This window comes from Nicotiana sylvestris, chromosome 5 (assembly GCF_000393655.2).
Source record: "Nicotiana sylvestris chromosome 5, ASM39365v2, whole genome shotgun sequence".
NCBI lineage: Eukaryota > Viridiplantae > Streptophyta > Magnoliopsida > Solanales > Solanaceae > Nicotiana > Nicotiana sylvestris.
Genome location: NC_091061.1, coordinates 160,424,145 through 160,496,233, shown reverse-complemented (window position 1 = coordinate 160,496,233; position 72,089 = coordinate 160,424,145).

The window sequence follows — 72,089 nt, the reverse complement described above, 5'->3', positions numbered from 1 at the left end:
ATTTGAACAGTGTTAGTGGATAACTGATGATACACTTCTTTTCTATCCATTCCTTGAAGATTAGTATTTTTACCTCGCTTAAGTTTGAGAATGCCATCCTTGGTTCTTCATGACGTGGAAGTGCTTCTTCCTCCTCCTTCTCTTGGTTTGCCTCCTGGTTTTGCATGTCTATCTGTTGTTCATGGGCCTCCGCTTGCATTGGAAAGTTCTGAGGAGGAGCTTGTTATGTTGGAGTTTGTTGCAGAGCGATCGGGTGAATATGAGATTCATTATAGACATTGCCTCTATTACAAAGAAGGGTAAATTGAGAGGAATGTTTTGGGGCATCACAGTGTTGGGATTGCCCGGTATGTTCCACATTTCCAACATTTTGTTGGCTAGATTCTGATTTATTGAGGGGGCCAGTGGTTGTAAGGTGTTGTTCATCCACATCTGATTGAAGTAGTTGGTCATGACAAGGTATATGCCTTCTGAAATCAACTGGGCCAGGTAGTTTGTGTTTTGGATGATGAGGACTGACTCCTGCCCGTTGATTTGTAGGTTGAAGGGGATCATATGGCTCATTAGGCCCAACTCGATCCAGAATTGTGGTTGGGTGGGCTTGGTAGTTGAGCATAAATCACTGGTTGAGCAGGGAATTGGGGTGGTAGTGGTGGTAGGTTGTCCATTGGGTATGGTCGTTGGATGTATTGGAATTGGAAGAGCATGTACCTCCTTCTCAAGGTGAATGGTTCTCGAGGAATGGTGGGAGATATGGTGGTCTAATAAAGAAGTTTGTAGGCTAGGAAATATGGATTATGATGGTGGAGTTAGAAGGTTTGTAATGACAGGGTTTATTTGCATGGAAGAAGAGGGTTCTTGCGTATGAATTTTAACAAGATCCCTTGTACATATCATGTCCGACATTTGTTGGTTTCTTTTTGCCAAGTGTTCTTCGTGAGAGTGGTCATTTATCGGCATGCAGATTGTATTAGGGGGATTTCCTAGAGGCTTATGATTAATAGGGTGGGTTTCTTGAGTGGTAGATATCTTATGGGGGTTTTATTGGAAAGTGAAGGGTCATTAGTAGGGTAATTAGGCCCTTGTTCAGTAGGGATAATAATTTGCACGTTAGTAGTAGAGGTTGTGTCATTAGAGGATACGTTAGTTCCACTTGTCCTTATTGGGTGATTACTATCATGCAAGAAATTGGTGATATTACTTTTATCACTAGTTTGTGGTGAATCCATGTGCTCCTTAGTTAACTTACTATGATTATTTTTAAAGATATTATTAATATTAAGAAACGTATAATTATTATTCCTAACTAATTCCACGTTGAATTTATCATAATTTTTTGTATTTTCAGGTGCTTTATGGATGAGAGAATTCTTATCAACATATTTCAGTTCCTGAGTATTAAGGAACTTACCTGTCGATGCATCCAAAATTCTGACATTTATACCTGGGATTTTGCTTGTTGTAGATCCTACATGCCCGCTTGGTTTTGTAATTGGCTTCTTTTTCTTGGGGAATGAGACCGTCCGCCACTCTCCATTGATAGCTTCAGTGGTTTCTGAGTTTTTTTATTTACCACTGGCCAATTGAGGGCTTTGAGTAGTTGGGTGGGGACATTTTAAGGAAGAGTGTCCCAGGCAGCCACATAATTTGCATAAAATATTATCTCATTCATATAATATTATTTGCTTGTGTGATCCAATTAAGATATGGGATTGGACGTTTTGTTCCAATGATAATTGTACACATAACCTTGCATATCGGCCTCTAATGGTAGAGGATGTGCATGCATCAATTGTTAGTAGTTTTCCAATAGCGTTTCCAATCTTTGCAAGTAGGGGTGTACATAGGTCGGGTCGGTTCGGATTTTCTAATTACCAAACCCAACCAATTCTATCGGGTTATTAAACTTAAAGACCAAACCAAACCAATAAAAATCGGGTTTTTCAATCTCGGTTTTTCTCGAATTTTCGGGTTTTGGGGTTTTTTTTCATAAAGTCTTCATAGCACAAAATATAGAATTTGTGCTCCAAATATTTCTTTAATCCTAATAAGATAGAATTATAAAAGGTATTTTTCAATAAAATAACATAAATATGAGATGAGTCATGACATCTTACTAAAATATTCAACAACAAAGATAATAAAATCGCATAAAATAAGTATTGTTAATAAGCCATAATGAAAATAAACATAATTTAAAATTACTAATAAGTTGCTAAAATAAGTACGACTAATAAGTACTATTATTTACATAACCAAACACTAAAAGAAAAATAAGTTATGCATTTTATCTAAACCACAGAAAAACTAAAAAATAAATCTCCAACACTATTATCATTCATAGTACAATTGAATTGAATGTCTTTTATTAAAATTAGTATTGAATTTATATTGGTGTAAGATTTATTTGAGTTTTTTTTATGAACTATAAAACTTATTGGAGCATCCAAAAATTATAAGTCCAAGCTTGAAATAATACGTAAAAAGATAAAACTATAAAAAAGTTTAATAACTATTTATAATGTCACGACTCAGATTTTTCACCCTCGAGAATTGTGATGGCGCCTACTGGTGAAAGCTAGGCAAGACAAATTATTCTAATTACTTAGCCTTTTCCAGTTTTAAACCATTATCAGTGATGGGTAGATATCATGCAAATAGCGAAAATAATTAAGCGGAAGACAAAATTTGACAATTTATCTTAATACAAAATTGCGGAAGTCTAAATACAACTCTACCCAAAATTTGGTGTCACAGCTTCACAGACGGCCTAAGAATACTACATACAAAGTCTGAAAGATAAAATATACATTGTTTCTGAAATGAGTAAAGGAAACAGGATAAAGGAAAAGATAGGAGGTGACGCCAAGGCCCGCGGACGTCTGCAGGACTACCTCGTGTCACCTATGTGGGCTGAAGACAGCACCCTCACTGCGGTCCAAGCACTCCGGTATCAGAATGTGCACACAGTGCAGAGTGTAGTATCAGCACAACCAACCCCATGTGCTGGTAAGTGCCTAGCCTAACCTCGGCGAAGTAGTGACGAGGCTAGGACCAGACTACCAAATAAACCTGTGCAATATAGCGTACAAAAATAATAGGAAGCAGATAACAATGATGGCAACAATGATCAACCAGTGATACAAATAGTAGGCAACAAGAACACCATAAATGTTTCTCAACAAATAATAGATACAAGTGCAATCAATTTATCAAGTCCTTCAAATATAAATCTTTTGCCTATAAATCCTTCAAGTAATAATCTCTAAGATAATATGATTTTCAATGAATTTATTTCGAATATATTTCCTTTAAATAAATATCTTTCAAATAAGCATCTTTCGAATATAATTCTTTCGAGTAAAGGTCACCTTGTGACGCCTCATTCACTTAACATAAAGTAGAGTACAACTTCCAACCCAATTAGGAAATCAACAAGAAAAGATGAAGTTGTTTTTAGAAATTATCTGATAAAGAAGATACCCTTTTCAATTAAAGTACAATATCGAATGAATAATTACCTTTTATACGAGAAATCAATAAATCAAAACAAGTAGAAATTTCTTTTTAAGTAAAGTACAACCTTAAACGGTTTAAGGAAAATTTAGTTGAGAAATCAATTGAGTTAAAAATGTAACAATTGTTGAAATTTGGAGTATTGAACATATAAAAAAAGGTAAAAACAGAATATCAAGAGAATTATAAAGGAATCAAAATCCAACCACTAACAAGAATAAGGAAAACAAAGGCAGATTTTACTTTCTTTTCACATCTTGTTGCAGGCATGCAACCCGATTCCATTTCCTGTATCTCGTGGCAGGCGTGCCACCCTCTCCCATTTCATGTATCTCGTGATAGGCGTGCCACCCGCTCCCATTTCATTATATCTTGTAGTAGGCGTACCACCCGCTTCCAGTTACAAGCCAACAATTATCACAAGGAATCCCGGCAAGGGAACAAGAGCAATATAACAACTTCCGTGCAAGGGAATAATGATATTTCAACAACATCCCCGCAAGGGAACAATACTATCAAAACAAATATCCCGGCAAAGGAACAATAATATCAAACAAACACTCCGGCAAGGGAACAATGGTGATAATAACATATAAAGCGCAATAAACCACAACAGAGTCATAACAATTATAATATAAGACTCACGGGCATACTTGACACCAACGTATAGATACTTGTCACCATGCCTATACGTCGTACTCCACAATTAACATATAGCAAATAAGACAAAACTCCTAATACCTCAAGCTAAGGTTAGACCAAACACTTACCTCGCTTTGCAACCAATTCAAAATTTCAGCAAGCCTCTGCCTCGTGAATTCGTGCCCGAAATTCTCAAATCTAGTCATAAACAATTCGATTCAATCAATAAAAATTATAGGAATTAATTCCATATGAAATTCTACATTTTCCATTAAAAATCCATAATTGCACTAAAAATTCGCCCGTGGGGCCCACGTCTCGGAACCCGACAAAAATTATGGAATATGAAACCTCATCCAACCGCGAGTCCAACCATACCAATTTTATTAAAATCCGACATCAACTCGACTCAAATCTTCAAATTAAACCAAGAGGATTTTCAAAATTTTTCCAACTAAAATCACCAATTAAATGCCAAAATTAGTAATAGATTCGGGAAATCTAACCAAAATTAAGTTAAGAACACTTACCCCGTTGTTTTCTCTGAATATCTCCCGAAAATTGCCTCTCCCCGAGCTCCAATTTGGTAAAAATAGAAAATGGGACTTCGTCCCACTTTCAGAACTTAACATTCTGTCCAGCACTATTCACGGGCACTGTTTACGGGTACTGCTCACGGGTACTGTTCACATGCTGTAAAAAAAATCAGCAGCTGTCCAAAGAGAAAATTCAACAGCCTTTTTATATCCGTTAACCTTCCGAAATCCACCAGAGGCCCTCAGGACTTCAACAAAATACACCAACAAGTCTTAAAACATGATACGGACTTAGTCGAAACCTCAAATCACATCAAATAATATTAAAACCGTGAATCACACCCCAATTCAAGCCTAATGAAACTAAGAACGTCCAACTTCTATATTCGATGCAAAAACCTATCAAATCAAGTCTGATTGACTTCAAATTTTGCACACAAGTCATAAATGACATAACAAAGCTATGAAAATTTTCAGAACTGGATTCCGACCTCGATATCAAAAAGTCAAATCTCCGGTCAAACTTGAGAAATCTTTAACCTTAGATTTCTATATTCTGTTAAATGGCGATAATTTGATCTAGGAACCTTCGAATTCGATTTCGGGCATATGACCAAGTCCCAAATCACGATACGAAACTACCGGAATGGTCAAAACTTTTATCCGGGTTCGTTTGCCCAAAATGTTGACCGAAGTCAACTCAGTTGAGTTTTAAAGCTCTAGTTCACAATTTAATCCATTTTTCACATAAGAACCTTCCGGAAAATTATACGGACTGCGCACGCAAGTCGAGGATTTATTGATAGTGCTTTTCAAGGTCTTAAAATACCGAGATAATTATTTAAATTAAAGATGACATTTTGGGTCATCACATTCTCCACCTCTAACGTTCGTCCTCGAACGTACTATGAATTATTCTCATGTTACCAAATTGATGATTTTACTTTTACACAATTATTCGCGGTTGATCCCACATTACCGCATTCGACATAAGTCCGACAATACCATTTTAATTGAGATTATTTCCTTTATCCATATTTGTAAACTTTGAGACCAAATTTCTTACACTCCAATCATTTCCAGAAAGGTCTGATTCTTCACGTTAACACACGATATTAGTCCCGTCTGGCTATAGCAACTCGTGCCTATGCACCCATCAAATACGGGGTATTACATTCTCCCCGACTTCAGGTCATTCGTCCTCAAATGAGAAGTAGAGTCTGTTCTCAAACACATAATGTAACTTATCTGTTTCTTTGCACATCTCAATATCCCAAATTTTTCTAACTCCCAAATTTTGCAGAAATTCCAGCAGAGTCTCCCCTATAATTGGGCCTATCCATATCAGAGTAACACCAAAACAACTCCTAACAACATGTCCACAACTCAATAAAGGACCACAAAATATATATCAATAACACTAATCTCCGCATTACAAGCACGACATTATCACCATGATATCTTGACATAAAACGCATCATATGTATGACCATAACCACATCTCTGGTCTTTATGGTTGTTCATAATAGATTACAACATCGCCAATTAACCTCATATTAACAAAATTTCATTTTAAACCTCCAGTTTACTAACAACAAGACATGAAGATCTTATAATTACTTACCCGAATTAACGAGTCACAATTTAACGCAACATGCGCTCTCACCTCGTAGGCTAAAACTCAATAGTTACAATACTTTGGCAAATTATGCACAGAGATATTCATACAAGAATTTTCAAATAAGCCTCATAGACATGTCTCCCTATAAGTACTATATTACAAATTTTAATTTCACAAAGGGAGAATTTAAACACATAAACTTTTCACCACAAGGTCCTCGTCCTTATATAACATCCACCGCAGCTTGTAGCCCGGTTTGAATATTTCACATCATATAAAAGTACTAGGATCTCGTCCTCAACTCCGTACACAAGTAATATGCATATTGTGCCAACTAAAATTTTCCATTTCCTTTCTTTATTCTTCTAAATAATTTCCGCTAAACAAAATCACAACATATAAAGAACCCTCACACCAATAGGGAATAAAATTTGCAATTTAAATCAATTTTCCTGAAATCACATCAAAACCTACATCACAACTATTTTTAGTGACTAACACATAATGATAGACATAACTATCTCCATATAATCTCCCAACAGGAGTATTCACATAAGTAAATTTAAGATTACGAAGCTCACTCATGAGTAGAGCATATTAGGAGGACTTGCCTCGATACTCATAACCGAATCAAGTTAAGGAAATTTTTCCTTTATAATAACTCAAGATCGTACTTGTAACGACACCATCTGGTGTAGCGACCTCAGCTATACCATAGCAAATATATCAATGGGTCAGGTCTCCACCACTTAGGTGCCATCTACCCGCTTTTCCTCCACCCCTAATTGGTAGTGTAAGTAGAGTAGTAACTGTAATGGAGTACGTAGATCCCGGATCAAATAAAACTGAAGCATCTCTGCTACAAACCAGAACAGTACCTGTACCTCCACCTCTAATACCTCTACCTCCACCTCTAGCTGACTGAGCGGCTGAACGAGTCCCCCTATGAACCTCCTCACTCTGTCTCTCAGTGGGAAATATAAGAAAAGCATGATGGGTCAAATCATTAAACTTGGTCTCGTACTGAGTAACAATCATAGAACTCTGCTGGAGACACACAAACTGCCTTGGGTAGATCTCTCTCTGAGGGACAGTACGAAACTTCTCCAAAATAGCTGAGAAAACTGATCCCAAGTCAAAGCTGATGACCTAACTGGTCTAGTCAAACAATAATCTCTCCAACAAGTCTTGGCGGATCCAGACGAGCGAAAAGTAGCAAAGTCGACCCCATTGGTCTCCACTATCCACATGTTCCTGAGAACCTCGTGACAACTGCCTAAATAATCTTGGGGATCCTCAGAAGATGCATCGCTGAAAGTGGTAGTGAAGGGCTTGGTGAAACTTATCCAACCTCCACAAAGCCTCCGAAGATGTAGCCAATCTATCACCGACTTGTGTTGCTACTCGGCTGAAGAAGTGGTACGTGACCTCGCCATTCGCGAAAGGACAAGAGTAGAGGTTTCAATTTACCATTGAGAGAAACAAATTGCACGACAGAAAAGAATACAAGTGAAACTTTTCCTAACTCTGTAACCTTTGGGGGATAAATACAGACGTCTCCGTACCGATCCCTCAGATTCTACTAAGCTTGTCTATGAACTGTGAGACCCATGTAACCAAGAACTCTGAAACCAACTTGTCACGACCCGAATTTCCCACCCTCGAGAGCCGTGATGGCGCCTACTGGTGAAAGCTAGGCAAGCCAAATTATTCTAATTACTTAACCTTTTCTAGTTTTAAACCATTATCAGTGATATGTAGATATCATGCAAATAGCGAAAATAATTAAGTGGAAGACAAAATCCGACAATTTATCTTAATACAAAACTGCGGAAGTCTAAATACAACTCTACCCAGAATTTGGTGTCACATCTTCACAGACGGCCTAAGAATACTACATACAAAGTCTGAAAGATAAAATATACACTGTTTCTGAAATGAGTAAAGGAAACAGGATAAAGGAAAAGATAGGAGGTGATGCCAAGGCCCGCGGACGTCTGCAGGACTATCTCGTGTCGCTTGTGTGGGCTGAAGACAGCACCCTCACTGCGGTCCAAGCACTCTGATATCAGTATCTGCACACAGTGCAGAGTGTAGTATCAACACAACCGACCCCATATGCTGGTAAGTGCCTAGTCTAACCTCGGCGAAGTAGTGACGAGGCTAGGACTAGACTACCAAATAAACCCGTGCAATATAGCGTACAAAAATAACAAGAAGCAGATAACAATGATGGCAACAATGATCAACCAGTGATATAAATAGCAGGCAACAAGAACACCATAAATATTTCTCAACAAATAATAGATACAAGTGCAATCAATTTATCAAGTTCTTCAAATATAAATCTTTCGCCTATAAATCCTTCAAGTAATAATCTCTAAGATAATATGCTTTTCAATGAATATATTTCGAATATATTTCCTTTTAATAAATATCTTTCAAATAAGCATCTTTTGAATATAATTCTTTCGAGTAAAGGTCACCTTGTGACGCCTCATTCACTTAACATAAAGTAGAGTACAACTTCCAACCCAATTAGGAAATCAACAAGAAAAGATGAAGTTATTTTTAGAAATCATTTGATAAAGAAGATACCCTTTTCAATTAAAGTACAATATCGAATGAATCACTACCTTCAATACGAGAAATCAATAAATCAAAATATAATAGAAATTCCTTTTTAAGTAAAGTACAACCTCAAATAGTTTAAGGAAAATTTAGTTGAGAAATCAATTGAGTTAAAAATGTAACAATTATTGAAATTTGGAGTATAGAACATATAAAAAAGGTAAAAACAGAATATCAAGAGAATTATAAAGGAATCAAAATCCAACCACTAACAAGAATAAGGAAAACAAAGGCAGATTTCACTTTCTTTTCACATCTTGTTGCAGGCGTGCAACCCGATCCCACTTCCTGTATCTCGTGGTAGGCGTGCCACCCGCTCCCATTTCATGTATCTCGTGGTAGCCGTACCACCCACTCCCATTTCATTATATCTTGTAGTAGGCGTACCGCCCGCTCCCATTTCATTATATTTTGTAGTAGGCGTACCGCCCACTCCCATTTCATTATATCTTGTGGTAGGCGTACCACCCGCTCCCATTTCATCATATCTTGTGGTAGGAATACCACCATCTCCCATTTTATTATATCTTGTGGTTTGCGTACCACCCGCTCCCATTTCATTATATCTTGTGGTAGGCGTACCACCCGCTCCCATTTCATTATACCTTGTGGTAGGCGTACCACCCGCTCCCAGTTACAAGCCAACAATAATCACAAGGAATCCCGGCAAGGGAACAAGAGCAAAAACAACTTCCCTATAAGGAAACAATGATATTTCAACAACATCCCAGGAAGGGAACAATACTATCAAAACAAACATCCCGGCAAGGGAACAATAATTTCAAACAAACATCCCGGCAAGGGAACAATGGTGATAATAACATATGAAGCGCAATAAATCACAACGGAGTCATAACAATTATAATACAAGACTCACGGGTATGGTTGACACCAACGTATAGATATTCGTCACCATGCCTATACATCGTACTCCACAATTAACATGTAACAAATAAGACACAACTCCTAATCCATCAAGCTAAGGTTAGACCAACCACTTACCTCGCTTTGCAACCAATTCAAAATTCCAACAAGCCTTTGCCTCGTGAATCGTGCCCGAAATTCTCAAATCTAGTCATAAACAATTCGATTCAATCAATAGAAATTATAGGATTTAATTCCATATGAAATTCTATATTTTCCATTAAAAATCCAAAATTGCACTAAAAATTCGCCCGTGAGGCCCACGTCTCGGAACCCGACAAAAATTATGGAATATGAAATCTCTTCCAACCACGAGTCAAACCATACCAATTTTACCAAAATCCGACATCAACTCAACCCTCAAATCTTCAAATTAAACCAAGAGGGTTTTCAAAATTTTTCCAACTATAATCACCAATCAAATGCCAAAACCAGTCATAGATTCGGGTAATCTAACCAAAATTAAGTTAAGAACACTTACCCCATTATTTTCTCTAAAAATCTCTCAAAAATCGCCTCTCCCCGAGCTCCAATTTGGTAAAAATGGAAAATGGGACGAAGTGTGTATCATGTTTTAGGACTCCCATTTTCAAAACTTAACATTCTGTCCAGCACTGTTCACGGGTACTGTTCACATGCTGTAAAAAAATCAGCAGTTGTCCAAAGAGAAAATTCAGCAGCATTTTATATCCGTTAAACTTCTGAAATCCACCCGAGGCCCTCGGGACTTCAACAAAATATACAACAAGTCCTAAAACATGATACAGACTTAGTCGAAACCTCAAATCGCATCAAATAATGCTAAAACCGTGAATCATACCCCAATTCAAGCCTAATGAAACTAAGAACGTCCAACTTCTATATTCGATACAAAAACCTATCAAATCAAGTCCGATTGACTTCAAATTTTGCACACAAGTCATAAATGACATAACAAAGCTATGAAAATTTTCAGAACTGGATTCCGACCTTGATATGAACAAGTCAAATCTCCGGTCAAACTTGAGAAATCTTTAACCTTAGATTTCTAGATTCTGTTAAATGGCGATAATTTGATCTAGGGACCTCCAAATTTGATTTCGGGCATATGACCAAGTCCCAAATCACGATACGGAACTACCAGGATGGTAAAAACTTTTATCCGGGTTCGTTTGTCCAAAATATTGACCAAAGTCGACTCAGTTGAATTTTAAAACTCTAATTCACAATTTAATCTATTTTTCACATAAGAACTTTCCAAAAAATTATACGGACTGCGCACGCAAGTCGAGGATTTATTGATAGAGCTTTTCAAGGTCTTAAAATACCGAGATAATTATTTAAATTAAAGATGACATTTTGGGTCATCGCATATAAACTACACTACAATAAATATTTTTATGTATTAAATATATTTAAAACTTCTATACATATAATGTCGGGTTGGTTTGGTTTGACTTTTTTTAGTTAATACCAAACCAAATATGATTGGGTTTTTTTCCAATACCAAACCAAATCAAACCAAACCATAGTCAGATTGTTTTTCTCGGTTTGACTTGGATTATCGGTTTGGTGTGGTTTGTCGGTTTCATTTGTACACCCCTATTTGCAAGTATGATTCCATCGTAGAATTCCATTGGAAGTTGTGGTAGTCGGACCCAAATAGCTATGTAAGTGTGACTTGCTCGTGTAGCTACGAATATTGGAGTCCATTTTTGAACTTAGAGGAAAAAGCCATTGATGAACCATAGTCCATTTTGTAGTGCTTTCCTAGAATTTTCTTCTTTGTTGAATTTAACCGTATAGTAATCTTCGCCAAGGTCTATTAGGGAAAAATTCTTTGTAGGTCTCCAAAGGGCTTGCATTTTTGTTTTTACATAATGAAGAACTCTTTTCCCTATTAATTTGATTATAAAGAAAAATTTCCAGGGTTCATAAATGCGTTGGATGTCTTGATCCGTTAGGATCATTTGTTTTATATGGTTTTCCTCTTCCCTTTGAGGATATTGCAAATTTGGTATTTGTTGCACTTCCATAGGTGAGAGGGAGCAATTAGAGTCGCTTGGATCTTCTAGTGTGTTTGGAATTTTTTCAAGAAGTTTGTCCTTATACGAGTTATTTGTTTCTACTAGATTTGGATAAGAAGGGATAGTTTCAATATCTGGCAGTTTTGGTGGGATTTAAATTGCTGGTTGGCTATCAATAGAGTGGTTTGCCATTGTTTGTAGCTACAATTAGGGTGGTGTGAGTATAGAGAAGGAGGAGAAATAAATTAGCTATAACCCTCTAAACACCAATAATCACTGGATTAATTATGTTAGAAAGACTAACTCTACTTTCACACATAAATATCTTCCACGGGGAGATGCATTTCCTTTTGCATTATGGCTTATATAGAAAAATATGAACCACAACAACCATAACAATGCCGCTTCCCAACTAGAATGGTCCACTATTATTTACCAAGCATTAGAATACAAGCTTATGACCGAAAATGTTATGCCAAACACCACCCACAAAGTTATTAAAATAACATGGCATAAGCCACCAAAGGGTTGGTTCAAGCTTAATATAGATGAAGCATTCAACAATAATAAATGTCAATGAGGAGTTGGTGGTTTAACGACCAGACTGATCATTTTGCTTTTTAGAAATCTGTTCCCCTAAATAAGACTTTTTGTACCTTCTTCAACTAATTTACGATCCACGGGGATGGTTGGTTCGGGATTTAGAAGAGTTTTAGTTGTAATAGGCTCACTTGATTTCCTAAGATTTTATTAAAAAACTAAATTTGTCTTTGGTCAATATTTTTGGTAAATGGATCTAGACTTGTGTTTTGATGGTCCTAGAGGGTCTAGGAAAATATGGGACCTGGGCGTATGCCCTGAATCGAATTCCGAGGTCCCTAGCCCGAGTAATGAATTTTTGTTTGAAATTGTTAAACTGAAATTCTAAGGATTTAATGAAATTAAATAATGCTTGATCTCATTGGTATCGGGACCATATGTTGGTTCCAGAGCCCGGTACAGGTCCAATATAACATTTAAGACTTACCCGCAAATTTTAGTATCAATCCGAGTAGTATAAGCACGTTTCGACGCGGTAGAAGTGAATTGAAGAACTTGAAGTTCATAAGTTGGATTCAATTGGTTTTAGTGGGTGATTCTTAGATTTACCGTTGTTTCAAGTGTTCCGAGGGTTCGAGCGAGTCCGTTTCATGATTTCAAACTTATCGGCATGTTCGGGAAGGGCCCGGGGCCCCGAGCGTTAATCGGGCGAGGCTCGAGTGAAGTTGGAAAACTTGGGAGGAGCTGAAGCTCTAGGATTCTATCATAACTGCACCTGCGGTTGGTCAGCTGCAGGTGCAAGACCGCAGAAGCAATCTCCCTCTCGCAAATGCGGACAAGGCAGACCAAGCCAGAAGCCGCAGAAGCGGCTGCGCAAAAGCGGCTTCAAGACCGCAGAAGCGGTCCCAGCTTGCTTGGCCAATTCTGCAGATGCGGCCTTCCTCTCACAGAAGAGAGACCGCAGATGCGGTCCCCTGACTGTAGGTGCCGAAATCGCTAAAGGTAGTGTCTTCATTTAATACGTGAATGTGTCATTTTTGAGACATTTCCACCATTGGTTGGGTGATTTGGGAGCTTCCAAAGAGAGGAATTCCACCTAGCTTCTTGAGATAAGTTCATCCTACCTATTTCTAGTTTAATACTTGAGTTTTGGGTAGATTAACACAAAAAGATTAAGGAAAAATTATGGGGTTAGAGCAAAACCTAGGGTTTTGATAAAAGTTAAATTTTACTACAAAATTTGTTATGAAATTAATTAGAAATCATATATTATTGATCCTTAGGTTATAAAGAACAAATTTTAAAAAACAAATTCGGAATCTGGGCACGTGGGCCCGGGGTCGGATTTTAGGAAACTTTTTTTTAAGGTTGGAAAATTACTTTAATAGTTAGAATGCGATCTTGTGAGCTTGTATTGACTAGCTCCCACTTCAATTAATTTGTTTTGGATCATTCGGCTCCAAATTGAGAGTTTGAGCTTGTTCTTGGTATTAGAAGTACGCTTTGGAGCAAGGTAAGTCTCCTTTCTAACCCTGTAAGAGGAAATTGTTCCCATAGGTGAAATAATTAAATAATTTGCCAATAAATGTGGGGGCTACATACGTACTAGGTGACGAGAGTCCGTGCGTAGCTACTATTATGTTAATTGTCCGGGTAGTTTAGGACCCGTATCATGCCATACTTGCGAATGTTTATATACTCTCTTGCTAATGTGATCACTTAAGATATGCTACAAAATTGGAAATGAACGTAAGTGAACGTTTATACTTGTTGAACACTTGTATGAATTTATTTGAATATGAATGCGCCTTAATGTATTTTCTTGATGATAATTGATATTTGTCGATCGGGCCGATTGGCTCGGTAGAAATAGATGCATCTATGGTTCGCGCCATTCGACCCTCTGGCAATGCACAGTTTCTTTTCTGTTGGATCGGGTCGTCGACCTCGGCATAATGTGCGCATGATAGTTATGGGAAATCTCATTCATGACTTACTTTGTTAAATGTTTTGAAATGTAAAAGGCTAACTGTGATATTATTAAGGACGTGACTTACTACTTCCTGCTACAAACTGTTATTTACTTGTGACTTTTATGCTTAGCATAACACTTTATTATATTATTTGACCCTAGTAAGTATCAAGTTGACCTCTCCCGCCTCTGCTTCTTCGAGATTAGACGGGATACTTACTAGGTACATATTGTTTATGTACTTATACTACACTTCTATACCTAATTGTATAGGATCTGACGCAGGTACATCTAGCTATCAGTCTGTACGCATCCCTGATCATAGTCTGAGACTTCTACGGTGAGCTGCTCCCTTCCTGTTTCGCACAACAGCTTGATGGAGTCTCTTTATTTTTGGCTGTCTATTCTATTTCAGACAGTAGGATAGGTTTATTCTTTTGTATATTCTACTAGTTGCCCACAACTTGTGACATCAGGTCTTGGCACACACATTAGTAGACTATTCTTTTTGGGAACTGTATAATTATTTTGGTACATTACTGATTATCACTTGTTTTAACTTCAAGTTTAGAAATTGTAGTACTTATTTATGTAAAGTAAAATTAACACTTATTTATATTTTCGCGTTGGCTTGCCTGACAATGGTGTTGGGCGCCATCATGACCTATAGTGGAAATGGGTCGTGACGATATGGTATCAGAGCACTAGGTTCACGTAGGTCTCACAAGTCATGGGCAAACCTAATAGAGTCTTGCGGATCGGTATAGAGACGTTAGTATTTATCTTCAGGAGGCTATAGGGTGTTAGGAAACTACTCTTTATTTATCTCCTATCATGTAGTGGTTGGTATACAAAATTTTCCCTCTTCTATTCTCTCACAAATGGTAAGGACACGCACGGCTGATGTTCCAGACCTGGGAGGAGCTGCTCCCCCGTTGCTAGAGGCCAAGGCAGAGGCCGGGGGAGGACACCGGCCCGAGGTAGGGGACGAGGGCATCCCATAGCTATTCTAAAAGCACCACCAGCAGATCCTGTGGGAGATCCTATCATTTAGAAGAAGGCAGAGGTGCCCACAGCTGAGCCTACCTCAGCGGACATTATGACAACATCGGGTTTCCAGGAGGTCATGGGTCGTATGCTGCAGTTCATGGACACCATGAGTCAGGCTGGTTTATTTCCAGCAGATCCAGCTACATCATAGGCAGGAGGGGGAGCACAGACCTCTACTACTCAGGCTCCTAGTCATGCAGCTGCAGTGTATCAGACTCCGAGTGCACTACCCGGGGATGGGGCTCAGCCAGTTGCTGCAGTGGTGCCCGAGCCCAGACCAGCTGTGGATGGAGACCCGTAGAAGTTGTTGGATAAATGGACTAGACTTCACCCTCCAATCTTTAGGGGTGAGCTTCATGAGGATGCCCAGGATTTCATTGATAGGTGCAGGGACAGACTGCACAACATGAGGATATTGGAGTCGCATGGGGTTGACTTCACTACTTTTCAGCTAGAGGGCAGGACCAGTAGATGGTGGTAGTCTTATGTTCTTGGCATGCCAGTAGGTTCTCCTCCCATCACTTGGGGTCAGTTCACACAGTTATTCTTGGACAAGTATATTCCACCCTTTGAGAGGGAAGAGCTGCGGTATTAGTTTGAGTAGCTTGAGCAGGGTCAGATGTCCGTGATCTACTATAAGGTGAGGTTTTCTAAGTTATCCCGCTATGCATTGATGATACTTACTACTAACGTAGAGAGGGTGTGGAGGATCATTATAGGCAGTATTCTTGCATCAGGGCCAACATGGCCCGATAGGTGGAGATGGGGACTTCTTATCAGCTAGTAGTAGAGATTGCTCGGATTAAGGGCTACCGTCTGAGGGGTAGAGAGCAGATGTAGCAAGATAAGAGGGCTAAATTCTCCGGAGAGTTCAGAGGTGCCTTGGCTCGGGGTAGAGGTCAATTTAGGAGGGGTTGGCCCAACAGACCCTCATATTCAGCACCACCACCTGCTCGAGGTGCTCCAACGCGCCCTTATTTCAGTGCCATGCCAAAGAGTTCTTATCGCCCGCCAGCTATTCAGGGTTCCTCCAGTGGGTATTTAGGTCCTCAGGGTTCTTCTGGTTCCTATTTTAATGCTATGCCGGAGAGTTCATACCATCTACCGGCTATCCAGACTTCTTCTAGTGGGTCTACAGTCCATCAGGGTCAGCCATCAGGGCAGCAGTTCACTGCACCGCGGGGTTGTTTTGAGTGCGGAGACCTTGGTCATATGAGAAGATATTGCCCCAGGCTTCAGGGCAAGGTAGTACAGCAGGGTCAGCAGCCTATGATTTTGGCACCGGTTGCCCAGCCGTCTAGAGGTGGGAGCAGATGTTTAGAGGTCGTCCTAGAGGTGGAGGCCAAACAGGGAGAGGTCAACCAGCTACTGCTCAGTCAGGTGGAGGCCAGTCAGCCGACGCTCCAGCCAGATTCTATGCCCTTCTGGCTAGGCCAGATGCCTTGGCCTCAGATGTCATCATCATAGGTATTATTTCTGTCTGCGATAGAGATGCCTCGGTAATATTCGATCTAGCGTCTACCTATTCATATGTGTCATCTCTGTTTGCTCGTTTCTTGGTTATTCCTCCTAAGCCTTTGGGCACTCCTGTTCATGTGTCCACTCATGTGGGCAATTCTGTAGTTATGGATCAGATCTACCGGTCCTGTGTGGTTACATTTTGCAGTTTCGAGACTAAAGCAGATCTTTTGTTGCTGGATATGATTGACTTTGAGATCATCTTGGGCATGGATTGGTTATCTCCATATCACACCGTCCTAGATTGCCATGCCAAGTCTGTTACATTACCGATGCCAGATTTGCCAGGGTTGGAGTGGAAGGGTTCCACAGTTGATACATCTATTCGGGTTATCTATTTCCTAAGGCTCGTCACATGGTCTAGAAGGGGTATTTGGCTTATCTGGCTTATGTTCAGGACACCACAACAGAGTCTCCAACGATTGATTCAGTTCCAGTAGTTCGGGAGTTCGCCGATGTGTTTCCTTCTGATCTTCCTGTCATGCCACCGGATCACGATATTGATTTCTGTATTGATTTGGCTCCAGACACCCAGCCTATATTTATCCTACCGTACCATAGGGCTCCGAAAGAGTTGAAGGAGAAGTTGAGGAGTTGTTAGCAAAGGGGTTTGTTAGACCCAGTGTATCACCTTGGGGTGCACCAGTGTTATTTGTGAAGAAGAAGGATGGGACTATGCGGATGTCCATTGATTACCGCCAGTTGAACAAAGTCACCATCAAGAACAAGTATCTGTTACCTCATATCGATGATTTGTTTAACCAGTTGTAGGGTGCTAGGGTGTTCTCTAAGATCGACTTGAGGTCAGGGTATCATCAGTTGAAGATTCGGGACTCAGATGTTTTGAAGACTACATTCCGGACTAGATATGGCCATTATGAGTTTTTGGTGATGTCCTTTGGCTTGACTAATTCCCCCAACAACATTCATGGACTTGATGAATAGGGTGTTCAGACCTTATATTGATTCCTTTGTCATCGTCTTCATTGACGACATCTTGATATACTCCAGTAGCTTGGGGGAGCACGAGCAACATTTGAGGGTAGTATTTCAGACCTTGCAAGAGCAGAAGTTATATGCTAAGTTCTCCAAGTGTGAGTTTTGGCTAGAGTCATTGGCATTCTTGGGGCATATTGTGTCAGGAGAGGGTATTAAGGTGGATCCCAAGAAGATTGAGGCAGTTCAGGGTTGGCCGCGTCCTACTTCAGTGACCGAGATCAGGAGTTTCCTGGGGTTAGCAGGTTATTACAGATGATTTGTGCAGGGCTTTTCATCTATTGTATCACCTCTGACTAGATTGATCCAGAAGGGTGCTCCTTTATGTTGGTTCGATGATTGTGTGGCGAGCTTCCAAAAGCCCAAGACAGCTTTGACCATAGCACCAGTTCTTGTGTTACCTTCCGGTTCAGGGATGTATATTGTGTATTGCGACGCTTCACGTGTTGGCTTGGGTTGTGTATTGATACAGGATGGGCGAGTTATTGCATATGTTTCGCGTCAGCTGAAGATTCATGAGAAGAATTATCCTGTGCACGATTTAGAGTTGGTCGCGATTATTCATGCTCTTAAGATATGGAGGCATTACCGGTATGGGGTGTCATGTGAGGTTTATACTGATCATCGCAACTTACAGGATTTGTTCAGGCAGAGGGATCCCAATTTGAGGCAGTGTAGATAGCTTGAGTTACTTAAGGATTATGACATCACCATTCTTTATCATCTGAGCAAGGCAAATGTGGTCGCGGATGCCTTAAATAGGAAAGTAGAGAGTATGGATAGCTTGGCATTTATTTCAGCAGAGGAGAGGCCACTAGCTTTAGACATTCAATCCTTGGCTAACAGACTTGTGAAGTTGGATATTTCATAGCCTAGCCGAGTACTTGCGTGCGTCATTGCTCAGTCTTCATTATTGGGGCAGATCAAAACCCGTAAGTTCGATGATCCACAGTTGGCGGTTCTCACAGAGACAGTACTACAGGGTAGTGCCAGGTAGGTTTCTATCGTCGAGGATGGTGTTTTGTGACTCTAGGGTCGCCTATGTGTTCCTAATGTTGATGATCTAAGGGAGAGGATTCTAGAAGAGGCACATAGTTCGCGGTATTCCATTCATCTGGGTGCTGCAAAGATGTATCGAGACTTGAGACAACATTATTGGTGGCAGAGAATGAAGAAAGACATAGTGGAGTATGTGGCTAGGTGTTTGAATTGTCAGTAGGATAAATATGAATATCAGAGGCCGGGTGGCCTACTTTAGTAGATGCCTATACCAGAGTGGAAGTGGGAGCGCATTACTATGGACTTCGTAGTTGGGTTTCCCCAGACTTTGCGGAGGTTTGACGCAATGTGGGTCATTGTTGATAGGTTGACCAAGTCGGCACACTTTACTCCGGTTGTAACTACTTACACTTCATAGAGATTGGCTCAGATTTACATTCGGGAGATAGTCCGGTTGCACGGTGTGCTTGTTTCCATCATATTAGATAGAGGCCCTTCACTTCCCATTTTTGGAGAGCCGTTCAGAGTGAGTTGGGGACCCGTGTAGAGCTTTGCACAGCATTCCATCCTCAAACCGACGGGCAGTCGGAGCGGACAGTTCAGATTTTGGAGGACATGCTTAGAGTATGTATGATTGACTTTGGAGGACAGTGGGATCAGTTCTTGCCTTTGGCAGAGTTTCCTTACAACAACAATTACTAGTCAAGCATCGAGATGGCTCCATTTGAGGCTTTATATGGGCGGCGATGTCATTATCCTATTGGGTGGTTTGAGCCTAGTGAGGCTAAGTTATACGGCACAGACTTGGTGAAAGATGCCTTGGATAAGGTGAAGTTGATTCCGGAAAGGCTTCGCATAGCTCAGTCCAGACAGAAGAGTTACGCGAATTAGAAGGCGTGTGATGTGTCATTCATGGTTGGCGAGAAGGTCCTATTGAAAGTCTCGCCAATGAAAGGTATTATGAGGTTCGGGAAGAAGGGAAAGTTGAACCCAAAATTCATTGGCCCATTTTAGGTATTGAGGCGAGTTGGGGAGGTTGCTTACGAGCTTGCTTTACCCCCAGCTTATCGGGAGTTCATCCAGTTTTCCACGTGTCCATGCTTCGGAAGTATCATGCCGACTTGTCCCATGTGTTAGACTTTAATACTATTCAGCTGGATGAGAGTTTGGGTTATGAGGAGGAGCCAATTGCCATTGTTGATAGACATGATCACCAGTTAAGATCCAAGAGGATTTCAACGGTGAAGGTCCAGTGGAGAGGCCAACCAATCGAGGAGGCGACCTGGGAGTCTGAGGAGGAGCGGAGCAGATATCCCAATCTTTTTCCTAGCTCAGGTACTTTTCTATGTCCATTCGAGGAGGAACATTTGTTTAAGAGGTGGAGAATGTAATGATCCGACTGGTCTTTTTGCTTTTTAGAACCATGTTCCCCTAAATAAGACTTTTCGCGCCTGCTTTAACTAAGTTACGATCCGCGGGGATGGTTGGTTCGGGATTTAGAAGAGTTTTAGTTGTAATAGGCTCACTTGATTTCCTAAAATTTTATTAAAAAGCTAAGTTTGACTATGGTCAATACTTTTGGTAAATGGACCCGGATTTGTATTTTGACGGTCCTGGAGGGTTCGTAGGAAAATATGGGACCTGGGCGTATTCCTGAAATCGAATTTTGAGGTCCCTAGCCCGAGTAATGAAGTTTTGTTCAAAATTGTTAAACTGAAATTTTAAGGATTTAATGAAATTAAATAATGCTTGGTCACATTGGTATAGGGCCCGTATGCTTGTTCTGGTGCCCGGTATAGGTCCTATATAATATTTAAAACTTGCCCATAAAATTTGGTGTCAATCCAAGTAGTATAAGCACGTTTCGACGCGTTAGAAGTGAATTGAAGAACTTGAAGTTCATAAGTTGGATTCAATTGGTTTTAGGGAGTGACTATTAGATTTATCGTTGTTTCGGGTGTTCCGAGAGTTCGAGCGAGTCTGTTTCATAATTTCAAACTTGCCGGTATGTTCGGGGGGACCCGGGGCCCCCGAGCGTCAATCAGGTGAGGCTCGAGTGAAGTTGGAAAACATAGGAGGAGCTGAAGCTCCAGGTTGCTGTCATAACCGCACCTGCGATTGGTCAGCCGCAGGTGTGAGATTGTAGAAGCGGTCGCCCTCTCGTAGATGCTGCCAAGGCAGACCAAGCCAGAAGCCGCAAAAGCAGCCCCTTAGCCACAGAAGCGGCTTCAACAATGCAGAAGCGGTCCCAGCTCGCTTGGCCAATTCCGCAGATGCGGCCTTCCTCTCGCAGAAGCGAAACCGCAGATGCGGTCCCCTGACCGCAATTACAGAAATTGCTGAAGGCAATGCCTTCATTTAATACGGGAATGTGTCATTTTTGACACATTTCCACCATTGTTTGGGCTATTTGGGAGCTTCCAAAGAGAGGAATTCCACCTAGCATCTTGAGGTAAGTTCATCCTACCTATTTATAGTTTAATACTTGAGTCTCAGGTAGATTAACACACAAAGATTAAGGAAAAATTATGGGGTTAGAGAAAAACCTAGGGTTTTGATAAAAGTTAGATTTAACCACGAAATGTATTATGAAATAAATTAGAAATTATATATTATTGATCCTTAGTTTATAAAGAACAACTTTCTTCAAAACATTTCGTAATCCGAGCACGTGGTCCCGGGGTCGAATTTTAGAAAACTTGTGTTTAAAATTGGAAAATTACATTAATAGTTAGAATGCGATCTTGTAAGCTTGTATTGACTAGTTCCTACTTCATTTAATTAGTTTTGGATCGTTCGGCCACAAATTGAGAGTTTAAGCTCGTTCTTGGTATTGGAAGTACGCTTTGGAGCAAGGTAAGTCTCCTTTCTGACCTTATAAGAGGGAATTGTCCCCATAGGTCAAAATAATTGAATAATTTGCCAATAAATGCGGGGGATACGTATGCACTAAGTGACGAGAGTTCGTGCGTATCTACTATTATGTTAATTGTCAGGGTAGTTTAGGACCCGTATCATGCCATATTTGCGAATGTTTATATACTCTCTTGCTAATGTGATCACTTAGGATATGCTAGAGAATTAAAAATGAACATAAGTGAATGTATATACTTGTTGAACACTTGTATGAATTTATTTGAATAATAATGCGCGTTAATGTATTTTCTTAATGATAATTGATATTTGTGGATCGGGCCGATCACCTCGGTAGAAATAGCTGCATCTATGGTTCGCGTCATTCGACCCTCTGGCAGTGCACAGTTTCTTTTCTATTGGATCGGGTCGTTGACCTCGGCGAAATGTGCGCATGATATTTATGTGAAATCCCATTCATGACTTACTTTGTTAAATGTTTTCAAATGTAAATGGCTAACTGTGATATTATTAAGGAAATGACTTACTACTTCCTGCTACAAACTGTTATTTACTTGTGACTTTCATGCTTGGCATAACACTTTATTATATTATTTGACCCTAGCAAGTATCAAGTCAACCTCTCGCCTCTACTTCTTCGAGATTAGACGGGATACTTACTGGGTACATATTGTTTATGTACTCATACTACGCTTCTGTACTTAATTGTACAGGATCTGAGGCAGGTACATCTGGCTATTAGTCTAGTGCACATCCCTGATCATAGTTCGAGACTTTCACGGTGAGCTACTCCCTTCATGTGCCGCTCAGCAGCTTGATGGAGTCTCTCTTTATTTTTGGTTGTCTATTCTATTTCGGACAATAGGATAGGTTTATTTTTTGTATATTCTACTAATTGCCCACAACTTGTGACACCAGGTCTTGGCACACACATTAGTAGACTATTTTGTTTGGGAACTGTATAATTATTTTGGTACGTATGATTATCACTTGTTTTAACTTCAAGTTTAGAAATTGTAGTACATATTTTGGTAAAGTAAAATGAACACTTATTTATATTTCCACGTTGGCTTGCCTGATAATGGTGTTGGGCGCCATCATGACTTATAATGGAAATGGGTCGTGACAGGTAGCGTAAAAAAAAATAGTGCAGGCTCTTGGATAATGGCATTCAACAAAAAGGTGGTTGTTGCACCAAGCAAGACTGAAGGGATAAGTAATTCTCAAGCATAGCTTCGGGAAGGGGAATGAAGTGGCACACATTTTGACTAGGGAAGCACTAGTGCAGTCCAACATAAATAAGCTATGTCTGTTTGCAGCACCTCCACAACCGACGATGGACAAATATCAACGTGACCTGGAGGGTTCTTCTTGTGTAAAATATGTTTTCCCTTATATATGCACTAGGTTGGCTGCTCTAACGATGATGCCATAGAAGGCAATAGTTTAAATGTAGGTGCCAACAATGACAGTTTGGTTTGTATAACATGTCTGGACTTGATGACTAGTTATTAATATATATTATCCTTATTGCTCAAAAAAAATTATCAAAATCTTGAAATTGCTAGTTCCTCCAAAATGACTAGTGGACATAGATCCGCTAACAAACGTTAAAAAGAATGTTTATTAGTCAAATTTAAAGTGATTGGAAGAAAAAGTCGGAGCTGCTGAAACAATTATTTCATTCGTCCAAATTTGTTTGTCCACTATATTAAAAATAAATATTTATTTTTACTTATTCGGTTTAAAAAAATCAATAGATAATATACCATTTTATACCTATTTTAGCTTTCTTATTAAGATTATTTATTTTCAATTTATTTTCCAAAATATAATGAAGGGTGATATAGTAAAATTATCATATTATTTATTATTTATTAAGAGAAGTGTCAAGTTAATAGTGGACAAGCAAACTTGGAGAGAGAGTATGTTTGAAGCCACATGAATGATTCCAACCAATCATAACAAGATCTTGACTATATTATAAAAAATAATAGGGTATTACATTATATTACTAGTTTCTAATGACTGCCGGTGGGATTCTTTCGTTATCGGAATATCAAGTGCTGAAAAAGCAATATATATATATATATATATATATATATATAAAGCATGATTAGTTTAATATGAAATCACGTTATCTCCCATTAACTTAATAATTTTGAGGAGATGTTTTGGTTAATAATTGTCAGCTACTTACTGTAACAAGAACACGTGTCCCTTTAACAATCACTTCCTTTTCCTTAAGAAGAAAGTAATCATTTGTATAAGATTAATATTTTTATGCAAAGTTCCAAAAAATGAAAACCAAGAACAAGAACATGGCTTTTCATCGCCTATTTTGAAGAGATAAGGTCGGTGGTCAATTCTAAATTATGAGCATAATTTGAAGAAAAAGAATTTAAGAAAAAAAAAGGAATATGAAATATACTGTCAGACCTTTCTATAACAGTATCCCTATATAATAGTCATTCACTATAGAAGTTAAGTTTTCCTCATAACCGATTTTTAAATTTATATGTTACCTCTCTATAGCAGTTTTTTTAACCTATAACAACAACAATCATATTAATAGCAAAATGCTCTTTATAAAATTACTTATCTACAATCAAACATCTATATAACAGCTTTGTTTATTTCTAATATTTTTGGATGTTATAGCGAATTGCTGTTATAAAAAATATATATTATAATAGAACATGAGATTTGGTTATTATTATTTAACTTTTATAATAAAGTGCTGTTATATAAGGATGTTGTCATAGAAATATGTTGTATAATAACTTATCTTTTATATTGTAAGGTACATTCATGCACCATACCCATTCCTTCTTATATCCCTATCCTATCTTTTTAATTATTTCCAACCCCAACACCATACCAAAATGAGAGTGCACAACGTTTATGCTTTTATACTTATTCGGAATTCGGCAAAAAGGATGCCAAATTATTGGAATTCATTGACAAGAACATCAGAGAAGAATAGACCATATCATTCTGCACCATTGAGTTTATTCTTTCACTTAGTGGATAGAGCTAGTGGAATCAGATGTGGATCCACTGCATTTTTGATTTATTAGGTTCGAAATTTACTACTTTTTTTATAATACATATTTAGTAAATTGTAACACATATATAAGGTCTCGATTTTTGTATTGGTGGAATAATTTATATGACACGTGGATTAATAATATGTTGATAGATGGTATTTGAATAAGATCAATAAAGAAGAATGATGAGGCACGGGAAAAACACCAACAGGTTTGTTCACAAAAGATATCGTACCTGACAATTGAAAAAGAATAGATAGTTATGGGATGCATGGAGGCTACAAAAGAGGAAGATTGATCATCGACAACTGCGAATATGGAAAAAGAATCTACGTGATCCCATATTATATGCAATTGTTTATTATTATCATAACAGTTACGAATAATTTGTGTAACGAGTAATTAATGTAGTTAATGTTAGTAACGGTAGGAATTAAGTGGGGAAATTAGTTACATAATGTATCCTTATATAAACAACCCTTGCCATAAGTTGTACGATCATCAAAGAATTCACAAATATATGCAATTAGTCTTTTATTCTTATTTCTCTACGTGATTGAAGATTCTTACTCTCAATTTTTAGAAGGAAGCTGCAATAATCAATCAATTCCATTTCCTTTACTCGTTGAATATTTAGTTTCTATTATTTCTTATTTTCTTATATTTAGAAAAAAAAATAATTATTAGAAACCCAATTAAATTAAATATTTATTTTGACCACAAAAGCTATCTTTTGGTCAAACAATTTTAAGTTCGAATTATTCCATAACTTCTGCACAACATCCATCTCCTAAATGGATCACCAAAAAGTTGTGTTCGGGCGTATTTAATCTTTAATTTCCTATAATCATATTTTATTTATTTACACCATATAATTAACTGACCGAAGTTGAGTGTTATTAGGCTTGGGGTAAGAAAAATAAAAGAATGATGATGAGATCTATTTACCCTTAAAATGGATAACAATTGAACTTATATACAATTTTAAGGATATATGGACTAATTCAACACAAGTGATCAAGAACGTTAGATAAATGAACTAAAGGTACTTTGGATAACCAAACCAGTTATGACGTTGAGTCCGAGCTTGGATTCAAACTTAACAATAGTTCTGTCTTCGACCGGACCCTCGATTCAGAGCCAAATGCGTATGAAGAACTATAATTTAAATTAGAACTTTTCACTAACTAGAAAGCAGAGACACACGTTTGTGTTGCCTTCATATGTGTGTTACAGTGTCTTTATTGAATAATAAGCCTCCCTTTTATATACTAGGGGAGTTTTACCCCTAGTACAATTCTAAAAAGGTAAAAATCCTCCTTGTACATCAATTACTGATACGCTACCGACATCGGGCAAGATCCACGCCGAGATATTCAATTGGGTGCGGATATCACGACCCTTTGTTAGTTATGTGCCACCTTTGTAGTGATTGTTGGGTCCGGTGGCGAGCATCCCGTTCGGGCCTTAGTACGAGAAGTTCCCAGCTTTGATTCCGATCCATGTAGTTATGTCCTTGCTTCGTTCGACCCACCAGGAAATCGGGATACTCAATATCCCCAATTTTAACCGTATATAAATAGTTCCCTTGTTTCCCAGAGAGTAGGTTTGCCGAAATGATGGGAAGCGATAGATGAACCCCGGTTCCTTCCTCCGCACATTACAACCGAGATGGAGGATAAGGCAAAACGTCCCATTAGTCGCGTTGTTTTGACTTCGGACATATGTTGTTCAACAACTGGCTGCCTCCGATGCGAAGCGTCGCTAATTTCCTCCTATAAAAGCTTCCCCCTTCACTTCCTTCACTTTTTGATCCTCGCTTTTACCTTCGAACTCCACAAAGGCTTTTAACTTCCTCAAATCTTCACATCTTGTTTCTAGAACCTTCATATGTTCATCTTTAACGTCAAATTTTCATACATTTTCTTGGATTTTCAACTCAGGACCTCATAACCTTACTTCTAAACTTCAAACCTTCATACACCTTCTTCAAATCTTCATATATTTTCCAGGTTTAAGATGGCCAAGACTTATAAATCAGTTCCTTAGCAGGCTGCCTCTTCATTTTCCCACCCGGCCATAGGTACCGAGGCGGCCGTTCCTGAGGTGGTCACTCTCGAGATGGCCGCTCCTGAGATGGTTGCTCCCGATGTGGCGATTGCTGAAGAGGCCCCCTTGAAAAACTTTATTCCCGGGGGTTTTTGATCATGAACGACTTCGAAGTCGAGAAATCCTCCTCCAAACAGGACCGAGGTGAAGGAGCATGGAGATACATTTGCTCCATTACGGAATATGTCCTTCCCACAGTCCAAGAGGACTGTAAATGGGAAGGCAATGACGTGGTAGTCCCCGGGCCCAAGGATGATATCATTACCCATATGGACGGGTATTCAAGTATCTACACTTACCCTTTTACGCTGGGCCCCGTAGACTCGGTGATTCTGTCCTTTTGTAAGAGGTACGAAGTATGCCCCAAGCAAATCCACCCTTCTCTTTGGAGAATCGTGATCCTCATATGTTATTTTTTGAACAACACCGAATCATCTCGGTTCACTCTCAATCACCTACTTCGTCTGTATAATCCCCGAATCTTCTGAGGGGGACTAATCAAGCTCACTTGGCCAGCAATGCTCTATTTTCAAGTATCAATGAGGATCGAGACCGAGGCTGACATAGGTGCTTCGTTCAGGTAAAAATTGAGGATTTGATCCCTCCCGAATTCCTGCCATTTCCCGAGAAGAGGAATGTATCTCATAAGTGTTGTCTTTTCTTAAATGTCAAGTCTCCTTTGTTTCCTCTATCATTATCAGTATTTGTGGTTGTGTAGTTATTACTCAGGTCCCTAATGCGGTCCCCCAGCTTAAGGAATGGATCGAAGGCATCTACAAGCAGATATCGTACTTCGAGCGCTCATGGTGCAAGCTTTCGGAGGGCCGATGAGAGGCCCGTTCTCATGGTAAAGTTCTCCTCTGAATAGTTGTTACTACACTCTAAACTCATGTAACGCTGATCCCTCTTCTTTCTTTCGCAGATTTGCCTAATACCACCGAATTTAGGCCATTGGAAGGGAATGAGGATGTGTCTTTGTCCGTTGATCCCTCCGTTACGGGGCAGCCCCGAGTTGCCGCGGAGGAAAAGAAGAGAAAAATGAAATCCTCGGGCTCAGAGGGGGGCGAGGTAAAGGTAAAAAAGTGGTCGGCCACTCGGGCTCCAACTCTTGCTTGCTCTACCGGGTCCCGGGTGCCGGACTCTAGCTTGCTCTACAGGCTCAGGGATGATCCTGAAGAAGATGATATCTTTTTCACCCATGGATCGATACCTTCCGTGGAACGGGCAACGGCCAGGGATATGGGCCACGAGGTCGAGGCCTTCCGGTCCAAGAGACCGAAGTGGAGATGGAAGCTTCAACTTCCCAAGAAACTACTCTTGCCCTGAAGGAGGCAACCGGTGCAATTGACATCGTTGAGATGCCCTCCTACACCGAGTCTATGCTCGAAGAGGACTAAGCAGGTAAAGAAAAATCAAGTGACGAAGCACAAGGTGCAAATGACCTTTTCCACTCCTTTTTCGATGGCATGGATATGTCAACACTAGAAGATTTCTCTGGGTTGTGCCACCTCGAGATACCGAAGAAGGATGTGTCTTCGGAAGCTGACAGGCCGAGCATGAGCCCACAATTGGTGAAGTAATTCCTTGTGCCAAGTGCGAACCTCGAGCGCAAGAGGACGGTTATTCTCACGGTCCCGGAGGACGCCTGGGTCTTATCCGTTATGGTAGGTGTAGCCAGTTATCTCCGATGTCTGGTCACCAATGAGGACCAGATAAAGATGAACAAAGTGGGCACGTCGAGCCACTTAAATGAGGCACAATAGGTGTTGAACCATGTAAGTTTCTAACACCTTCAAGCTTCCCTTATGAATCACTCAAAATTTTCCTTCGATGTTTCTTACTTAATACCCTTTCTTTATAGTGCCATTATTTGTGGTTCTCTACCATCTTTCTTAGTATCTTCTTGATGTCTTTATTGGCGGCTTCTACGGCTCTATTCATCTAAGGTCTATAGGCTGTAGAATTCTTGTGCTTGATTTTGAAAGTTTCACACATGGCTTTCATCAGATCACTATTGAGATTGGCGACATTATTAGTAATAATGGACTCGGGAACTCCGAATCGACAAACAATGCGATCTTTGACAAAATCTACAACGACTTTCTTGGTTACAGCTTTGTAAGGTGCATCCTCTACCTATTTTGTGAAGTAATCAATGGCTACTAGAATAAACATGTGTCTGTTTGAAGTAGCAGGCTCAATCAAACCAATAACACCCATTCCCCAGGTGACGAACGACTAAGGTGAGCTTGTTGCATTGAGCTCGTTGGTGGTACTTTTATCATGTCGGCATACACTTGTCATTGAAAACATTTGCGGACATACTGGATGCAATCTGTCTCCATGGTCATCCAAAAGTATCCGGCCCTAAGTATCTTCTTGGCCAAGACAAAACCATTCATTTGCGGGCCGCAGGTCCCAGCATGTATGTCCTCAAGTAGTTTCGAAACTTCTTTTGCGTCGACACATATTAGCAATCCCAAATTAGGAGTTCTTCTATACAAATTTCCTCCACTATGGAAGAAGTGATTGGACAATCTGTAGAGTGTGCGTTTCTGAGTGTGGTTTGCATGCTCCGGATATTCTCCTTTTGCCAAATACTCTTTGATGTCGTGGAACCGAGGCTTTCTATCTGTTTCTTCTTCAACATGAGCACAATATGTCGGCTGATTATGGATCCTCACCAAAATAGGATTAATATAATTCTTATCTGGATGTTGTATCATAGATGACAAGGTGGTCAATGCATCGGCAAACTCATTCTGAATTCTAGGCACATGTCGGAATTCTATCTTTGTGAACCTCTTTCTCAATTCTTGCACATGGTGCAGATATAGCAATATCTTGGAATTCTTGGGGGCCCATTCTCCTTATACCTGGTGCACAAGCAAATCTGAATCACCGATCACCAACAACTCTTGAATGTTCATGTCGATCGCCATGTTGAGCCCTAGTATGCAGGCTTCATATTTTGTCATGTTGTTAGTGCAGGGAAATCTAAGTTTAGCAAATACTGGATAATGTTGACCTGTTTTTTATAACAAAACTGCTCTAATACCCACTCCTTTGAAATTTGCAGCTTCATTAGAGAACATCCTCCAACCGTCGTATGCTTCAGTAATGTCTTCCCCTACAAACGACACTTCTTCATCAGAAAAATATGTTTTCAAAGGTTCGTATGCTCCTCCCACCGGATTTTTAGCAAGGTGATATGTCAATGCTTGTCCTTTGACCACTTTTTGAGTTACGTAGATATCGAACTCACTTAACAGTATCTGCCATTTGGCCAACTTTCCAGTCGGCATGGGTTTCTGAAATATATACTTCAAAGGGTCCATCCTGGATATGAGGTACGTAGTGTATGCACAGAAGTAGTGCCTGAATTTTTGAGTTGTCCAGGTCAAAGCACAGCAAGTGCATTCCAATAGAGAGTAATGTGCTTCGTAAGGTGTGAACTTCTTACTCAGGTAGTATATGGCCTGCTCCTTTCTTCTTGTCTCGTCATGTTGTCCTAAAACACATCTGAAGGCTCCATCTAATACAGATAGATAGAGCAGCAAAGGTCGTCCTGGTTCTTGGGGGACCAGAACTGGTGGTGTGGACAGGTACTCCTTGATTTTGTCGAAGGCTTTTTGACAATCCTCGGTTTGGCTTGTCTCGGCATCTTTCCTCAGAATATTGAATATAGGTTCACTTATGACTGTGGACTGTGCTATGAAGTGACTGATAAAGTTGAGACATCCTAGGAAGCTCATCACGTCCTTTTTGCTCCTAGGTGGTGGTAATTCCTGAATAGCCTTGACTTTAGAGAGATCCAGCTTGATCCTTCGATGATTGACAATGAATCCCAATAACTTTCCTGCGGGAACCCCGAATCCACACTTTGTGGGGTTCAGTTTCAAGTTGTACCTCCTTAGCCTATCAAAGAACTTTCTCAAGTCTGCTATGTGATCTGCGGCCCTCTTGGATTTAATAATGACATCGTCCATATACACCTCTATTTCCTTGTGTATCATATCATGGAAGATGGTTGTCATGGCTCTCATGTAAGTATCCCCAGCATTTTCAGACCGAATGGCATCATCTTGTAACAGTATACACCCTAAGGTATAATAAAAGTTGTCTTCTCCACGTCTTCTTCGTCCATCCAGATCTGGTGATAACCTGCGAAGCAATCTACAAAGGATTGGAGTTCATACTTGGCACAATTATCGATCAGGATATGTATATTTGCCAGTAGGAAGTTGTCCTTGGGACTTGCTCTGTTTAAATCCCGATAGTCAACACATACTCTAACTTTCCCATCCTTCTTCGGAACCAGCACAATGTTAGCTAACCAAGTTGGGTACTCAACCACCCTGAGAACTTTGGCTTTGATCTGCTTGGTAACTTCCTCCTTGATTTTCAGGCTCATATCTGGTTTGAACTTTCGGAGTTTCTGCTTGACTGGCGGACACATGGGATTAGTAGGCAACTTGTGAGCCACTATAGACGTGCTCAAGCCGGTCATGTCATCATATGACCATGCGAAAATGTACTCATATTCCTTTAGAAAACGGATGTATTCTTCCTTCTCTGTTGGTGACAAGTGAATGCTGATGCGGGTCTCCTTGACGGTCTCGGCGTTCCCGAAATTTACTGCTTCGATTTCGTCCAGGTTGGACTTAGGCTTATTCTAAAAGTTTTCAACCTCCCTAACAACTTCCTCATGTATCTCATATTCTTCATCTGAATCACTATCCTCATGTTGCGTTGCCTCATTGTCACAGTCACTGGTTCATCAAGAAAAGTAATAATAACGATGTAGAAAGAAAAAGTGTAGAAATAGTAATGAATAATAAAGAACAAATGCATTTGATTAAAACCAAAAAATCATCTAGACAAGTACGCCTTGATGAATCGAGCATTTATTTTGAAACAAATAAATTTTAAAACAAAATTACTGGAAATATTAAATGCCTAGAATGGCTATAGAAGTAAAATCTGCCAAGCTACCCAGGAACTCAGCGGGCTCGGGATGGTGTGGCGGTCCAAGTCCCGAGAATAGCTCTCTTCTTTATAGTTTGAATAGTGAGGCCTTCTTCCTCCTCCTCCTCAATTATGGCACTGCATTCTATGTCTTCATCCTCCAAGAATAAATTTTTCAACCCAGCTAGTGCTTCCTCTTCTGCAGTCCCCCATATCATATCAGCTTGGTGAAAAGCTTGTTCTAAGCGTGGCATTGGTTGCTCGAGATGGTAATATGGTCCACGCCATGGAGCCGACCACTCATTATATTTTTTCCATGTGTAATGATATCCGAGCCCAAAGGTAGTACCATGACCCTTTAGCCATATCGGTTTAGTGATACCTTAGAGGTTCTTTCCCAACCCTTTGTCGGGTTCGTATCCAGACTAGGCTAATATGCTTTCTATTTTACTGATCCATCATTTATCCTTCTCGACGGCGTTGACACATTCAATGTGATGATAGGTTTCCCCCTCCTAGCCTTCTTCTATGCCCAATAGCTGGGATGGTTTGACTGGTGTAAATGGGGTTACTCCCATCTCCGTGAATGATCACCTCTTGACGATTCCATTCGAATTTCATAGCTTGATGTAGTGTGGAAGGCACGGCCCTAGCGGCATAAATCCATGGTCAACCCAATAGTAGATTATATGAGGCCAGTATGTCGAGCATCTGAAACTCGACGTCGAACCAAGTTGGCCCCATCTGCAAGCAAAGGTTTATTTCCCCGTTTATGGCCCTTTGGGACCCATCGAAAGCTTTCACGTTCATGCTTCCTACCCGTATTTTATGGAAACCTTTGTCTAACCTTTTCAGAGTGTCCAACGGACAAATATTGAGGCTCGAACCTCCGTCAACCAGGACCTTGGCAATGAATTTGTCTTCAAATTGCACTGTGATGTGCAATGCTCGATTGGGATTCAACCCTTCAGGCGGTAGCTCATCTTCATGGAAAATGATCTTATGACTTTCCAATACTTGCCCTACCATATTGGCCATTTCTCCGCCAGTGATGTTATTGGGTACATAAGCCTCGCTCAACACCTTCATTAAAGCGTTCTTATGCGCCTCTAATTTTTGCAACAGTGATAGGATAGATATCTGAGCAGGGGTTTTGTTCAAATGATCAACGACAGAATACTCCTTTACTTGTACTTTCCTCCACAGGTCATTTGGCCTTGTCTCAATGACAGGCTGCCTAATAATGGCATCCTTACTCGATCCTCCCAAGTGTTCAGGTGTATAGACTCTTCCGGTCCTAGTCATTCCTTGTGCAGCATCAGATTCTTCTACCTTGGCCTTCCTTTTTTGTCGAGCCCTGGCCACGTAATCCAAGGGTATTGCTTTTGAGTCTAATGGAGGCGTGGTTGATACTATCACAATGAAAGGTGTGACCACTTCTACTTCAAATGGAGTAGGGGTGGCCGCAGGTGGAGCTACTTCTACCTAAAATAGAACCGGTGCAGCTACCTCGACCTCGATTGGTGACTTAATCTGTACCACAATAGGAGTAAGCGTGAATGCAACTTTAAAGTCATCGCCTTCTCGAATAAGCCCATTCGACCCCTCAAGGTCCCATTCTTCATTTGTCTCTATCACATGTACCCTACAACCTCTATGATCAGGGAGGGGGTTGTTGCGGACATTGGGTGTGACCTCTTTCGCCCGTATGACCTTGTTGTCGATTAGCGTCTAGAACTTATCCTTCAATGTCCGACACTCATCAGTGGTGTGGCCCTTCATACCAGAATGGTACGCATAAGTTTTGTTTGGATTAACCCATTGGGATGGATTTTTTAATGCCACAACAGGAATGGGGGTGGCATAACCAGCGGCTTTCAACCTTTCATACAGTTGGTCAATGGGTTTAGCAATGGCGGTGTATTGTCTTGGAAAGTTTTGGCGAGTTTGAGGTGACTGGAAATGGGATGGTTGGGAGTTATAGGTGTGATGGTCAGTGGCTGGTTGGGAATATCTAGGAGATGAAGGCTGATATGTAGGTGGTGATGCTTCGTATGTGGGTGGAGGTGTTTGATATGTGGGTGGAGGTGTTTGATATGTGGGTGGAGGTGTTTGATAGGTAAGTGGAGATTTTGGGCCGTGGGCCGCCATTACTGCCCCAACATCTCTCTTCTTTAATATGCTGCCTGATTGTATTGCCTTGTTTGTGGCCTGTAGTACCTCAAAATTTGTTACCATCCCATTTTTGATGCCTTCCTCAATTTTTTCCCCGAGTTTGATGATATCAGAGAATTTATGATTTTTGATAACCATCAACCTTTCATAATATTGTGGATCCTGTACTCTGACGAAGAACTTGTTCATCTATTCCTCATCCAAAGATGGCATGACTTTGGCCGCTTCCGAACTCCAACGAGTAGCATACTCACAGAAAGTCTCACTAGATTTCTTCTTAAGATTTTGAATGTAGAAAACATCCGGTGCGTTCTCTGTATTGAACCTGAACCGGTCCATGAAATTATATGCCATACTACTCAATTGGACCATTTCTTGGGATCTTGGCTAATGTACCAAGACAAAGCATCCCATTAAGACTCCTCATAAAGAGTTTTATTCGGATCTTTTCGTCTTTCCCGACCTTGACAAGTTTGTTGCAATAGGTCCTCAGAAGGACCCTAGGATCACCCATGCCGTCAAACATCTCAAACTTGGGAGTTTTGTATCCCTCTAGCAATTCTGCATCTGGCTGTATGCATAGGTCTTCATAGTTCAACCCTTCTATTCCTTTTCCACCTTCGATACCTTGAACTCGGCTTGTCAACTTCTTGAGTTCTTCAACCATGTTTTTAATGAACATGTCCTTATCGGAGGATTCCGATGTATAGGAGATCCGTTGGATGGATTGAGGTATGGTTTCTACGTATATAGGGTTGCTTTGATGGGTGTCGGGGACTTGGGTGTAATGATGGTCATTAGTTGAGTTTTGGGGATCGAGAATCGGTTGTGGTGTGTTTTGAGGAGTGTGGTAAGTGGTGGTTGGTGGGTACTGAATTGGTTGATAGTGATGTTATGGCAGAGTTAGTACTGGTAAGGGATTGAGATTTTGGGGCAGGGTTGCATATTGATTCGGTGCAGGAGGATTTTGTGGGTGTTGGTTTTGTGTGTTTTGGGGAGGTGCCGGGTTCTTTGTGTTTTGTTGGTGGATGTCGGGGACATTTAGGGTGAGTGACAAGTTTTCCAAGTTGCGGACCTGCTTAAGTTCTCCTTGCAATTCCAATATCTTTTGTTCCAGTCTCAATACTAGATCGTTTGGGGCCGTAGTTTTTACATTCTCAATATTCTCCTTTCGGATACCACTTAAGTCGTCCATTTTTGCTTTTCCTCTGCCTTTTGTATTGTTGGAGGAGGAGGAGGTGGAGGGCCTCTAGATCTGGTGTGATATGCTGATGAGGCCAGTATGAGCGAACCAACCTAAGGGGATGGGAATAATCAAAATAAGGAAAAATAAAAAGGTAACAAGTCAGTGAGGATTCTGAAATATTTGTAGTATTTAAACACATATTGCGGGAATGTAAATTCATGTCCTAATTTGGGGAGCCTCGTTGTGCCCGAGGTAGGCCTAGTGACATATATATTTGGAGAACTTCAGATGCCAGTAAATACTTCATTTCATAATGTAAAATAGACGGATCCCAAAATGACACTAAGATAATAGAAAAATAAGTCATTACTGGCACTTGGCCTTATTACATTTCAGGAAAGCAAATAAATCTAGCCTATTTGGTCTCAGAAGGACCTTCCCCAGATTTGATCTTCCTAACTCCATCATACAGGTCCCCCAGCTCGCGCAGACCCAGCAGCAAGTAGGCTCTGGCCAGATGTCCTCCTTCAGTTACTTCAGTGGTCTGGCAATCCCCGTCCTCTTTATGACTTTACCTTCCAGCTCCACTATTCCTCGCTTCAGATATTCCAACTTCCTATTGGAAGTGACTGCCATTTATTTTCATTCTTCGATCAACCTCACATTCCTCTCATGTATTTCCGGATGCTCATTCTCAAAGTCGTGGACCCTCTTGCGCAGCCTGTTGTATTTGACTTGAGCTTCAACTTCTTCATCTATGATTCTATTCCCTCGACCGGCTCCTGGCATCACCATTCCTTTTAGATTGTCCTCTAACCATGCTGGGTAGAGAGGCTCACACCCCGCATGATACCTGTCTGGCTCAACTGTGTTCTTTTCTACAATGATTTTGCAGTGCCACATGTGCTGAGCTTGGCACTTGTAAGGGACATCGTCGTCTTGAAAGTCTGCTCTGAAATGACTCATCTTGGCAACCCTCGGTACAACCTGTTTCCTACCTGCTTGCCTCATAACTCGAATAGGGACATAAGGGTATATCCCTCTCAACCCAATCAGCACCAGGTATGGAGCGTCTGGATTTGATGATGAATTCGTCTGTTGGGAACCATTCAAACATCTATTGCCCATGTTCCCTGGTCAGATTGTCGAAGAACTCTACCCATTCTTTGGCACTTTCCGGCTGAGCAAACCTGTCTGGAATGTAAGTTATCCGCTTGGGGAGGTGGAAGGCAATATGGTCGTTCCAAGCCCTTTGCGGAAATTCTTGGCGATAGTGCCTCTTTTGAAAATGTTCTAACAACCATAACTGTAGCAACAAGTTACAACCGTCGAAATGCTTGACCCCTCTTTGACAGCGCTCCAAAGTCCTGTAGATGTTGGCTATGATAATGGGGACTATAGTGTATGTCTATCCATTGATTCCTTCCATCAAAGTCTTGGCGACCATGGCCAACCTAGTGTGGATTCTTTCCCTTTTTATTGGGAAGACTATCAGGCCTAAGAAGCATACAATTAACATGAACACTCTGCGGTGGATGTGGCCCAGAGAAGTGAGAGAGAGCTCATCATGGTAGGTACGGTAGGACGTTCTATGGCCATATCTCTCAAACAGATATTCGAAGGGTATTTAAGATTCATTCAGGCATACCAGGTCAGCATTTTTCTTCAGCCCCATCATCTTTAAGAACCCTTTACTGGTACGGTTCTCCAGCACCAATAACCTGGGGCTATCCCAAGTTAATCCCGCAAGCCCTCCAATTTCTTCTAGAAGTGGTGTCATTTCTATGTCGCCAAAATGGAACATGAACCTTTCACTGTCCCAGAACAAAGTGGCAGCCTCGATCAACTTGTTGTTTGGCTCCATGTCTAGCAGGGAAGGCAAGTTACCTAGGTACCTCCTTACATGTTTCTTGTCACTTGAGGAAAGGTTATCCCACCAATCTAGTAGAAATGGTGGAATGTTGCTAACTATACCGAATCTGGGATCTCGTGCCTCATTTTCTACAAAACAAAAAGGGTTAGGCCCTTCTACCCACAGACTCGACTATTTATACATTCATGATTAGCATATTGGCATTTAGTTCTCCAAATTAATGCACAGAACGTGGTTATGTCCGTTGGAATTATGGAAACCCTAGTGGACTTTAGATAAGGCTTGTTTTAAAGGATTATTATGTGGATAACATATTAATCCGACTAGGTTTGCCCATGATGCATGCACAGTTATAATCAGATTAAGGTTACTATGGGGGTCTAGACTGGTACCCTCAAGCGGACAACTTGATGGGGAAAGGCATGGAACCGTCGACTGCACCGCTGATCGACTAGTTTTACCACAAATAAGCCTTTCCAAATTTAAGGGTAGTAAATAGGAAGAGTGCAACCACTCATCAAGCATTGCTATAGGATTTAATACGCACGAGTGGAATATGATGTGGAGCATGATTTATGCAGCAATAAATAGCATGTAGTCAAGTATTTGCACGTAAGAATAATAAATGCAGTATTTAAATAATTGAAAGATAGTTACAGAAAAAGAAAACAAGGAGACAAGGCAATTTTAGGAGTAAAGAAATCATGAATGCTTGAACATAGACAGTTAATTTCAAATAAGGGAAAAGGGTATGTGGGATAGAGCATGCTTGGACTAATTCACAAAGGACAAGTTCGTTATGGTAAAAGCTTAAAGGTATCCCCAGCAGAATCGTCATGCTGTCGCGCCCCTTTTTTCCCCTCCGCAGAGAGAGAGAAGTCCGGGTTCCAACATTCATGGGGGCAATAACTCATTTTCCTTTTGGGATTTTGGGTATTTGAAGAGTTGCCACCTAACTGATTATGGTGCGTTAGGGCACCTAGAGTGATTAACTCTTAGACTAGTTTGCATTACCAGAGATTTAGGGTAAGGGCTCGAAATAACATTGAGGAGAAGGTGTTAGGCACCCCTCTCGGTCCACAATGGTGGGTCCCGGCCAAACTTATACTTATGAATTAGTCCTTGTATCAAACAAATAATTTAAACACATTCTTGTAAATAAAGGCATGTTTTGACATCCTAAGTACATGTATGGCTCAAGTAATGAAAACCAGGGAAAAGGTTTGAACGTATGTAAAGAGAAGTAAATTCATTTAAAATATATAGGAGTTAGGAAAATAGGGGTCCTAGGTTGATTAGCTTATAAGATCACCCCACACAATTTCCGATAAACACTCCCCAATGAGGGGCTACACGTGACATTATCACGTAGTCATCATATCCTTACTACCCAATTCCCTCCCCTTGGTCATAGCCTAAAGCGTTCTAATAACCTTGAAAGATGTCCTATACGTGCACTACTCGTCCCTTCCTTGTGGCCCTGGAGGTATTTTAGGACCTCTACTTTTGGACAGTTCTAGACCATCTTAAGGTTTTAAAGGAAAGTCTAGGCGTCAATCAAGAACAATTAGGACTGCATTTAAAGAGAACAAATTACAGGCTCATAGTCACCTCCACAAATATAAAAAGTAAATGCACATCTTCAAATAACAATCAGGTATTTAAGGGAAAATCCTATAACATGATATCTAGGTGAGCAGGGATTATGCAATATTGAATTAGGACAAAGTGTCAAAACCTATTTAGCTCGCCTACTGATTTAGACTTGTTAAATCTGAATAGTTTTAAATAAAAAAGCACAGTTTTATAATTGCAGAATTTGAATCGCTCTAGAAGCTTGCCTAAATGCATAACAGTTGTGTCCTAAGAGCATCGTATCTATATTGATTAGGAAGCAATAAAACGGTGAACAGTTTTTAAAACGGACAACTTGAGATCCTATAGACATGCTTTCTAACGGCATTATCTTAAGGCAGTATTTGAAAACTTGTTAAAAACCGGACAGATTAATTAACCAATTCAGAATGAACAAATAATGAATTAAACTGATTTATTTAACTAGACTGATTTTAAGTTCTATAGGCATAATTTCTATTAGAGCTGATTTTAATTCTTATAGGCATGGTATCTAGTTATTAAAGCTGACTCTTAAACTTATAGGCATGATATCTAAGAAGACGAATGTGAATACATAATGTAACAAAAACTGAACTTCGATTACTTTTCACTATATATGCATGATATCTAATTATAAGGCTGATTTTAACCCTATAGGCATGATTTCTATTATTAAAGCCATTTAGATCCTATAGGTATGGTTTCTAATATTGTGGAAGTAAAACAAACATAGCAAATGTATTAACACAATCCTTATAGGCATAGCATCTACCCAATTTACCCAACAGATATGTAACTACCCACCCCTTTTCACTAATCACCCCCAATGTTGTTTACAATAATTATTACAGACCAGCTGAATTACATAAACAAATAAAGAAAAAGAAGAAGTTAACTATAGGGAGCCTGAAGCAGGCCCAAGTGACTTCCAAGCCTCCAACAGCCTCAAAATGCCAAAGTTCCATAGATAGTATCATGTCTAGGTGTGTCAGAGCTCCCTAAGGACCTCAAGGATCCCGGGCAGTGCTCGCACCTATACCTTTTCTCAACAATAACCAATTTAAGTGCAGTGTGGAAAGGCTAGCTCTGACATGCCAGAGTTCAGAGAGATCTCAAGGGCCTCAAGGCAGTATACATATCAGAGGGCGCGGAACCTAATATCCTAAGAGTAAAGTGAGAGTTCTTGACATAGTTTTGTTTTGAAAATAGTACAGAGATGACTTCAGAAGTAGAAAGGTTTTTCAGAAAATAGGAAATAACTTGGTGGTAAAAGACAGTTTGAGAAAAGTACCAAGTAGCAGACAATCAATTGGTCATAGGAGACACCCAGATTCAGAAAAGAACACTTAACAAACAGATCTTCACGTGGGGATAAAGGGATTGTGTCACATAAGAATCATATTAGGGTACATGGATAGGGATAGAGGAAACATATACTTACAAACTGCATGCAACACTTAGGATCTTAGAGACTCAGTAAGTCATGCTAGGCAAAGAAATAAATAGGAAAGAGTGCATACATTGGACAGGACAGAATTTTAGACATGCTAGACAAAAAAGTAAGCAAGAAAGAGTGCAGAATATAAAGAATACATTGAACAGGCAGATTTTAGCCATGCTGAACAAAGAAGTAGGTAGGAATTCAAGTTGAAACTCATAACTAATGAACTAGTGCAAGAATGAAACATATAGGTATTGGATTCCAAAACTTAACTAGAGACATACCAGTTGAAGAAAGGGGTGCAGGATATAAAGCAAACGAAGTCCCAATATCTAACCTTGGCTTTCAGCTGGCTAGATCAGCAAGTATCACAAAAAGCAGAAGAGAAAGAGAACTTTTAAAGTGTAAGTGTGCCTTTTTTGTGAACTAATGTTCTGTCTAATAATAGTAGAAGAAAGCATATATATAGTAGTTTGAAAGCTAAGTAAATAAGGTAAGAATCAAATTGTTCAGTAATTGGAGAATCTCGGAATCAATTAAAGTAAAATCAGTCCAAGTCTTCCCTTAATTAAGGGAGTCATTTCAAATGGTAAAGAACAAGTACCAAATAAGGAAAGAGTTCAAAAGACCTAGGTATAGAATAAGCAATTAGGGGTAGATACATAGAGTTTTAATTAAGAAAATAACAGTAAGAATCAAGCAATAGTGCAGACAAGGTAAGGGAAAATTAATTAAGGCAAGAAATTCAATCAAATCGAGTAAAAAGGTAAAAACCAAAACTTTAAGGGAAAGTGTTCAAATCAAACCATGAAATAAGGAATTCAGAATAATCAAAGAGAAAGTCATGAAAGAGTTAGCATGTTTAACGTATAAAATAAGGTGAAACATGAATAGTCAGGAATCGACATATAACTTTAACAAAACAAAACGTTAAACAACACTGATTCAATGAGAAAGACACAGGTCTTGATATGAATAGTCAAGATGAACACAAGCACATAGAATTAGTGAAAGGTCAAACTAAGAAATTCAGTAGAAGCATATTAAGGCAAGAAAGTCACGAGAAATCACAAGAACTCAAAGCAAGAACCAGCCAGATGTACTAATACTCAGAAACCAAACGAAGAACCCCAAAAATTAGGGCTTTTGGTACAAGCGAGTTAAGGTTGTAAAAGACTCATAAAATCAGTCAAAATATATGAGAAGCAGAAGATTAAACACAAAAAAAATCATCAAATAATTTTTAAAGAGAAATTCCGGAAACCCTAGTTTTAGGAAAAAATGAAAATCGCTTGAAAATCATACGATTCTTGTAAAGAATCTTAAGGTTGTTGTAAAACTCACATAAAACAAGCCCAAATCACCTCATATCTGTACAGATCTAAAAGGTTTAGAAAAAGAAATTAGGGTTTCGAAGAGGATGGCACAGAGATGAAGAAACATACTTAGAAAATCATAGATCGTAGTTAAAATAGGACGATCTTACTCGGAATCACACTGGAATGGCCTGAAACAGGCGAGAGAGGAACCATAGATGCAATCCAACTAGCCCCGGTCCCTCGAGGGACCTGGAGATGGCAAGAGTAATGTGAGAGAGGCCATTGGAGGCCTTGGAAGTGGTGAGAAGTCATCGGAGATGGCCATGGAAGAGGGTCAGTGGGTTTGGTTAGGGTGAAGTTGAGAGCTTTTGAGAGGTGAGAGCAACAAATGACGGCGGTGAGAAGAGGGTAATGATTGGGGTTTGGGGGTATAGGTTAGTTTATTTTAGGAAGGGGCGTTTTGAGGCCGTTGATCTTTATGATCAACGGCCGAGATTAAAGGGTATTGAGGCCGGATCGGGTCTTCAAGGGTTTGGGCTGGGTAATTTAATTAAGGATTGGGCTGGTAATTGGGTTAGGTTGGGGCTGAAATTGAAAAAAAATAAAATTGGCTAGATTTTAAACAGGCACTTTAATAATTATATAATTTATAAAAATAATAAATGATTTCCAAAAAATATTTTTGTATACTAAAATGATTTAAAATTATTGTTTAATATTTTAAAAATATAAAATATTATTTTATGCATCAATAATGTAATTATGCACTAGTACGGCTATTATTGCAACGATATACAATTTAGCTTAAAAATGTGAATGCAATTATAAAAAATGCACTAAAATATTTAAACAATATTTTGGCATAAATAAAGAATTTATATGACTAAATCACCACAAAAATAATTTGAAAGATAATTATTGGAAATTTTATAAATAAAAAGAGAAGAAATAAATCAATTTGGAGCTTTCAAAAATTATAGAAAATTTATAAAAATGCTTGTGCATGCTTATAGCTGCATTTGTGCTATTTTGAAAGTATATATATGTACTAAAGATATATGAGGAAAAATTGGGTATCAACACAACCTCCACTAATACAAGGCCAATGTGGAGGCAGTCGAGGCCCGCCTGAAGGCAAAGACCGAATATATGAAGAGGATATCCCGAAAAGAGACCATCGAGGAGATCCACGCTAGAGGTTTTGACCTATCGGCTGAAATCGAGGAAGCCAAAAACTCTGAGGCCGAGGCGAAGAATCTTTACAAGCCTGATGGTGTCGAGGGCTTGGAGGGTTCCGACGACTCTGGTAACGAGTTGGACCCTAGTGAAGATTAGGCATAGATGCCTTAGCACTTTTTTTTATTTTTGACTTATGTACATTTTTCGTTTATTTTGAGGCCATTTTATTGGGCTTTTGTAAGTATATTCTGTAATATATATATATATATATATATATATATATATATATATATATATATATATATATATAAAGTTTTCCCTTTATGGCAATATCGAGTCTTTACTTTTTTCAACATCTTTTCATAATTTCTATCCTTGCAATGTTTCTAATGCCTTAGCATAGAATCAGATGTAGTTATAGGGAATTCGTTTCTCATAGGTCTGAATGGATCCCGACTTCGATACAACTTTGTTTGTTCGAGGTTTTGAAAACTCATTGTAATCAGAAGTATTTCAAGATGCTTAAGTGATTTTAGATGATGCTTTTACCGAGGGTAACCTTCTAGTAGGTTTTGAATTTTTATGAAGGCCTTACTTTTGATTACGAGCTTTGGACGTCTCCAAGTCATTTTTTTGGGTGTCTGTAGCCTTTTGTTCTTGGGCACTGCCTATTAAGTTTAGTGCTTTCGGGATTTGGTAGCATGTTTTATCCGAGCCAAGGCAACGGTAGTCCCCGAGTAGGGGTAGCCCTTGGGCTCGATAGAAAAAACGATATTCCCCGAGTAGGGGTAGCCCTTGGGCTCCTAGGATCTGTGTTTTAAGAGGCAAGAAAATGCGTAATAGCAAGGCAGAACTTTCTTTCATTTCAATGTGTAAAGTAGATGATAAATTAAATCATGGCTAAAGTGGACTATGTGGGCACAGTTCTTATGACCGTTTGTCCCTTACAATGAATCCTAATCATCGAGCCTTAGTTATTCAAGTACAAAGTTTCCTTCTTTCCTTGCTAAGAAACTTAACCCGAGTGTAATGGCCCCTAGTATTCAAGGTTGAGCTTGAAATGGCTCGGATACAGTTGATGCGCCCATTGACTCCGGTTTGAGATCGACCTTCGAATCTAACTTAGCACGTTTTACTGTTGCCTCGTTAAAAACCTTGCCAAAAACTCTATTTTGGGACAACACCGATTCAAGGAAAAAAGAGTGCAATGCGTGCTTTCAGACCTAATTGCCGCATCCATTCTTGGTCGTTGCCTGCAAGTGTTAGTCCGATTCATAACATTATCAAAGAGTAGTTGAGTTCGTACCTTAGCAGTAGTACCGCTTTAAGTGTATGACATTCCAGTTGTCCGGTAGTTACACACTATTTCCTGCTTCGAGTATTATGAGCCATTGTTGGAAATTCTAACAACTTGATACGGTCCTTCCTAATTTGGTCCTAGCTTCCCTTCATTTGGGTTCCGGATGCAATGTTACCTTTCTCAACACCAAGTCCCTGATCTTAAAGTGTTGAAGGTTGGCCCTTCACTTGTAGTATTTTTCCATTCGTTGTTTCTTGATAGCTAATCGGACCAGAGAGGCCTCATGCCTTTTATCTAATAGTTCTAGGCTCGTGATCATGGCCTTGCCATTCGACTCTTCGGTCGCATATCAGAACCTGAGGCTCAGTTCTCCTACTTCTATCGGTATCAAGGCTTCGGCCCCGTAGACTAATGAAAATGGAGTGGCCCCGGTACTAGACTTCGATGTCGTACAATATGCCCATAGGACTTTGGGAAAGATTTCCTTCCATTTTCCTTTAGCATCGGTAAACCACTTTTTTAGGTTTTGAAGTATAGCCTTGTTCGTTGATTCTGCATGTCCGTTCCCACTAGGGTGATAAGGTGTTGATAGTATCTTCTTAATATTGTGATCTTTGAAAAATTTATTTACCTTGCTGCCAATGAACTATTTCCCATTATCGCACACAATCTCGAATGGTATCCCGAATCGACATATTATGTGGTCCCAAATGAATTAAATGACTTCTTTCTCTCGAACTTTCTCGAACACTTGAGCTGCGACCCATTTAGAAAAATAATCGGTCATGAATAGTATGAATTGAGCCTTACCGAGTGCCCCTAGTAGGGGACCGACAATGTCCACTCCCCATTTCATGAGCGGCCATGGGGACAAGAACGAATGGAGTAGCTCTCCCGGTTGATGGATCATCGGTGTGTGTCTCTGGAAGCCTTCGCATCTTTGTACAAAGTCCTTCGTATCTTTTACCATTTCAATCCAGTAATAGCGGCCCTGATTAATTTCCGAACCAAAGATTCTGCCCCCGAATGGTTTTCACAAGTGCCTTCATGAACTTCTCTTAAGGCATACACGGTATCTCCAGACCCCAAGCATATGGCCAGTGGGTCGTATGAGATCAAAAACGGGGCCATTAACGTCAAAGCCTTCGAGAGTTCCTAAAGATCCACAATTGGGGAAATCAACTTGTGTTTACAGATGGGGCCTACTTGGTTTGATGTCGACTTTCAAGTAATAGACGTGCCGACATCTTACGACTTGCTCTTGGGATGACCATGGATTCATGCCGCTGGAGCTGTAGCATCAACCCTACATCAGGCAGTGAAATTTGAGTGGAATCACCAAGAGGTGATCATCCACAGCGACGGTAGAAATCCCATATACAGTCGCCAGACCATCCCAGCGATCGGAGGAAGAAGGAAGATAGGCGGAGAAACCTATCATCACATCAAGCGAGTCAACGCCATTGACAAGGATAAATGGTGGGACAACAAAATCGAAAGCATATTGAACTAGTGCAGATATGAGCTAGGCAAGGGACTTGGCAAGAACCTACAAGGGATCGCTAAGCCTGTCAAGCTGAAGAAACATGGTACCACCTTCGGTCTAGGATACGAGTACACCTGGAAAAAGTTCAATGAATGGTCGCCGCCATGGCGCGGGCCTTATTATCCACTAGAGCACCTGATACCTCGCTTGGAATAGATTTTCCAGCTAGCTGATGTTATATATGGGTCAAAAGAAGAGGAAGCATTGGCAGCGATGAGGGATTTGTTTTTGGAAGAGGATGACATGGATTGTTGTGTCATTTTCGAGGGGGAGGGGGAGGAAGGCCCTTCCATACAATCCATGAGCCGAGGAGCGCTCCTCAATAATTGGTCCATCAGAACCACCGGAGCCTGGAAAACCTCGGGGTAGCAAGGCTGAACAACCATCATGCACTATTTTTCATTTTTACTAGTTGACTTTCCTTTTACCTTTTAATTTCGTAATAAGATCTTCAATGTTCAAAAAGGTTATGGAATTTTTCAAAGCATTTCGATTTTTTTTATGAATCTTACTCTTATTACTTTCTCTCATCTACTTTATTTACAGTATTACTATTACTTATCTTGATGAACCAACGACTGTGACATGTAACGAGACAATGCGACAAACGGGCTTAGAGGAAGATGATATACCAGAAGAGGTTGTTAAAGAGGTTGAGGATTTTGAGAATAGACCTAAGTCCAACCTGGATGAGACCGAGATTGTTAACCTGGGAGATGCAGAAAATGTCAAAGAAACTCAGATCAGCGTTCATTTGTCACCGACAGAAAAGGAAGAATACACAGAATTTCTGAAGGAATATGAGGACATATTCGCCTGGTCGTATGATGACATGACTGGTTTGAGTACATCTATTGTGGCGCACAAGCTGCCAACTGATCCGACATGCCCACCGATAAAGCAGAAGCTCAGGAAGTACAAGCCTGACATGAGTTTGAAAATCAGGAAGAAGTCACCAAGCAAGTCAAAGCTAAGGTTCTCAGAGTAGTAGAGTATCCAACATGGTTAGCCAACATCGTGCCAGTATCAAAGAAGGACGGGAAGGTCAGAGTCTGTGTCGACTATCGGGACCTCAACCGGGCCAGTCCCAAAGACGACTTCCCCTTGCCAAACATACACATTCTAATTGATAATTGCGCCAAGCACGAGCTGAAGTCATTTGTTGATTGTTTTGTTGGTTATCATCAGATCTGGATGGATGAAGAAGATGCTAAGAAAATGGCCTTCATTACGCCGTGGGGAATGTATTGTTACAAGATGATGCCGTTTGGATTAAAGAATGTTGGGGCCACCTACATAAGGGCCATGACTACCATTTCCATGATATGATACACAAGGAGATCGAGGTATATGTAGATGACGTCATCATCAAGTCCAAGAAAGCCACTAATCACATGGAAGATTTGAGGAAGTTCTTTAATAGACTAAGAAGGTACAATTTGAAGCTGAATCCCGCAAAATGTGCATTCGGGATTCCTACCGAAAACTACTTGGGTTCATTGTGAGTCATCGAGGAATAGAACTGGATCCGTCAAAGGTCAAAGCCATTCAAGAGTTGCCACCGCCAAAGAACAAGAAGGATGTAATGAGTTTCTTGGGAAGACTCAACTACATCAGCATGTTCATAGCTCAATCTATTGTCATCTGTGAGCCAATCTTTAAGATGTTGAAGAAGGACGCCACTACCAAATGGACTGATGACTGTCAAAAAGCCTTTGGCAGAATCAAGAAGTACATGTACACACCGCCAGTCTTGGTCCCGCCCGAGCCGGGCAGACCTCTATTGCTCTACCTTGCAGTATTGGATGGAGAATTCAGTTGTATTCTGGGACAACATGATGAAACGGGAAGGAAGGAGCAGGCCATCTATTATCTCAGCAAGAAGTTCACCCCATACGAGGCCCGGTATTCTCTGTTGGAATGCACCTGTTGTGCTCTGACTTGGGTAGCTCAGAAGTTAAGGGACTATTTCTGTGCCTATACTACGTATCTCATATCAAGGATGGATCCATTGAAGTACATATTTCAGAAGCCCATGCCCACTGGCAAGCTAGCCAAGTGGAAAATCCTGCTGAGTGAATTCGACATTGTCTACGTGACTCAGAAAGCAATCAAGGGACAGGCTTTGGCAGATCATCTTACCGAGAATCCCGTGGACGGAGAATATGAATCCTCAAAGATGTATTTTCCTGACGAGGAGGTATCCTTCATAGGAGAAGACATTGCAGAATCCTATGATGGTTAGAGAATGTTTTTCGACGGAGCAGCAAATTTTAAAGGAGTTGGCATACGAGCAGTTCTAGTATCAGAAATCGGTCAGCATTATCTAGTGTCTGCCAAACTCAAGTTTCTGTGCACCAACAACATGGCTGAGTACGAAGCATGCATCTTGGGACTCAAGATGGCCATTGACATGAACATCCCAGAGTTGCTAGTAATCAGGGATTCAGACTTGCTTATACATCAGGTCCGAGAAGAATGGGCAACCAAGAACTCCAAGATACTCCCTTATCTGTATCATGTACAGGAGTTGAGAAAGATATTCACAAAGATAGAATTCCAGCATGTTCCCAGAGTCTAGAATGAGTTTGCCGATGCATTGGCTACCTTGTCCTCTATGATACAACATCCAGATAAGAACTCCATTGATCCTATTCCGGTGAAGATTCATGATCAGCCAGCCTACTGTACTCATGTCAATGAAGAAGCGGACGGAAAACCTTGGTTTCATGATATCAAGGAAGACCTAGCAAAAGGAGAATACCCAGAGCTTGCCAACACCACTCAGAAGCACACACTTCGGAGGTTATCTAACAATTTCTTCCACAACGGAGGAATCCTGTATAGGAGAACTACTGATTTGGGATTATTAAGGTGTGTCGACGCAAGGAAAGCATCCAGGCTACTAGAGGAAATCCATGCTGGGACTTGCGGTACACATATGAACGATTTTATCTTAGCCAAGAAGATACTCTGGGCTGGTTATTTTTGGATGACTATGGAAACGGACTGTGTCCAGTATGTCCAAAAGTGCCATCGTTGTCAGATACATGCGAACATAATAAAAGTGCCCCCAAATGAGCTTAATGCAACAAGCTCGCCATGGCCGTTCGCAGGGAATGGATGTCATCGGACCTATCGAACCCACCACATCAAACGGGCACAGGTTCATTCTAGTGGCAATTGATTATTTTACCAAATGGGTTGAAGCAACATCATACAAAGCAGTGACTAAGAAAGTTGTGGCAGACTTTGTCCGTAACCGCATCATTTGTCAATTCGGGATCCCAGAATCAATCATTACTGATAATGGTTCCAATCTCAACAATGACTTGATGAAGTCCATGTGTGAAACCTTCAAGATCAAACACAAGAATTCTACAACTTACAGACCTCAGATGAACGGGGCCGTAGAAGCTGCCAACAAGAATATCAAGAAGATACTAAGGAAAATGATAGAGAAGCATAAGCAGTGGCACGAGAAGCTCTCATTTGCTTTATTGGGATACCGCACCACAATCTGCACATCAACTGGGGCAACTCCCTACATGTTGGTATATGATACATAAGTAGTCATACCCACTAAGGTAGAAATTCCTTCCTTAAGGATCATACAGGAAGCAGAGCTTGACGACGCAGAATGGGTGAAGAGTCGTTACGAGCAACTAGCTCTTATAGACGGAAAGAGAATGAATGCAGTTTGCCACGGTCAGCTCTATCAGAACAGAATGTCCAGCCTTCAACAAAAGAGTCAAGCTGAGACAATTTGCACCGGGGCAGCTGGTGTTAAAGAAAAAATTTCCGCATCAAGAGGAAGCCAAAGAGAAATTCTCTCCCAATTGGCAGGGTCTATACATGGTTCACCGGGTTCTGACAGGAGGAGCCCTCATACTTGCAGAAATGGATGGAGAAGTTTGGCCAAAGCCGATCAATTCAGACGCAGTCAAGCGATACTATGTGTAACCTTTATGCTTTCTTTTGTGATGTAATTTGAACTATGCCTGACATGATTCCCGTTTAAGAGAAGATACGTAGGCAGCCCTATGGGTTCGGTCACAATTCAATAAAATTTCCATTTTCCCCGCTATTGGAAACTGAGGCAAAATTTTGAGGAGGACCCTCAAAATTCCGAAGTCGATTCGAGCCATTTATCATTAACAGCCGTCAGGAGCAGCAGCCAGGTAAACTGGGGCAGAATTTTGAGGAGGACCCTCAAAATTCCGGAGCAAGCAAAGTTGCAATGTTTTGAACCACGTCGTAGTCGTCGGTTCGTCTAAAGAAAATTATTCTTAATTATGCACTTATATTATGCTTTTACTAAATCATGCATGTATGTTACCAAAATTGCTTTGTTTAGCAATGCTACCCCAATGACATGCACAATATCACCGAAATAGAGCCGAGCAGGTCAAGCAAAGTCAGCGGGGATACGAACTAACCTTTCCCATTTACAAAACTCACGATTTTTCTTTGGATGCAGGCACCTGAGTTGGAAAATCATCGAATATACTATACACTCATACTTATCAAGAATACAACTCTCAGAATCGTCACCTACTCACAGTTGCTATACGCACACAATATCTCCAGCAGCCACAATATCGAAATCACATATCAGCTAAGAAAACTCTACTGCCACCTGCCTTTTATTTCTTGCATAAGGCTACCATTCTGCCTTCTGAGACTAAACACTGTCTCCATCTGCATTCTTTGCATTGTATAAGGCTACCATTCTGCCTTTAGAGACTAAGCATTGTCTCCATCTGCATTCTTTGTTGCATAAGGCTACCATTCTGCCTTCCGAGACTAAGCATTGTCTCCATCTGCATTCTTTGCATTGCATAAGGCTACCATTCTACCCTCCGAGACTAAGCTCTGTCTCCATCTGCATTCTTTGCATTGCATAAGGCTACCATTCTGCCTTCTAAGGTTAAGCTCTACCTCCATCTGCATTTCGCCTGCATTGCATGAGGCTACCATTCTGCCTTCCGAGGTTAAGCTCTACCTCCATCTGCATTTTTCCGCATTGCATAAGGCTACCATTCTGCCTTCCGAGACTAAGCTCTGTCTCCATCTGCATTCTCCGCATTGCATAAGGCTACCATTCTGCCTTCTGAGGTTAAGCTCTACCTCCATCTGCATTTCGTTGCATCGCATAAGGCTACCATTATGCCTTTCGAGACTAAGCCTTGTCTCCACCTGCATGGCTGAAATGTCGCCACTTTATTTATGTCTCGCATGGCTGAAAGATCGCCACCTTCATCTACATCTTGCACGGCTGAAATATCGCCACTTTTATTTTTCTTGCATGGCTGAAATATCGCCATTTCTATCTTGCATCGGCTGAAATACCGCCACCTCGTTTACATTTTTTGTATGGCTGAAATATCGCCACTTTCTATTTACATCTTGCATCGGCTGAAATACCACCACCGCATTTACATTTTTTGCATTGGCTGAAAGATCGCCTCCTTCTGCATCTCATGGGCTGAAAGATCGCCAAATTGTCCGAAGGCATCATTGTTCGGAGGCACCATTTTCATAGCCCGAGAACGCCTGTCATGGCCTGAGGACCCCATTTTATCTTTTGCATATCATTATTCAAAGGCATCATAGCTCAGAGGCATCATCTTCATAGCCCGAGAGAATCATTTCATGGCCTATGAATCCTTTATTATACTCTTCATGGCCCAGGACGTCATGGTCTGAGGACATCATCTTAACCGTCCAAAGACAGTATTCATGGTCCAACGGAACTTGCATCACGTTTAAAATTATGCACAATATATGTTCGTATTGCTCATTTGAAAGTAAACCGGATAGCAATGGCCTTCTCAGCAGGAGGGATCCCGCTCCAGTTCCCACAGCCCGGATTAGACCTTAACTATCCTTCCTGACCTGAATACCGCGTCCGTTCTTGTAAAACCTCCGTCAGCATATTCCGCCGATGGATCCTGAACTACATATGGCCTGATTCCTGTAAGACCAGGGATATGTAGGCAGCTCAGGAACCATATCATGATCAAATTCTTCAAACCATCTCGTTCGGTCAAAATTGGCCATCATATCTTTACCCGAGAACTCTTTCATCCTTCCGGGTAAAGAAGGGCAGCTGTTGATACCCAATTTTTCCCTGTATATTTTTCATATATACAAAATACTTTCAAAATAACATACATATGCATATATAAGTATGCCCAAGTGTTTTAGTATTTTTTCCCCAATTTTGAAGATTTTTAAAATCAATTTATTGCTCATTTCAGCAGTATAAAAACCAATAATTATTTCCAAAATTATTATTTTGGTGTATAATTTATTTTATTTCCCATATTTATACCAAAATATATTTAAGGTAATTTTTATATATTTTTATAAATTTATTTGGTATTTTTAAAGCTAAATTGCATATAATTGCAATTCTAGCCTACTTTAAGATTTAATAGCATTTTTATAATTATAAATTGGTTACAATATTTTTAAATCAATATTTATATATTATTAACTGATTTAGTACTCTTAATTTACTTTCAAAATCATTTTACTATTTTTTATAATATAAAAAGTAAAAACTGGCTATTTAAAACCTGGCCCATTTTTATTTCAATCATAGCCAAATTGAACCCCCCTAATTGACCCAATTTTGAAACCCAATTGGACCGTCCCAATTCTAATCTAACCTGACCACCAACCCAACCAATTAACCCGCCTGGCCCTTTCTTTCAATCCAGGTCGTTGATCATTTAGACTAACGGCCACGATCACCCCTTACATTTTTTAATTCACTAACCCTACCCTAATCTCCTCATTCCTATCTCAGCCGCCTTTGAATACTCTTCCTCTCTCAAACTCTCTTGAAGGTTCCTCAAACCCTAGCCTCTCTCACCCCCCTTCAACCGCAATCTCACCGGAACCCATGGCTTCTCAGGCCATGGATGGCCTATACTCACCCTCCTCTACCATTAAACCCTGGGTGTTCGAAGTTTCGAGGTCCTACCTCGATGGTGTACTTTCAGATCTCTACAGATCCAAGGTTCTATGGCCTCTCCATCCTGGCTCCGGCGTATTCAAATATTAGAAGCCTATTTCTGACCTCTCCGGCTCAAGATCGGACCTTCTTCCAAGCCTTTCTCATTTCTAGGGTTTCTCTGAAACCCTAAGCTGTTCGAGGTTTTTCTCTGGTTGTTTTCTTATATCTATGCTATGTTTGTGCTCTACTTGAGTTCTTAAACATTTTCCCTAATTTTCTTTCAATAATTACTTCTCTTCAATTTAGGGTCTCTGAAAGGGTTTTAAAATGTTTTATGACTCCTCTTCTTCTTCTCTTTGTGTGAATCTGTCTATGCTATGTTTTTATGTTCTCTTTTCTACCTCGCATGTCCTTCTCTTGTGTTCTTATGTTTGCCTTATTTTGTATGTCCTTCTATTGTGCTCCGTTCTTTCTTCTACTGGTTTCTATATCATGCTTTCACATGTTTATCTAATGTGTTAGTTTACCCCTTTGTTCCTCTACTGTATTTTCTACTAAGCTTTTAGGTCTTTAGTTGCCTTCTTTTGGATTTTTTTTGAGTTCTTTGTTAAACATGTTTCCTCTATTGTTCTCTTAAGTGCTATACTATCTCGTTTCTCTTTTGAAACTTGTTTAAGTTCCAAGCTTTCTTAAAACGTGTTCTTTATGCTTCAAATCAGTTCTTCATTCTATTTGCCTTGAACCTACTATTTTATCTGTTTGTTTTCACATGAACCCCTGAAAGAGACCTCTGAGCCTGTTTCAGTTATTTGTTTTCTCTTTTCTGTATCTGACTCGAGTTGAAAACCCTGGGATTTGGGGGGTTTTTGGCGAGTTTGATCTTGTGTTTTGGACTAGGGTTCTATTTGGGACCCTGGACACTCTCAAACTCATTCTGAGTCTATGTACTGGATTTGAGCCTCTTTGTTATGACCCGAAACTCTTCTATACTAGGTTTTTTTGCATGATAGTTCTTTCTTGTTCGATATGTCTATATGCTTTATATATGAGGAATTTTGCCTTCAAAAGGTTTTGTCAACTTGTGATTGATTCGGAATTCTTCTTAATAAGGTTTGATTGATTGTTATTGATTTTCCTTAAGTAAAACTCTTTCCTCATTTTTCCTGACTTGGTTCATTCTAACAAAGCCTGCAATTTTGATTTTATTGGCTGTTGAGTGATCGCCTTTCCTTATTTGTACAAACCATGTACCACTGGACTTTTGCCTTAAATAACTTCTGTGTATTTACCCTTCTTGTGCTACTTTGGAAAAGATTTTGATCAAACTCTTTCCTTAATTATCTTGCCCGTTTAAAATCAGAATCCCTTAATTGAAGGGATACCATATTGATTGATTTTAAAACTATTTTCTTACCTTTCTTACTTGTTTTTTGCACTATAAAGGGCACGACCCTTCTGCACTTTTACACACTTCCAATTCAACACTCTACTCTCTTCTAAAATCTTCTGGCTGTGTGTTTGCAATTTGGCTTTACTACTGCTCTTCTCTTCTTATTTCCCTGAAACTGGTATATTCTAATTTAACTTTCAACTTCATCCCTATGTGTTTGCTTTACAGTTTCAACAATTTTATCTACTTTGTTGTTTATGTTCTGTATTGAATATGTTGTCCTTTTGCATCTGTTGCTGTGTGAATTCCCCATACCCTTATTCTATTCTATGTGTTTGAGTTAATGTTCAAAGCATGGCAACATCCAAATTGTTGCCCATGTCTGGACTTGATCCTTTAATGGATCCTAACTCCTAAACAATGTGGCTAATAGGCTGGTTGGGGTGTGCCAGCACTTCCAATTGCTGGGTATGACCACCAGCCTGTCTTGGCTTTCCCCAAAATCCCCTCTATGCACTTGCACTCTCTCTTAGATTCTAAGTTTGCCCCCTCCTATGAGCCTTGCTTTGGGACCTTGAGCTCCCTCTGAACTTGGACATTTGAGGGTTGGCCCTTCTACACTGCACTATAATCCAATTCTGTAATATACTTGGGTGTAAGCACTGCCCGGAGTCCACTTGAGACTCTTAGGGAACTCTGACACATCCCGAATAGGAGAAAGGCTTTGGAATTTGATCTTTGGAGTTGGTTTACTTCATGCTTCAGACAGAAGTCTGAATCAGGCTCTCCTTGGTTGGGATTTTTTAGCTTTCTGATGTAATTTTATTTTACTTTTCTTTATTCATTTTGGGCTGTAATAATTTGTAATAACTTATGGGGTTTTAGTGAAAAGGGGAGGGTCACTCATGTATGCATAAGGGTAGATATCATGTTCATAGGTATTTACTGCTGCAATCATGTCCTGTTTTCACTTCTGCATTTTTCATATAGAAATCATGTTTACAAGTCCTGCACTTCTGCGTTTTTCATATAGAAACCATGCCTATACAGGTTCTGCATTTCATATAGAAATCATGTCTATAGGTTCTGCATTTCATACGTAGATACCATGTTTATAGCCTCTGCATTTCATACATGGATACCATGTCTATAGCTTCTGCATTTCATACATAGAGACCATGTCTATAGGTTTCTGTGTTTCTTCCTATCACATAGAGAACATGTCTATAGAGTTTTCTGAATTCTGCATATGCATCTATCACTAGGCAAACACATTTATAGGCTTAAATAATAAAAATCAGCGTTTTAAACACCATGCCTATAGGATTTCTGCATTATCGTAAAGGTTAACTCAATAACGCTTAGAAAGCATGTCTATAGGAGTAACCAACTGATCTGAATCGTTTACAAGTCTAAAATCAGTAGTAACGTTACTCAATGTCTGCAGAACTTATGTTTTCTATAATCAACAGGCCTTCTTCTTGTAAAAAATCGGTACACTTCTGCATTATTAGATGTCATGCCTGTAGGTTTCACTTAGGCAAGCTATAAGGTAAAATTAGCTAATTGAATCAAACTCTGTTAATTCCAACCAGCAGGCAGGTCTGATTCAGGTTTCTTATCTGAAATGTGTAATAGACCAGTCTACCTCCTTAACGTTTAAGTTTAATTCAGACCATAACCATTATCTGCAAGACATGCTAAACAATCTATCTTTAAGTGAGGAGGCCCATCTGAGCCTTTTAAATTGCTATGTGTTACCCATGTCTGCCTTATGTGTTTTTGTTTGTCACTTTAAAATTTTATCCTTTTAAACCATACAAAGCCTACATTTCCCTTCCCTTTAGGACTAGTAGTCCCAAATGCCTCCGGAACTGATAGGATTGGGGCGGGTACTAGCATGCAATAAGTAACGAAACCATTCCGCATTTAAATACCTCAACGGGGTGAGAAAGGGTAGATATGGATATGATGACCGGTGCACTAATACCACGTGTTACCCCTCTTCTGAGGAGTGATTACCGGGTATTGCATTGATGTGATCCATATTATTTATAAACCTAGGACCCCCTTCCCTTTACTTGTTTATTTTATTACTTTCAAAATTTCAAACTCCTTTTTCTCAAATTTCAACTTCCTTGTTTCTTCAAACTTTAACTTATTTGCAATCACAATGTGACAATCCCTCATATTTGAAACCCTTAATTGCTTATTTATTGTTTGTACTTAAGTCACAATTGTAGCATGGCCGAGAACCACACTAGTGGATCTTGAGGGGTGCCTAACACCTTCCCTCGAGATAATTTCTAGCCCTTACCCAAACTCTGGTTTTTCTAAACAAATTCTTCCTAGTGTCCTAATGCACTTAATCATTAGGTGACGACTCTTCAAATCAAAAAACTCAATTCCCAAAAGGGAACGAGTTGTCCTCCCAAATGTCATAAACCCGATTTCACGAGAAAAAGGGGGCACGACACTCATCCGCCTTCGGAGTATGGAGTAGGGGCGGACTCGAAAGGTACCGTTTGAGTTCTTCCAAAGCTTGTTGGCACTCTGGGGTCCAAGAAAAGTTATTCTTCTTCTTCAACAGTAAGAAGAACCGATGGCTTTTATCTGAGGACCTCGATATGAATCGGTCTGGGGCGGTTATACGCTCTGTCAACCTCTAAATGGCCTTGACGTTGTCCACCACGGTGATGTCTTCTATGGCTTTGATTTTTTTAGGATTAATCTCGATCCCTCGATTAGATACCATGAACCTGAGGAATTTTCCCAATACGACCCGTGTGCACTTCAATGGGTTTGGCTTCATATTGTATTTCTTGAATATGTCGAAGGTTTCCTGCAAATGTTTCAAATGGTCCTTTGCGCGCCGGGACTTAACTAACATGTTGTCAATATAAACTTCCATTGATTTTTCTATCTGTTCTTCGAACATCCGGTTTACTAGGCATTAGTAGGTGGCACAGGCATTGTTTAATCCGAACGGCATTACATTATAATAGTATGTGCCAAATTTAGTGATAAAGGAAGTCTTTCTTGGTCACCCAGGTCCACTCAAATTTGTTTGTACCCAGAATAGGCATCGAGAAAGATGAGTATCTCATGCCCGGTCGCCGCATCGATCATCTAATCGATGTTAGGCAAAGGAAAAGAATGCTTAGGTCATGCCTTGTTCAAGTCTTTGTAATCTACATACATTCTTAGCTTGTTTCCCTTTTTAGGTACTACCATTACACTAGCTAACCAGTCCGGGTATTTAACTTCTCGAATGGACCCTATTTTAAGGAGTTTAGATACCTCGTCCTTGATGAATGTATGCTTGATCTCAGACTGAGGTTTCCTCTTCTATTTAACCGGATGGAACTATGGGCCCAAACTCAGCTTGTGAGTGGCTATCTCCGGCGGGATCCCTGTTATGTCAAGATGGGACAAAGCGAAACAAGCTATGTTAGCTTTAAGAAAATTAATAAGTTCTTTCCAGAGCTCGGGGGTTAACCCCGTGCCTAGGTATACCTTTCGATTCGGTAGATGCTCCATCAATACGACTTACTCCAGCTCCCCGACTGTCAATTTGGTGGTGCCAGTATCATCAGGTGCTATGAATAATCTCGAAATTCCATAATCGTCCTCCTTGTCAACTCTTTGTTCATTCGATCCGATTGGGACCGACATCGGTGGTTGCTATTTGACTTTGTCCTTTCTGGTCGGCTTTGTGTTCCTTAATGTTGAGATGGCGGGCATCGAGAGCACTTCATCGACTGCGAAAATCTCTTTTGTAGTCGGTTGTTCCTTGTACACTGTCTTGATTCCTCCGGGTTAGGGAACTTTAACGCCTGGTGTAAGGTCGAAGGTACTACCCTCATGTTGTGAACCCATGGTCTTCCGAATAGAGCGTTGTATCTCATGTCCCCTTCGATTACATAGAACTTTATTTCCTGGATGGTCCCCGCAGTGTTCACTGGTAGGGTTATTTCCCCTTTAGTGGTTTCGCATGCCTTGTTAAATCTATTCAACACCCGGACTGCAGGCACTCTTTGGTCTAGTAACCTTAACTACTATACGACCCTCGATCTGATGATGTTGGCCGAGCTACCTGGATCAATTAGCACAAGCCTAACTCGAGATCTATTGTTAAGTACGGATATTACCAATGCATTGTTATGAGGTTATACGATGTCTTCGTCATCCTCGTCGTTGAATGAAATGGTTCCCTCCAGGATATAATCTCGGATACATTTCTCCCTTATGATAGACACTTTAGTGCGATTTATCATCGGTCCCTAGGGACATCGATCCCTCAAATGATCATGTTGATGACGTGTTGAGGTTTTTCTTGTTCGATTTGTTTGTTGGAATCCATGTTCCTAAAGTGATTTTTTGCTCGATCACTCAGAAATTCCCAGAGATGCCCATTATTGAACAATGGGGCAACTTCTTCTCTCAATTATCGGCAGTATTCGGTCCTATGGCCGTGAGTGCCATGATACTTATACATCTAGTTAGGATCTCTCTAGGTAGGGTTGGATTACAGTGGTTGAGGCCACTTGGTCTCCTTGATGCGCCCGATAGCTGATACGATACTGGCTGCATCTACATTGAAATTATACTCTGACAATCTTGGAGCCTCCCTTCCCTCAAGTGACCTATTGAAACCATTTTTGCTCATCAAGCCTCGGCTATTGAGCCCTTGATCACTCCTCTTTTCGTTCCTTGTAGAGTTATGCCCGAACCTGTTTCCCCTTCGATCTGTACTATTTGGTTGGTACCGCTCTTAGAGTGGCCTTGATTCATGATCGACGACTCTCTTAGGCCTATCGTCGGTTCTGATGGGATAAATGGACCCATAAAGGGCTCTAAGTTGGTCATCCTCGACTCTGATTTTTGACTAGTACCTGTTGTGGACGTCGGCCCAAGTTACCGCCGGATACTCCACCAAATTTTGTTTTAGCTACTGTGAAGCCAAGGATCTTCGATGGTTAAGTCCTTGAGTGAATGCTTGAACGGCCTTTTTGTCGTTGGCCTCAATTTTCTTCTCCATGATTCTACCTACTTCATCAATTCCTCAAGCATTTTCATTATTTCGGGGTTGGTCCCGGGCTCAGCTTCGTGTGACCTCCCGGTATTTTGCTCATTTCTTCGGGTACTCTCCGGGGATCATTCGGGATTGACCATACTAGGAAGGTGGCCTTGATTCTGTAGCTACGCTATTGCCACCTGTTGAACCTACAACATTTTGAAGATTAGCCGCAGGCTTATCCCATCACCTTCGCCTTCTGGTGTTTCTCGAACCATTGCTCTGTGAACGCTATTCTCGGTGTGAGTTAACAAGTGGCGTCAATAGCAACTTGTGAATTGGCATTGATTGGGTTGACAGCTAGGACTTCGTTGCGATCAACAGGGGGTACCTCATTGCTAGGCACTAGGTTGTTATTTTCGCCATGATGGCCAGACTCAACCTCAATGTTCAAGTGAGCAGACTGAGATTTTGACATTCTTAAGCTGACCTGAAATTAAAACGTTAAAGAACAGGCGTAAAATAAAGTGTGTTATGGAAATTTGTATCAAACCACCACTATTATTTTTATCCTCACGGTGGGCACCAAACTGTTTACCCTTAAAAATGGATAACAATTGAATCTATACGCAGTTTCAAGGATATGTGGATTAATTCAACACAAATGATCAAGAATGTTAGATAAATGAATTAAAGGTATTGTGGATAACCAAACCAGTTATGGCGTTGAGTCCGAGATCGGATTAACAATAGTTTTGCCTTCGACCGAACCCTTGATTCAGAGCCAAATATGTATTGTAGACATGTGATTTTTGACCCTCCCCAAAATATTTCATATTTTAGCACGTAAATATTTAATTTAGGCCCGATATAGCTATTTCAACTAATTTTTACTCTTTTACTTTGTTTTATTACAAGAAAATAAAAATTACAAAAAAAATATTTTATTTTATGAACCTTTCATAAAGTAAAAAAAATACAAAAAATAGTACCTTATTTTTATCTTTATATAATCTTGAAAAATACAAAAAATATGTAATAGTTTCATGTTTTAATATAGTTTAGTATAATTAATTAGAATTTATTTTTGCATCATGTAGTATAGTTATTTTATTTTAAGGGAATTTAGCTATGGTTTTAAATAATAATTTTTGGAGTCTTCTTAGCCCAAAATTGAGACACAAAAAGACATGGTCCAACCCAATTACCCTTAGCCCATTCTTCCTAACCCATTAGCTCATTTAAGTGCAAGATTTAATCCTAGCCATCTATTTCCTTCTAATCCAATGGTCATCATCCCTTCTCACTTCCATATAAAATACCCAATTACAGAAACCCTACCCTGAGGTTTTCATTTTCCAAAACTTAGACAAGAAGCAAAAATCGGCAGTCATCTTTCGACTAGCTCCACCGCTAGCTCCAATGGAGAATCCCACAAAACGCTGAACATATTCAAAGCTGCCAGAACAATAAAAGGAAGCGAAAATCGCCTCACTTTCCACCAATCTCGACTTCTTCATTCAACTACTTCAAATTCAGATTAAGAAATAAAGTTAGTGATTTTGAGGTCAATTGTGTTCAATCCAATTCTCCAAATACTCAAAGCTCTTTGCTTTCTCAAACTTTGAGAAGCATGTACTTCCTATAGTTTGCGGAAAGCTGGTATCAAAGTTCATAGCTTCCTACGATTTTTATATTTCTTTTTTACAATGTTTTAATTCTCTTTTACGATTCATAATTTTTCTAAAACCACCATGTTCCATTCCTCTTTTAAAAATTGTTGCATAGTATCATCATATCTAACACAAGAGGCCAGAACAAAAGTGAGAAAAAATAACAATTCCTAACAAAGAAATAGAGTGCCCTCGTGGTTAACACTGTTGGAGGTGAGGTTTTATTGAAGTCGCGTTCGGGTTGCGAGTTTTTCGGTGCCGATTCGAGGTTTCAGTTTGTAATTTCGATGTCTCGGTCCAAGGATCGCTGCTTTGTTTAGCCGGATTGATTTGCAATTTTCAGCTTTGTGCATCAATAAAAGGTCAATTTCTCAATTTTCATTCTCGTTTCATTTTGTTATGATATCTTAATGCACGTGTTGGTTGATTTGTGATTCTATGTTGTTTGAGTAAGCATGTCTTAGTTTTCATTTAAATTGTTTTAATTAGTTTTTATTGCAATTGTGATGCATGTGGTCTTGGGTTCTTGAATAAATGCTTTTAATTGGGTAGATGGAAAAATCGAAGTTGTTTCTTTCTTGGCAAGGAATAAGCATGGGCCATAAGGTGGATTTTGGACCATAGGGAATCCGGCCAAATAATAGATCATGTTGGCTAGCCTATTTGCCCCAATAATATCTTGTTCATAAATTTGGCCTTATAACAATCTCAAAGATTAGGAAAATAATTCGAATGCGTAGCTTGCTTTAGGCGTGCTAGTTAATAATTTACCTCCCTAAACTCGGGTGCGCATTTATGTGACCTAAATCCAATTCTCAACAATGTTAGATAAAATATGTCGGGGACCGCGGGTGCATTTATGTGACGTGGTTCAAGACGTGTTTTAAATAACGTGGAAATATTCCTAAAAAAATAATTAATAAAAGCGGTTATAAAGTTAAAATTGCACCATAGGCTAAAACATGTACTAAAATCAAGTAAATAGGCTAATTATAACAGTTGAGCGACAGAACCACGGAACTCGGGAATGCCTAACACCTTCTCCCGGGTTAACAGAATTCCTTATCCGGATTTCTGTGTTAGCGGACCGATAATAGAGTCAATCTTTTCCTCGATTCGGGATTTAAACCGGTGACTTGGGACACCATAAATTATCCCAAGTGGAGACTCTGAATTTCAAATAAAATAATCCTGTTTCGATTGTCACTTAAATTGGAAAAAACTCCCTTATATACCCTTACGAGTAGGTAAAAAGGAGGTGTGACAGCTCTGGCGACTCTGGTGGGCATTTTAACCCAGAATCTCTGGTTCAGGGTTCAGAATTCGAGCTTAGAATAATTGTTGTATTTGGCTTTATTGATTATTTGATTTTATTCACATGTTTGGGCCTAATGTGCTAAGTACTGCTTTTTACCTCTTTGATATTATCTGAACTGTGTTTAAACTGTTACGAAACCCTTCTCTTCTCATCTTTGGGGATGTGCACGCTGGCGTGACTCCCTATTCTGTTAGTGTCATACCTTGAAATAAGAAAGAGGCTAGGACAAGTTACTAAGCCAGATGGCCTTTTGGTTCCCGGTACGTAGCCCCCTCCTCAACTCGAGTTGTCCGCTCGGGTGCACAAGTCTAGAACAATATAACCAGGTTTTATACTTAGAATAACTCAGACTCATGCCGGATCCATAGTAGGAACGTTTGCTTGCATCACGTGCACTTGACTTTGGAGACTCAACACAGGGGTTGGGTCTGTCTAGGACAGGTGTACCCAAAATGAAAAGACCATCCTGATGCATCTTACGTGCTACTTGCGTATTTGTCTATTTCGGCTTGCATGTTGGCCGGCTTCTAGAATATGGAAAGAAAATGAAAAAAAAAAGAAAATGAGAAAATCAAAAAAAAAAAGTGAGAGGTAGGTATTTAGAAAATTCTGAAACTCTGCTAGAAAGAATTGATGATGGCCTATTTTGGGGAAAGCCTTATGGGAGTAGCATCCGAATGGTTTTTGGATCACGACACATCTCGCTGGTACGTCTGAAATGACATGGCACACGCTTTTGTCAATCAGTTCTAATACAATATTGACATTGCCCCAGACCGCATTTCCCTTTCAAACCTGAAGAAGAAACCAAGTGAAAGTTTCAGGGAATATGCTATTAAATGGAGAGAGCAAGCAGGTCGAGTTAAGTCACTCATGGATGACCACGAGCTAATCATTGTCTTCATTCAAGCGCAAGAGCTAGATTACTTTCAAAACATGATGTCCGCAGTTGGAAAATCCTTCTCGGAAGCAATCAAAATGGGAGAAATGGTAGAGAATGGTCTTAAGACAGGCAAAATTATAAGTCAAGCAGTTTTTAAAGCTGCAACTCAGGCTGTTCGGGTTGAACCTGATAATTTTAGCAACACAAAATGAGAAGGTTGAAGAAATCATGATGACCTCAGGGTCGAGAAGAGGTCCTAGGAGAACATCTCGAAGGTATGAGCAGCCTCCTCAAGTTTTCCATGACTCCCCTGAGCAGTATTATCCACCTCAAAACCCTAAATACTATGTCGCTTCACCTCAGTATGTTGTCCAGCCACCAAAACACCCTAGAAGGCGAGCACGAGCATCGTGAAATCTCCAACAGCCTCCACAAAATTTTCAGGTTCCCTATAACCCACATCCAAGCCAGAGGTATAAAGGGGAACAAAGGTTGAAAGATAATTTTACACCAATATGAGAGTCCTATGCAAGCTTATTTGAGAAGTTAAAGCATTATGACATGATTGCACCTATTCCTCCAAATCATGTGGACCCACGTGCGAGAAGCTTTGACACTTCTAAAAGGTGTGAATATCATTCCAATGCCCAGGGGCACAATGTTGAAAGCTGTCGAGATTTGAAAAGTGAAATAGAAAGGATGATCCAGGAAAACCTGATTGTGATCCAAGACAGTGACACCCAGAATATCGCGCAGAATCCTTTATCTGCACATGATGATGCACACTTTGTGGGGATGATGCTTGTAACTCGGATTTTAGGTTGTTTGTCTTGTTGTTTACTCAATGAAATACAATTTGTCCTTTTGTGTCATTCCATGCTTAGTTCTTTTCCAGCTAGTTTTAATGACATGGCATGCAAGCGGAATTTTGGCCAGATCTTAGAAAATTGATTTATGTTTGAATTGGACAACTGAGGAAAAGGCATTTTTGAGGATGAATAAAGAGTTGAAATACTTTAGAATTAAGGTCGAGTAAAATTCACCTTCAAATCATTGTGAAGATCGGGCTTGAGGATGTCTAATCAATTGAAGTTTGTTAGAAATTTCGACATTAAGGGAGGGAAAGTGTCTTGTGACCATGACACACCAAGAGGACAGACATGTTCGTCAATGTTGTGATCGCGAAAGATACTATGTTTGGCATTCTCGAGGCTGGGAGGCCCTCTTTCTGCTATCCAAACACTTTATATCCTTTGCTACCCTTTTTGAGCCTGTGTTATTTTCTTTGACTACCTTCTTTTGGAATCAAGTTTAGAGTTAAAAAAAAAGAAAAAAAAATCCATGTCCCAAGAATACAAACTGGGGAAATTCTAAGAAAGTTCAGAAAAAAAAAAATTGTCAAAGGTCCATGCCCTCAAAAATAGAAGTTGGGGCAAACAAAAAAAAGAAAAGAAAAAAAAGAGAAAAAGAAAAAAAAGAAACAGAAAGAAAGATGAAAAAAATAGTTAGGTCAGATGTTTGAACTACGTTAGACATGATTCCTTTAAAATAAGGAAACATAGGCATCCTCACGGTTCGGTTCAACCAAATAAGAATTTAGAAGAAAAAGAAAAAAATAGAAAAATAAAAAAATCCAAAAATCCCCAGCATCTGAAATTGGGGCAAAGATTTTATTTCATTTTTGAAAGAGTCGATTCCAAGAGTTGTAAGTCTACAACCTCTCATTTTGAGTTTATTTTGAGCCTTCATGCCGACCTTTCTTTCCAACCCTATCCAAAAACCTTCCAAATAAAGACCTCCCAATATGTCTTTAAGAATGCCAAGAGATGCATGCAATGAGCAACAGTTGTCACACGACGTAGAACATCGTCGAGTTGCTCACAAAAAAAGGAAAGAAAAAGAAAAATGAGAGAGTCTTATTAGTGAAAACTCTCATGGGCACAGTAAGGCGACGGTAAGTAGAGATGAATAAATGAGAGAGGCTTGTTGGTGAAAATTCCTCGGGGCACCATTAGTTGAAAGTGAGTCGTGAAGCTGATGCAAAGGATTGGCACGGATAGGCCCGACTTCAAAGATCATAAGAATGGTAAAAGGGAAGATTTGGTCAGTTTGATAGATCAGCTGTTAAGTCCAAAATGCATGTCATGATCATTAAGGCTAGTTATTGAAAAAAAATTCTTCCTTTTGTCCTTCCGACAGGGGCATTTCTTGTTAATACTTGTTTCTTTGCACCATTGTGTCCTCCACTCTAAGTCAATCCTTGTCAAAACAAGCAAGAAAAGATTTCAAAACTGTTATCAGCTTTTCAGTTGCACAAAGTAAATTTGGCCAGCAAACTCAGTTGTTAATGTCAACATGCCTTGAGGATTCATACAAAGGCTCCCCCAAAAAACTCTTGTCAGCTTGCTTGGCGCAAACAAGATAACTTGTGATTCTCTGTGACAGACAAATTGCTCAAAGCAGGAAGTCATTCAAGATATCAGAAAAGATCATCTAAGAAAAGATTTCCAGTTAAGATAATACTGATTGAGTCAAAAATACAAATGGTACCGGGTGTGAAACAGTCAGAGTTGGCGCAGAACAAAAGTTTCTTAAGACCGACTCAAGATGATCGAGCAAAAGCCAATCTGCTCAAGACTCAAGGCCACAAACTGACCACCATTTTCAAAACTGACAAATTTTTCTTTGTATGAAACAGGAACAAAGCGGTGCAAGGAAAGTGATTCAAAAAGAGAAGAAAAAACGAAAAAAACAACAAAAAAAAAAGAAGAGAAGAAAAAGAAAAGACGAGAAGAGCCGACAAAGAAAAGTTTCTCAAATCTTTGCCTTTATTTGTCTTGCTATTGTGCATAAATCTTGCCATTAATCTTCACATTTTTCCTCCTAGGATAAAAAGTCCTAGTCTGATGGATTTTTCTCCCAATATAAATCTTAGTCTGATGAATTTTTCTCCTAAGATAGAAAACCTAGTCTGATGAACTTTCTCCTAGGATCATAATCTTAGTCTGATAAATTTTTCTCCAAAGATAGAGGACATAGTCTGATGAATTTTCTCCTATGATCAAAATCTTAGTCGGATGAATCTTTCTCCTAAGATAATAAATTAGAAGACCTAGTCTGATGACTTTTCTCCTAGGATCAAAATCTTAGTCTGATGAATTTTTCTCCTAAGATATAAGACCTAGTCTGATGAACTTTCTCTTAGGATAGAAATCTTAGTCTGATGAATCTTTCTCCTAAGATACCAAAAAAAGAGATCTTAGTCTGATGAATCTTTCTCCTAAGATACCAAAAAAAAGACCTAGTCTGATGAATTTTCTCCTAGGATCAAAATCTTAGTCTGATGAATTTTTCTCCTAAGATAGAAGACCTAGTCTGATGAACTTTCTCCTAGGATATAAATCTTAGTCTGATGAATCTTTCTCCTAAGATACCGAAAAAAAGACCTAGTGTGATGAACTTTCTCCTAGGATCAAAATCTTAGTCTAATGAATCTTTCTCCTAAGATAGAAAATCTAGTCCGATGAATTCTCTCCTAGGATAATAATTAAAAAGAGGGAAGTCTGAATTCAAAAAAAGAAGGGAAGTTTGGATTTGAAAAAAAGAGGGTCAATTTTTAGTTTTCTTGAAGTTAGGGGGCCCCGCCTGGAGAATAGGGTCAGTTTTTACTTTAGTCAAGCTTAGTTTATAGTTTTTCGCAAGCTCAATCATGTTTAGGAGACGCACATCCTAGTCGAGTCATTAATTGTACTCTCATCATTGCATCCTTCATCAACAGCGCAGGTGATTTATAGTTTTGTTAACACTCACAGATGTTCCCAATATCAAACTAGGGCAGGAAAATTTCTTTTGTTTTGCCTGTTTTGTTGTAATCAGGCGCCCACCTAGAGAACAAGGAAAGACAACTCAAGTTTCTAGGGAAAGCAGTGTAGAAGGAAGACAACTCAAGTTTCAAGGGAAAGTAGTTTCGAAGGAAGACAGTTCAAGTTTCAAGGGAAAATGGTTCAAGGTGCAAGGGAAAACAGTGTCAAGTAACAAGAGAAGATGGTTCAAGTTCAGCAATCAGGCGCCCACCTGGAAAAAAAAGGGGAATTCAATTCAGAATGCAATTCAGGTCAGCAACAAAAGAAGCTCGCGTCAAGAATGCGAGTCAGCAGTCAGATCAACAGAAGTTAGTCACAATCCAGAATAAAAAATAAAAAAAAAAGACAAGAAATGAATCCAAATGCAGAAGTTAATGAAAGATGTGAGCTGCTCAAGACAGGGCTGAGGTCACAAGCTCTGCATGTCCCATCTTGGTTTGAAAGGCTGAAGAAGATTGAACCAACACCTGTGGCTAACAAGCATCAAGATTCAGATCAGGGTCCGCATGAAGAACCAACCAAGACTCAAGATCAACCTTCAGAAGACTCATAGATAGGAATCTTGTAACTCGTAGTTGATAGGCTTAGTTAGTCTTTTTCATTTTTGATTTTGATGTAATAACGGGACCACGGACCGGAACCTCAGTGGAACGGCACCTCGACTGACTCTCCACCTGAGTATACTCCATTACCTCATTCACTTCTGAACTACACGTGGCCTGATTCCTTTATAGCCAAGGATATGTAGGCAGCTCAGATACCAGGGCTCGATCACATTCTCCTTTCTCTTAGTTTTTGGTCTCCTTAAATAAGAGTCGGGTCAAAAAACTTGTCTAGTCATTCTTTGTCTGAAAACTCTTCGAATTTTCAGTCAAACAGGGGCAGCTGTAGACATGTGATTTTTGACCCTCCCCAAGATTTTCCATATTTTAGCACGTAAATATTTAATTTAGGCCCAATATAGCTATTTCGACTAATTTTTACTCTTTTACTTTATTTTATTACAAGAAAATAAAAATTACAAAAAAAATATTTTATTTTATGTACCTTTCATAAAGTAAAAAAAATACAAAAAATAGTACCTTATTTTTATCTTTATATAATCTTGAAAAATATAAAAAATATGTAATAGTTTCATGTTTTAATATAGTTTAGTATAATTAATTAGAATTTATTTTTGCATCATGTAGTATAGTTATTTTATATTAAGGGAATTTAGCTATGGTCTTAAATAATAATTTTTGGAGTCTTTTTAGCCCAAAATTGAGACACAAAAAGACATTGTCCAACCCAATTACCCTTAGCCCATTCTTCCCAACCCATTAGTCGATTTAAGTACAAGATTTAATCCTAGTCATCTATTTCCTTCTAATCCAATGGTCATCATCCCTTCCCACTTCCATATAAAATACCCAATTACAGAAACCTTATCCTGAGGTTTTCATTTTCCAAAACTTAGACAAGAAGCAAAAATCGGCAGTCATCTTTCGACTAGCTCCAACGCTAGTTCCAATGGAGAATCCCACAAAAAGCTGAACATATTCAAAGCTGTCGAACAATAAAAGGAAGCGAAAATCACCTCACTTTTCACCAATCTCGACTTCTTCATTCAACTACTTCAAATTCAGATTAAGAAATAAAGTTAGTGATTTTGAGGTCAATTGTGTTCAATCCAATTTTCCAAATACTCAAAGCTCTTTGCTTTCTCAAACTTTGAGAAGCATGTACTTCCTATAGTTTGCGGAAAGCTGGTATCAAAGTTCATAGCTTCCTACGATTTTTATATTTCTTTTTTACAATGTTTTAATTTTCTTTTACGATTCATAATTTTTCTAAAACCACCATGTTCCATTCCATCTTTTAAAATTTGTTGCATAGTATCATCATATCTAACACAAGAGGCCAGAACAAAAGTGAGAAAAAATAACAATTTTTAGCAAAGAAATAGAGTGCCCTCGTAGTTAACACTGTTGGAGGTGAGGTTTAATTGAAGTCGCGTTCGGGTTGCGAGTTTTCCGGTGCCGATTCGAGGTTTCAGTTTGTAATTTCGGTGTCTCAGTCCAAGGATCGCTGCTTTGTTTAGCCGGATTGATTTGCAATTTTCAGCTTTGTGCATCAATAAAAGGTTAATTTCTCAATTTTCATTCTCGTTTCATTTTGTTATGATATCTTAATGCACGTGTTGGTTGATTTGTGATTCTATGTTGTTTGAGTAAGCATGTCTTAGTTTTCATTTAAATTGTTTTAATTAATTTTTATTTCAATTGTGATGCATGTGGTCTTGGGTTCTTGAATAAATGCTTTTAATTGGGTAGATGGAAAAATCGAAGTTGTTTCTTTCTTGGCAAGGAATAAGCATAGGCCATAAGGTGAATTTTGGACCATAGGGAATCCGGCCAAATAATAGATCATGTTGGCTAGCCTATTTGCCCCAATAATATCTTGTTCATAAATTTGGCCTTATAACAATCTCAAAGATTAGGAAAATAATTCGAATGCGTAGCTTGCTTTAGGCGTGCTAGTTAATAATTTATCTCCCTAAACTCGGGTGCGCATTTATGTGACCCAAATCCAATTCTCAACAATGTTAGATAAAATATATCGGGGACCGCGGGTGCATTTATGTGACGTGGTTCAAGACGTGTTTTAAATAACGTGGAAATCTTCCTAAAAAAATAATTAATAAAAGCGGTTATAAAGTTAAAATTGCACCATAGGCTAAAACATGTACTAAAATTAAGTAAATAGGCCAATTATAACAGTTGAGCGACCGTGCTAGAACCACGGAACTCGGGAATGCCTAACACCTTCTCTCGGGTTAACAGAAATCCTTATCCGGATTTCTGTGTTCGCGGACCGATAATAGAGTCAATCTTTTCCTCGATTCGGGATTTAAACCGGTGACTTGGGACACCATAAATTATCCCAAGTGGCGACTCTGAATTTCAAATAAAATAATCCCGTTTCGATTGTCACTTAAATTGGAAAAAACTCCCTTATATACCCTTACGGGTAGGTAAAAAGGAGGTGTGACATGTATGAAGAACTGTAATTAAAATACAAACTTTACAATAACTAGAAAGCAGAGAACAAGTTTGTATTGCCTTGATATGCGTGTTAAAGTGTTTTTATTGAATTATAAACCTCCCCTTTATATAATAGGGGTGTTTTACCCCTAGTACAATTCTAGAAAAGGTAAAAATCCTCCTTGTACATCAATTAATGATACGCTACCGACATCAGACGGGATTCGCGTCGTGATATCCGGTTGGGTGCGGATATCACGGCCCTCTATTAGTCATGTGCCACCGTATGTAGTGCTTGTTGGATCCGGTGGCAAGTATCCCCTTCGAGCCTTAGCACGAGAAGTTCTTATCCTTGATTCTGATTCCATGTAATTATGTCCTTGCTTCATTCGACCTAACGGGAAATCGAAATACTCATTAACCCTGATTTCAACCATATACAAGATCAAACATTGCACCTATTACATAAAAGATACCAACTTTATTAGTGATTTACCAATGAAATATCTTTCAGTCTCTCATTTACTTCGGTTATTAAAGTAAAATTTTTGTTATAATTAAAGATGGAAAAGAAATAAAAGCAAAGTAGTAGGCACTAATGACCTATGGATCATCTTTTGCCGATTTAAAAGGCAATACGGTGCACAAAGTATACGGCGTTCACGCAGAATTCGGAGAAGGAACGTTGGTGTGGCAGGATTTCGAGAAGTATCGCACCCCAAGGGATGTGATGTATATAGTTTACTCTAATGTAAGCATCATTGACTGCTTCCACGGCTCGACCCTATGAAATGTGACCTATAAGTCATATGGAGATAACTTTAGTGTTACTCTAAGACCTCTTTCAATCATCTTTTACCAATAATGGAACAATAATGACCTATAGAGAATATAAAAGACATCCACAAAATTAAAGGTAAATATTCCTAAAATCTCTACTTATAAGTAGCTTTCAGAACAAGAGAAAAAGACCCAACAAGAGAAACAACAATTCACTTCAAGCTGCTAATAATTATCATATAAAATGTCAAAGCAAGTAATCAGTACTACTGTTTCTGAAAAGTTGCCAGCAGTTTGCAGGAGGACAGAGAGGAAACTGAGCTTTGAATTGAAATTGGAAACCATTGAAGAAGAAGGTGGTGAAAAATATGGTGGCCATTGCCAAACCTTTCGTTCTCAAAAGTCATCCCCAAAGCTAGCTACTATTACTTCTTCTTCTTCTTCTAATTCTAATAAGGGCTAGCTAGCATATATTGTATCATAAAGTGGCTTATTAGTTATTATAAGCCCCCCACCCCCACCCCCACCCCCACCCAAAAAAAAAAAAAAACTTAAGTTCTCTCTCTTGCAATTAAACTAGACTATACCCCCCCCCCCCACCCCCATTGCAAAATCGCGAGGAGACATCTCTATTTTTCCTCGGAAAATCTTTAGACTCTTCATTGCCTCAAAGTATATTTTTTCGGACATTTTGGTCTAGTTTCCCAGCGTTTAATTCATATCCCGTATTTTGTTATTAATAAAGTATCCACCTCCTCATGATTTACAATAAATAAAATCTATTTATAAAATATATATGTATTTCGATAGTAGCGTTGCAAGTATTTAGCAAAAGAAAAGTCCCTCGCAAAATTAAGTATCATATGAAGATGGAACAAATTCAGATACAAGTTGAGGATGTAACGAATTTCATGTTTATAATATTAAACAATAAAAAGTATATCCATGATTTTGGAATTTCAGGTTTTCACTTAAGAATTACCAATTAGTATATATGCGTTCCCATGATAATGTAAATAACTTCATTCACCATTTTCTACCAAATTAACATTTGTGGTTACTTCCTCCAACTATTTCTCCAAATTTTTACCACTAGATTTTTTGTTTGTATTGTTTTTGATTAATCCAGTTAAATAATAAGCCATAAGGATCTTACAGATGATTGAGTTTGAGCCAAGTCAAATAGAATCATATAGGAACAGTAAAGTTAAAACGATTAGACCAAAATATAGAATTGACCGGTCGGTCGAAATTAATTACATCTGCTAGCCAAAAAATGTAATATATATATCTGTTATCGACTATTATTTCTAAAAGCAACTAAAAATATACATTTCTCAAAAAATTTACGCTTCAAGAGATATATTACACTGGGTGGCTATCAGCAGTGAGAACATATTCTTAGACACACAATATCTCCGCAACTCAGGAACATATTTCTTTTTCATTATTGGAATAGACTTGGTTAATTTTTGTTTTAGTGCTGTTGTAGGAGAATTTATTTTGTTTTGCTTTTCTGGGGGCAAGTATGACTATTTGCATTTGATAATTTTTCTTTCGGGAAACAATAGCATGTGTTTTCAA